Source organism: Eublepharis macularius, chromosome 10, assembly GCF_028583425.1.
Source record: "Eublepharis macularius isolate TG4126 chromosome 10, MPM_Emac_v1.0, whole genome shotgun sequence".
Lineage (NCBI taxonomy): Eukaryota > Metazoa > Chordata > Lepidosauria > Squamata > Eublepharidae > Eublepharis > Eublepharis macularius.
Genome location: NC_072799.1, coordinates 72,039,388 through 72,093,899, shown reverse-complemented (window position 1 = coordinate 72,093,899; position 54,512 = coordinate 72,039,388). Strand labels below are relative to the sequence as shown.

General features: G+C 42.3%; 1 protein-coding gene across 1 annotated transcript; it reads right to left on the bottom strand.

Moving 5' to 3' along the window:
• Positions 1-8,507: 8,507 nt before the first annotated feature.
• On the bottom strand, positions 8,508-40,769 carry NEIL3 (nei like DNA glycosylase 3). Its single transcript, XM_054990398.1, has 10 exons — positions 40,532-40,769; positions 30,535-30,653; positions 27,492-27,626; positions 23,530-23,743; positions 21,896-21,970; positions 20,554-20,720; positions 18,558-18,727; positions 13,976-14,330; positions 10,895-11,069; positions 8,508-9,010 (listed from the first exon to the last, which is right to left on the bottom strand). Exons 1-10 carry the CDS (start codon positions 40,673-40,675, stop codon positions 8,828-8,830), a joined length of 1,737 nt encoding a protein of 578 aa, XP_054846373.1. The 5' UTR covers positions 40,676-40,769; the 3' UTR covers positions 8,508-8,827.
• Between the last annotated feature and the right edge of the window lie 13,743 nt (positions 40,770-54,512).

Here is a 54,512-nt window from a genome sequence, read left to right as displayed (position 1 = left end):
ATGACATAAACACATTTGTTGATTGATGCAAAATGCCAGCGACATCCACATTTCCCCCCATAGCAGTTCCCAGAATATGGAGCTAGCTGCCCTGACACCTCCCAGACCACCCGTATAGCTGTTTTATCAGTTAAATTCAATATTTATTTATTACTTTTATCTCACACATTTCTTCTAGCAACATGGAACCCAAAGCCGTGTACACAGTGTGTCCAGAAAGTCTCCCATCTAAGCACTATTCACAGTACGGGTCATAGCCATCAATAGAATAAAGTTTATTAAGTCCCCCTCTACACAGTGCAGGCACATCTTTTGTTAAAAACATTAGAATGTGCACTACTGCAGCAATAACTATTTCAGAATAGGAATTAAGACTACTGGTCTCTATCAACGCTACTGTTTAACAGCTACGCCTGTTTAACAGCTACTGTTAAACAGGCAAGCATTTCTCATACTACCATGTGAAATAACATGATCCCTTTAAGCGTTATAATTACATATAAAATATCCTTTAAACAGATATGATGGGACATATTGCAATTCCTGGCTGCACAGTTAAGTGTGAGGTAAGGAAACGGCATTTTTACTAGCTTCACAGTAGAAAAGATTTGGGCAGAGTTAATTCTCCTGTCATGAGAGCTGCAGCAGAGGTGTAAACAGCTTCAGCCAACTTTCTACCTCAGCTGTTAAAGGCCTAGGAATATTCTCTCATATTAAACTTGGCAACACGAGGCGCCTGGCTCAAAATCTGAGAAGCCTTCTAATGAAATCTTCTGGTAACTATGATGAAACAAGAGGAATGAGACCCTTGAAAGAGACCAAAGGTGCAGTGTTAATTACAAGAAAAAGCGTTTTAAATATCTCCCTCTCTCCAAATGGAACCCTCCCTTTCACAGAGAACCACAATTGACAGCTGATGTGCTATTGCCGTTACATTATCCTCCCCTCCCCGCCCCCCAAGCAGCTCCCAGAGCACAAGCCCAAACAAGACGAATGTGTAATTCAGCTAAAAAGCTTCTGTGGGTTTCGGCCATCAGTTTTTCCACCTCCCGTCTGTTAGCATCCTGAAATCTGATGCACACAATTGTTGCCTAACTTGCACTTAACTACACTTATGCTGAAATAGGGCTCTCATTCCAACACTTGGTATTCATCATCTCCTTTAAATGACCATTTGGCACATGTCTTCCTCCCCCCCCCCCTTCAATGTTAGATTTAAATATTAACATGGGCAGTGTGTGGGGGGAGGAGCAAGAGTACCTAATTGCTCACATGAGCAAGATAGCTTCAGAGAAGCAACCCAACAGGGCTTACTGTTTGGTAACAAGTCAAAACAGCCTGATCGGTACACAACAAATGGGCCAGACTCTGAAGCAAAGACTTACTGCAGTAACAAATGGTACCAAGTTCTTCCCTTCCTTTAATAATGTCCTTGTGTTAATATTAAAACAGTAGCCAATGGGAGACCAGCACAGTCTCAGCTCCCCGTTCCCACCTACCATCCACGGAAGGATGACTTGCCTCTTTCAGGCTGAAGGAATGAATCCTGACTAATACACTCCTTTATCCCTTCAAAACAGACACAGAAGACTAAACGATCCTTCTTGCAATCAGTAGCGTTATGAGCAGACATGGAAAGATGCTGGCCCGGTTAGTTTAGGGGAACGGGCAGGACAGGGCAAAGGTTAAATTCGATACCAGAAGGAACAGCAAATAGAGGACAGAAACCAGAAGGTTGGATATTTTTAACTCTACTGTGATGTTTTTGAATGGTGTCCTGAGCAGCAATGCTCCATCCTCAGGAGTGAACGCAGACTAAGAGCCATCAATCTTGCTCTCGTCGGTACCTTGGGTTTCGATATGACTTAACACTTCTCAAATTGAGCGCTCTGCTGGGCATTTCTGTAAACTTCATTGACTATAGCAAGAGTTGCCTAAAGGCTCCTTGGTTATCTGTCTCTAATATGAGGAGACAGCTGGCAATGAGCTGTCAAGAGACTGTCTTTGGCCCTAAGTGGCAAGATTAGAGCTATACTACATAAACAACAATTTTCACTCCTCCCACATGCACACTTCTGCAGCAGTCTTCTAAAATCCTCTCCCCAAAATGTGATCCCGGCACATTTTAGGAGTCAAGAGTGGGGGAGTAGCAAGATGAAGGAATCGGCCAAAATTATTCTCCCCCTGTTCTGTGAATAGAAAGGGAAATTAGCGACAAAACTACCATTCCCTTCCATTGTAGTTTTTAATAGTACTGCAGATATGCCTTTTCAGCATTCAAGAAGTAAACAGAAGGCTGCTTTAACAACAACAACAACAATATTCGATTTATATACCGCCCTTAAGGACAACTTAATGCCCACTCAAAGTGGTTTACAAAGTATGTTATTATCCCCACAACAAAACACCCTGTGAGGCGGGTGTGGCTGAGAGAGCTCCAGAGAGGTGTGACTAGCCCAAGACTACTCAGCTGGCTTCAAGTGGAGGAGTGGGGAATCAAACCCGGCTCTCCAGATTAGAGTCCCGCGCTCTTAACCACTACACCAAACTGGCTCTCTTTAAGAAAAAGGAGGCTTCCAGAGTATTTTGTCCCAGAAACCGTTTTTGTGTGTGTGTTATGTTCCATCAAGATGCCTCTGACTTATTATGACCCTATGAATTTACTACCTCCAAAATGTCCTATCATTAATACCCTTGTTCAGATCTTGCAAACTGTGGCTTCCTTTCTTGATACAAAATAGTAAAGAGTCCAATAGCACCTTTAAGACTAACCAACTTTACTGTAGCATAAGCTTTCAAGAATCACAGTTCTCTTAGTCAGATGCACAAATCTGATGAAGAGAACTGTGATTCTTGAAAGCTTATGCTACAGTAAACTTGGTTAGTCTTAAAGGTGCTACTGGACTCTTTACTATTTTGCTACTACAGACTAACACAGCTAATTCTTGTTTCTTGAGACAAGCCATCTCATGTTAGGTCTTCCTCTTTTCATACTACCTGCAACTTTTCCTTGTATTATTGTCTTTTTCAGTAAGTCTTGTCTTTTCATAATGTGACCAAAGTATGACAGCCTCATTTTCATCATTTTAGCTTCTAGGGAACATTCAGGCTTGATTTGATCTAGAACCCCTTGGTTTTTTTGGCTGTCCATGGTATGTATAAAACTCTCCTCCAGCACCACATTTCAAACTAAATTTTCTTCTTGTCAGCTTTCGTTGTCCAACTTTCACATCCATACATAGTAATAGTATGAATTATCTTGATCTTGGTCCCTGGCAATGCTTCCTAATCTTTAAGGTTTTTTTCTAGTTCCTTTATGCTACCTTTCTAAGTTTCAATCTGCTTATGACTTCTTGGTTGCAGTCTCCATTTTTATTGATAAGGAATAGAAAATCTTTTAACAATTTCAGCGTCTTCACTGGCAAGTTGTGGATAGTTTTGAGAAGTCACATTGGTCTGCAGTAGAACAGCAGGATTTGAGTCCAGTGGCGCCTCAGAGATGCCAGAGTATGAACTTTCAAAAGTTAGCGCTCCCATCTTCAGACACAAGATTGTGTAATTTCTCAGTAGCCTTTTGTCTTCTTGATGTTCAGCTGTAATCCTGCTTTGACACTTTCTATTTTAACCATCATGAATCGTTTCAAATCTTCACTATTTCCTGTTAGTAATTTGGTTCATCTGTATATCTTAAATTGTTATTCCCACCATCAGTTTGACTCCACCTTCACCTAAATCTAATCCAGCTTTCTTTATGGTGTGTTCTGCATATACCTTGAACAGGTAGGGAGATAACATACATCCTTTTCTGACATGTTTGCCAACTGGATACCATTCTATTTCCCCATATGCTGTCCTAACAGTAGCCTCTTGTCCAGAATGCAGGTTGTGCAACACAGTCAAATGTTGTGGCACACCAATTACACCATCCAGTTTTTCACAGTCCACACAATTGAATGCTTTGCTATCATCTAGAGAACACAGGCTGATTTTTTCTGAACTTCTTTGGTATGCTCATTAACCCTTATCAATTTGCAGTATGATCTCTAGTGCCTCTTGCTTTCCTGAAACCAGCTTGAAGATCTGACAAGTTGCCCTATGGTTGGTGTCAGGTCTGGCCGGGATGAGTTCTCTCAAAGGCCAAAACTGCCAAAGACAGGACCTTGCCCCTCCCCTTGCCTTTTACTGACAGAAACCAAGGCTTGAATTGCAAATACTGTTGTGGTTTCATAGCAAAGGCCACAGCAAGCATTTGTCTTTTCAAGATATAGGTCTATTATTTGGGGGGGGGGTTCAACTCTCCAGCTCCCCCCCCCCCAGATTTTTCTGCAAACCTGGGGCCTTTCTCAGGTTTGTAGAAAGATCTGTCTCGTCTGTTTATGGTTCCAGTTTCTGGATTTAAGTATCCACAGATTTGGCCATGTTGAGAATGAGATATATTGATGACGTATGGCACATGTATGCTTGCTGTATCCACTAATAGGAAATTTCAGGAAATGAGAGTGTCTTGATAGAGTTTGTTTCTTCTGATTTAAAAGACAACCAAAAGATCTGATGCAACATTTACAATTCTATTTACTTTAACTGTTCTTGAAATGTAGTTCTTAACTATTGAAAAGATTAACAGTTTTAAGCTTCTGGAATGCTTATCTCCACTTTTTGTATTGCTTTCCACAACCTACAATGGAACTGTACATTCTTAGGACTATTAATGGACCATCAAATCCTTGCCGCAGAGGCATTGGCTCCATCTTTCTTTTTAAAAAGCACAGTTTCTTTAAGCAGTTGGAGAATCATTTCCAATAGTTAAGTGAAGTGGGTCCAACCATCATCCAAGTAGTCTTCCTCCAGCCTAAGCAGCCTTCCTTCACTGGAAGAGCCACTGAAGTTGGAGGACGGCTTCAGCCTCGAGCTGAACGGAAAGGTGGGATATAAATATTTAAATAAATAACTAGACAAATAAATAAACTATTCAATAGAGTGGTGGGATAGGGTAGGATCCATTCCAGTGTTTCCCATGATGGTCTTCCATTTGGGGAATCATCTCTACAGGCCAATGTGATTAGTCCATTCACTGGCATGACACATCAAAACTGACCTGACCGCTTCCCTTATTGAACTGCTTACAAAATATTTTTATAAGAATGTATTATTTTACTTATGTTTACATCTCACTCTATGCACTGCCATTGTGCACCAAACCCCACAGGTTGTGCAGCCTTTGGCAGCAACTGCTGTCAGGTCTCTACACCCTCCTGGCAGGGGGGGACGGGACCTCGCACTCACCTTGTGCCAGCGGCATGCTCTTCTTCGTATGTGTGCTCCAGTGCCTGCGCAATGATGTCACTCCCAAAAGTGGCATCATTGGGCTGGCCATGAAATTCATCTCGTTTAGGGGCAAAATCAGCCCCAAACAAAGTGTGGGAGCACTCCCACAGCCAGTGTCGCAATGTCACTTCCAGGTGTGATGTTGCCATGCCCCTGGGAGCTCATATACCGCATGTCTTCCTGGGGTGCCTGCCGGTGTCAGGCGACCTCCGCGGGCTTGCCACCTTCTGCCGATCACTGGTAGATCAGCGGGCAAGGGGGCAAACCCCAGAGGTTTGCCCGCCACTAGAGGGCACCTGGGAACCCAATGCCACTGCCCTTCCCCACAACTCTCCATTCACCCAAACACACACAATTTGAGGGAACATTGTATGGGTTGGATCCTGCCAGTTTTTTCACTGAGGGCCAAGCTACAAGTGACGAATGTCACCTGAACGGCAAGTGGATCGGGCAAGTGAACAGGAAGGAATATACTTGCCATTCAAGTGTCATTCGTCACCCGTAGTTTGGCCCTCAGTCTCACCTAATTTTTATTTACTGCAAGCCTCTCTCCCACATGGCTTTTGCTCATGCAGTTCCCTGATCACCAACACAGCTATGCTGGTGGAGAAAGAAGACTACCTCCTCCCTCTTTCAGCAGCAGAAAAAGTGGTTGGGTCCAGTTCTATTACTCAAGAATTCATTCAGCCAAACACACAAGAAATGTATCAGATAGTGATGTAAAATATATTCTCATATACTTTTCAGGCAGGACTCTTGAAAAAAAAAGCTAATGAAAAGAGAAGGTCAAAGGAGAGAAATGCCTATGTACAGATAATCAGAGAAACAATTATGGAACAGAATCAGGGGAATTCATTCCTATTGCCATTTTAAATTAGCATATTTAAAACAGGAAAAATCAGATTATACTGTAAAACAACTTCATGAGACACAGATGCCAATTCTCAGACTTGGGTTGTTCTAAATTTAAGTTTTTGGCTTCCACGGTACATTATTTTTCTTGCATATATCCCCAAACACTATCAAATGTACAGCTATAGGCATAATTGGTTTCAGAGAGAATTGTGTGTATTTTGCTTCATAATGCTTGGGGTTAGCATTGCTATGTTTTTACCCCAACAGATGCTATATGTATTTAACCACTATGCAACATAGCATGGAAATGAAATTCTGGGGGAAGGCGTTGCCTGTTGAATTTCTACTTGCTAAAGAAAAAAGATGGCAACTCTAAATACTCACAGAATAGTTGTGTTTGAAGATCACTTGCCATTAGTAGAAACATATTGCTGGCTGAGGCCTTTTCTGCGATCCTTTTTTAAAAAAAAACTGTGAGTCAGTCAATATCAATTTAAGGCATATGGAACACACACACCACTGACTTCCTACACTGAAAACATCTGAGAATGCGTAGAAGTGTATTATTACTATACTAAAACTATACTGCTTTAGAAAAGAGTTGTGTTCTTTCCTACAACTTAGCACATCAGCAGGGGAATCTTCCCTGTTATTCTTGGTTTACAGAGGCTGACAAGTAAGGGTTTATAAGATCTCAAGGTAGAACTTGAATTTAACACTAAATCTCCAAGTCCAACACTTTCTGCAGCAAGACATACACTACTTCCTTGGGAATCAAGAGCTTTAAAAATGATGCGCTGGAAGGAAAGTGAAAATTCTCTTTTACAAGGCGCAGGAAATGAACCCCCTCCGATTACTCGGGCAATTTAATGCACACGCACACATCTGTGGTGATACTTTTCTTGAGGTGTCCATTTAAAAAGCTTTTAAGATCACATTATCAGTTATTAGAGTTATGCCAGCCCGCACTTCAAGGCGCTCTCAACTGCTTCAAAATTACTTTAAAGCACTTAAGGGACAAACACTGATCCACTGGAGTTAAAGCACTGTAACAACTAACTGCCTTAACTGACCTAGTGAGATCTTAAGAGGCCTGAAAAGGTGAGGTACAATTCAATTGGGTAGTGGAGAAGTTTATTTTAACAGACTTTGAGAATGGTAATATATTAGATTAGTAGTTACCAGAAGCCAGGGAGAGACCAATCTCTAGAGTTTTCAATCTATTGTCAACAAAAACATTCGATTTATATACCACCCTTCAGGACAACTTAACGGCCACTCAGAGCAGTTTACAAAATGTGTTATTATTATCCTCATGACAATCACCCTGTGAGGTGGGTGTGGCTGAGAGCTCTGGAAGAGCTGTGACTGATCCAAGGTCACCCAGCTGGGTTCAAGGGGAGGACTGGGGAACCAAACTCAGTTTTCCAGATTAGAGGCCTGCTGCTCTTGACAGCTACACCAAAGCAGCTACAGGAAAAGTAGCATGGTGGAATTAAATTGTATTTTACGAATGAAAAATACACTAAATACACAAACAACAGTGGCATTAAATTCCTTTACATCCACACAATGTAGATTCTACAGGACAAATAAATGGAAGTTCTTAAACTTGATCCTATGAGGCATTAAGTAGATCTAAGCTGAGTAAGAGTTATAGATTCAATGATCTGTTTTCTCACAACTCAACATTTCAGCATGGTGCAGGTTCCAACACACAAAAGTACTAAAAGCACAAAGCCACACAGAAACCATAGCCAGGGCTGGCCCGCCCACTGAGGCCAGCGAGGCAGCCACCTCAGGGCGCTAAGGCTCTGGAGGGGCGCAGGCCCGGGAGGGCCACAGAGCTGCCGCTGCCACCACCAGCAAGGAGCGGCAGCAGTGTGGGGCAGCCTCCCGTTCAGTTGCTCTGCGGGCCAGGCACAGCTGGCGGCCAGGGCAGCCGGCTGCGCCTGGCCCACAGAGCAACTGAATGGGAGGGCTGGAAGGCCCCCCTCCTGCACGCACACAAAACCAGCCGTTAAGCTGCCTCAGGTGCTGGCGACGCTGGAGCCGGCCCTGACCACAGCTACAGGGTTGCCTTCAGGCCTATTATGGAGAGTGGAACTGAATTGTTCAGTTTTTGGCTCCAACAACAAATTCTTCAGGACAGCTCAGTATGAACAAACAACGGCTCATCAATACTAGAAACATTTTATTGAGCATATTAATCTTTCATAACTAAATGACAAATGTATTAAATCTATTCATCTTAAATGCATTGAGTCAAGTTATGTTTTCCATAAAAGTTTTATTAGAACATGAAAAAAGTATTGAAGGACAAATGACACAGACAAACGCTTAACTAAAATATATATGTCTACTGATAAATTACAGTACATTGCAAGCCAAGCGAGTCAAGCGTAGGCACACACAATGCATTTCGGAGAGTTTCTGCAGCTAAATAAAATAAACAAGAAGTAATGAACAGAAAATAGTACAAACAGTTGTCGGGATGGAAGAAGTAATGTTCAAATATATAATCTAGATAAGATTTGAAATCAGAAAGTGTCATTTGATCCTGCCCCTCCTAAAATGTCTCCTAGAGAAGTATAGAATACACAGTTTGAGAAGATTAATGTCAAATGGTGCATTGGAGATGAATAGCTCAGCATCCTGGGATAATCTTCATTCCTGGACCATTTTCTGCCCACTGAAAGAAGTCACACTGTTTATCCTTCCCAAGAGGGCACACAAAGAAATTCTTTCCATTATTAGGGCCAATCTTCAACACTGTCCTCATAATGCAGCGCTTCCCATGATTGCAGAATGGAAAATGCAGGTCTGCCCACTGTGGAGAGAAATCGTTTTTCCTTTAACACCAGATGCTACAGCAAACTTTCTCCTTTAGTCTGGTGGTAGGAAGCTTGCCTTTAATTCTACCAGGTTGGTGGCATCCAATAATAATGAAGCTAAACTATTCCACTTTAAAATAGTTTGGTTCAATGTTTGAACTCTACTGGTTTGACTTTGTGGAAGGACAGTTTTTGCTCATCTCATCTGATTCTGGAGGTGACATAGGTTCCATTTATTCGTAGCTCATGGCTCCGAAACAAAAGATTTCACTCTCCAAGAATTCTAAAACTTTAATGCTCCTTCCTTTTCAGAGTCCAAAGGTCAAATGATATATTGCGATATATATGTATACACAGGGTTTTTTTTCAGCGGGAACACGGTGGGACGGAGTTCCGGAACCTCTTGAAAATGGTCACATGGCTGGTGGCCCCGCCCCCTGATCTCCAGACGAGGGGAGTTTAGATTGTTCTCCGCACTGCTGAGCGGCACGGAGGGCAATCTAAACTCCCCTCTGTCTGGAGATCAGGGGGTGGGGCCAGCAGCCATGTGACCTTTTTCTCCGAGGGAAATCCACTGAATTCCACCCCGTCTTTTCCCAGAAAAAAAGCCCTGTGTATACAGATATATACCTGTATTTTAACATTGTTTTTGATTGACTGATGCTTTGGGGATCCTAAGATGGGTAGAAAGGCTGCGTACAAATGTTTTAAATAAATAAATAAATGTTCACTCTTGCTGTAAAGAAAGGCAATGCTTTCCTTGGAAATGCCATGGCAGCTTGGCTTAAAAACCTCATTCCTCACTCCCTTTTCCTCAACATTTCAATTAAGTAATAAAAAACTGAAGGACGTGCTCGCATCCTACTTCCTTGTCTCATTTAAGTCTTCAGCTGACTTTCTTCTGGTGCCCTTTTGCAAACCAAGAGGAGGACATATCACAACAGACCACAAAGGAGAATCTTACCCGAACAAGAACCCCACCCCTGCAAGAACTCCTATATGATTATCTATCACTCTGGGGAGGGAGGGGAAAAACAGAAGTTTGTTCTTTAGTCTTATATATAAAAGTGAATTTTGTTTATTATTGAAAGACATGAATTTAAGACAGTGGCTCGGATACAGTCAAGCACAAACAGAAGTATAAATGGACTTAGCACAGTTCCTCTTGTTCAAGATCTTGTCCAAACATAGAGATCTCCTCTCTGCATATAGAAAAGAATCCAGATGCATCTGACGAAGAGAACTGTGATTCTCGAAAGCTTATGCTACAGTAAAGTTGGTTAGTCTTAAAGGTGCTACTGGACTCTTTTCTATTTTGCTACTACAGACTAACACGGCTAACGCCTCTGGATCTCTGCATATAATATGGTCAGAAATTGGATGCACAAGATGTTGTGCAAGTGGAAACATGAGAGGGGATACAGTAAGTTTGGCTCAGTGCAAGAAGCTACCACAGTCTTTGCCCTGCATTTCCATCTGCACAAGAGCTCGTGCAACAACAACAAAAGCTTGGCAAATCAAAATTCTCATATTCATCCTAAACTTCACTGGAAAGATGTCTGGACAAGATTTCTGAGTTGGATTCTACCTGTATTTCCACAGGAGGGGCATCCTTTGAGCTCCAAGCAGGCTGTTGCTGGGGACTGAAGGACTTATGGTGGGCAAAAAGCTGTGCATGATGGGGCTGCAGTGAAGAGGGCAATCAGGCAAGCTCACCCCTCTTCTGCCAATGGAAACACTGGTTAGATACAACTCAGTCATCGTCCTCCATAGTCCATTACGGTCATGAATGAATGAATGAAATCCATGAACAACGATGGTTCCTCAAGGAAGTGATTTGTACCCTTCAAAGACGTTGGATAGACTGTATTCTCACTTACTTCAAAATAATCACACCGAGCCTCTCTAGGTAAAGGACAAGCGTAAAATTGCCTGCCCTTGTTTTCCCCGTCCTTCCTCACCACTCGGAGAATGCAGAAGCGGCCGTGTTTACTGCAGCGAGGGTTGCCAGCGTTTAATGTACAAGAACCATCTGTCATATTAACTGGAGATGCTCTGTAATGACAGGTTACAAAATAAAACCTGCATAAAACTAAAGGGATTAGTTACAGCAGACCCATCACTCCCACCGATTCCCCCTGCCACAACTCTCACAAACTCTTCCTTTTCGTACACAATGATCAATAATGTATCTTAATAAACGGTGATCAAAATACAACCCTGTCCTCGATATTTTATCTGCTCTACTTGTTTTCTCTGAATAAAACCAAGGATTCCATCCCGAACTTACTAGCAATGGAAGTGAAATGAAACGCAAGTGACAAATTTAAGTCCAAAAAAATTGCCTCGACTCTCATTTTTATAAACTGCACCATTCTGGCATTGCTGGCATAAATTCTGCACTTTTATATAGTTTAAAGACATCCTGAATTGGCAGCAGCAAGACACACTACAGGCCAATTCCCTCCAATTATATTCTCCCCCTCTGGAAAGCTATTACAAGTGTCTTAGACCAGGCCATGGGGATCTCTACCTCCTTGTCTGCTTCAGAGACAATTTTCCATGCTCTTTGATCAAAGCTACTTTAATGATCCCAATCATATTCCACTGAGGAAGCCGTCTGACTGGCAGAGCAGAAAAGTGTATTTTACGAAGGTGGCGGGGAAGCTTTACTCTCCTCCGATATTAGATTCATTGGGATAGTTGGAGACCATCTCTGTTCACAATGTGAAGGGCATGTTCCTTGACAACTAATGTTTTTTAAAAGCTATTCTCTTCCTGTTGCTTTGATAGAGAAGTGGCCAACCTTCTGGGCAAGTTTGCAAGTCCAAAGCATTAGATAGTGCCACCCTAATACTCACCGTAGCATATACAAAACGTACCATGCCTGCTAGTTCAATTCACTAGGAAGGAGGACACATGGGCAAGACGGACAAAACTACAGGCCATAATAAGGCCAATAGCTCCCCCCTTGACCCAATCCACAGGGCCCTGTTCCTATGTCACAGATTGTCAATCTTACTATAATTCCTCCTTTTCCCTGTATTCTTGTCTTGGAGTCTCATTTGAAAAATTAACACAAATATCTGAAGAAGTGAGCTGCGACGCACGAAAGCTCACACCTTACCGCAAATTTTGTTAGTTTTATAGGTGCTACTGGACTCTTGCTCTTTTCTACTGCTACAGACAAACATGGCTACCCATCTCGATCTATTAATTATAATGACTTTTAAAGACAGCAGTTCTGTTTTATCCTTTTATTTTTCGGGGGTGGAAAGTGCAATCGAGTCACAGGTGACCCCACAGGGTTTTCAAGGCAAGAGATCTTCAGAGGCGATTTGCCGTAATCTGCCTCTGAGCAGAGACCCTGGACTTCCTTGGAGACCTGCCATCTAAGTACTAACCAGGGCCACCCCTGCTTAGTTTCCAAGATCTGATGAGATCAAGCTAGCCTAGGCCATCTAGGTCAGGACCTCGTGGATAACAGCGGAGGTCCTCTCGGATAACAGTTTCTCAGCTGAGTCTGACATTTGCCCATCCCTCTCTGTGCTACAGTCAAGTACTATCAAAAGCTTGTTCATCTGCACATTCTCTTACATGATATATGCCATTACTGGGCCACAATGCCTTTTTGCCATTTATATTGGATAGCAGCCAGTCTTCTCTCAGGAGAGTAAAGGGCTATGAAAAAGACATTTTAAAAAGCACAAACCAGTGGATGAGCATTTCTTTTTACAAGGCATCTGACAAAGAGAGAAGTGGTGCTCGAAAGCTTATGCTACAATAAAGTTGGTTAAAGGTGCTACTGGACTCTGCTATTTTGCTACTGCCAACTAACACAGCTAACTCCTCTGGATCTTTTTACAAGGAAGTCATTCATAAATTGGACATTGTGTAATTTGGATTCAGTGAACGCTAGAAGGGATCGGCCCACTCTTTGGGCATTGGCTTATACCATTGACCTTTCTGTACCTATTCAGAAGTAGAGCTCACCCTACATTGCCTGACTCTTGAATTCAATTTGAACATAGTCATGTGACACACCCTATTCTCCCTGCCTCCTTTCCTTTTCCCATATTCAGGCCACAGATGCCAATCTACTTCAACAAACGGCCAAAGTGGGCTCTGACTCACTCGCAAACGTTTTTTTTGTTGTGTTTGCTGTAATTGACTATCAGCGTTACACCCTAGAATTCCAAAACTGAGATGTAATCCACAGGGAATGTATCTGGATGGGAGCCAGCTATAGGCACTGTTTTAGATAAGCCACTTGGACAGAGTTCCAAATTCAGAAGCATCCATTGGAAATTTCATGTTTGCTCACTCATTCATGCATATCATAGAATCATAGGGTTGGAAGGGACCTCTAGGGTCATCTAGTCCAACCCCAATGTGCCGATACACTGGTCATGCCATGTTACCTTCTACCTTGCCATTCATGCAGTCTTGCTACTTTTACCTAGTAAACATTTCCTTTTCATATGGTCTTTCCAGGCCACAAGCCACCCTACGGTACACATGCACACAGAGCGGTGGTGGTGGAGAGTGCCCTCACGTCAGAGTTGACTTATGGCAACCCCTGGCAAGAGACTAACAGAAGTGGTTTGCCATTGCCTGCCTCTGCAATCCTGGTCTTCGTTGGAGGTCTCCCATCCAATTACTAACCAAGGCTGACCCTGCTTAGCTTCTGAGATCTGATGAGATCAGGCTCATCTGAGCTATCCAGGTCAGGGCTGGTTCACACACACAAGCCGCTCTATGGCACACAGAGGCTGGTACATATTTTATATGCATTTAACTGATCACCTTTTACACTGAATTCCTTCCAAGGAAACCCACATTAAATTAAAAGTAAATGTTTTTCTATAAGAATAGACTTGTGCATCAGTTTCTGGGCTTCCAGACTGTGTTCGATGATATATATTTTACAAGAATTGTGTTTAGATCTGGAAATAACAAACCTGCTTGTTAAATTCCCAATGATAGTCCCAACAGATGAAGACGAGTAATCAATCTTCTGTTTCTTCACCACTGGCTTTAAAGAATTGTATCGATGGGGAAAGGGTATTGGTGTGCTTACTGCAGAGTGGTAGGTGCTGTTATGATCATTTCTTGAAGAGCCATGCAGAGAGCTTCCATCTGGACTTAGGCTCTCACTTCCATTATGGTTTAGAAGAGCGAAATCTGTCATAACCAGCGTAGTTGTCCCAAATGCTGTTTTCCTGTTGATCTTAATTTCTGTTCTTGGTTTTGCAAAGTTGTTATAGGGGTATTTAACCAAATCAGTTAAAGCTTCATCATCCTGTCTCTTTTGAACTTAAAATGGGAAAAGAAGCAAAGAAAAGGAACCTCAATTAGTCTCTACTTTGAACCGCCACCCTCCAACCCTTTTCTTTCTTTCCAGCAGCAGGCATATTCATGGTGACATGATGATCCCAAACAAGCTGCTGTTGTGTTCAAATAGTTGTATGACAACTTACTATCTTGGATGTGGACATACAACTATATTTGCATGGCAAGATGTGTAAGTCCAGTTCAGTAGGGCTCACATGAGCATTTCACTGCAATAGTAGCAACCTTCCCACCACATATCCAGAGATCAAACAATGCACATACAGGGCAAAAGAGCAACCTTCCCGGTTCATGACCAAAAATGCTTGACTCACTCCCCACATAAGTGCAAGTGTTGGAATGTGAGCACAGCACCTACATGCATACAAATGTAAGCTCTGTCCCCATGACTCAGCTCGAAATAGGGTGAAATCAACCTATTTTTGCATCAGTGGACTTTCCTCAGGCCAACTTTAACCTTTACCTACTGTGACCGACTGCACATTTTACAAAAACCTGGAAGTACTGTGCACACAACTGCAGGACTATTCAGGGTTAATCCCTCACAGAAACAGAGAGCTTTGAGCAACAGGCTGCTCCAAGGGAGATGGAAAGAGGAGGATCTGTTTTCAGTCTTAGCAGGGAGGAATGGAGTGTGAAGAGCTGGGAGACGGAGTCCTAACAGAGAGTAGTTTAAATACCAGCAAGAGAACTGGGGAATGTTGGCAAGATTTGGGAAGTAGGTGCAGACTCCCATTAGGGCCAAAGAAAGGAGATAGATGTTCTAAGTAGAGATGGGCACGGACAGCAATACAAACTAAAAAACCCCATGAACAGCCCAATCTGCTGTTCGCGAACAAGCTGTTCGTGAAACAGCATTCTAAACCAACAGGCGGTCATTGCAAGCCTTGTTCGTTGCTGTTCGTCAAGCCAGACAGTCTGGCACCTGCAATCAATTCCCATGGCAACTCAGGCAGGGATTGTCTGAACTCTGTCTGAACTCCTGCTGTTGCCCTGGGAGCTCCAAATTTGTTACAAGAGGAAAAGACCAGGGGGCAGGGGGGCTCCCAGCTCTGGCTTTCAGGGAGAGGCAGCTGCTGTTAGAGAGACAGGGTGAGTGCATTGGAGCTTGAATTTACTTTGTGTGTGGTAGGATAGAGATCTACCATTTCAGGTTCCAGTGCTGCTGCCAGGCTCTGGGACCAAGCTATTATTTATTATTGGTACCTTTCCTGCTGCCTGCTCAGGTAGGGTTTCTGGGAGTGGTGCAGTAGGGATCTTGATGGCTGGAGGAGAGCCTGCTGGCCCCCACAAACAACGAACAATGAACATGTTTGTGACAGGATCACGTACGTCAGTGTTCGTTGTTCGTGGATGGCAATGAACAATGAACACCATGTTTGGATTTTTTTCTGTTCGTGCTCATGTCTAGTTCTAAGGAGAGATTTTTCCTACCCAGTCAAACAGGGAAGTAGCTCCGAACAATGGAGTGATCCCTGGCTGGGTGTGGTTGGAAACTGCCTGTGGAGACCTTCAGCTTCAGCTAACGACTGAAGGAAAGCACTGGTGTTTGGAGAGAAGGGGTCTGGGGTATTAGAAAGTGGGTACCAGCATTCCTAACCCCAGAAGGGAAAGAGAATACTAAAAGAAAGTACACTAGAATGCTTGGGGAAAACATGGAAATCAAAGCCTCAAAACAGAAACCTCTAAGTATCTGTGAAGAACATAATGAAATCTGTGCATGTTCTGATTTTACCTCAGATATAGATATAAGATGTCAAATTTCCTCAGAAATTTTCAACCCCTGATTTCACTTGACCTTTCCCCTCTAAAGTAAACAAACTAGTTAATTATTTTTGGAATTAAAAAAATGACTCTGGTGCCATTTCTGTTGTTTAAGGACAAGGGAATGTCACACAAACCTTCATGCAATCCAAAATACGGTTACACCTTTCTAAATCCGTCAGTGGGTTTAAGATTGCCCTATTAACCTTGGAAGTGGCAGAGGGAAAACAAGTACAAGACTTGCAAAAATAATGACAAAAGTAAACAATTTTTTTTAAAAAAAAAAATCACTTTACTTGCAACCTTATTTGTAATGGAGATTTTGAGAGAAAGATATTGTATCTAAACATATTTTCTAAATGTCTTCGGATGCCAGCCTTTGATAATGGCCTAAAAGCTTCACAACTGGAATGAAAGATGCAGAGAAAGAAAAAAGAACATTTTATCGTGATTTTATTCTAAAGCCCTAAGCTATATTGTCTTTGTTGTACAGGGTCTGCTTCAACTTTTAGGTGAGCAGCTGGGTGCATAAATTCCAGGAGAGAAGTTAATTGGCAAATCTGACTTTCTGAACAGCCTAAGCCTCTAGATTCCTGGGGCTGGCATTTTTGTGGAAGACAATCAGCCAAGAGCAACTTATGCAGACAACAGAAAGGCCTGACAGACCGCAGATATAGTAGTTCACCAGCCTTGTTTGCCCAACACATTATGCACCAGAAGGCTTGGATCAGCATGTCTTTCCTGACCCACTCTTTGGACTTTTGCAGTCTATTCATCTTAAGTATAGTGATGTCTCTGATTGCGTGTCCAGACCCCGCAGTGGTAACATGACAGCTGTTCAGGCAAGGACTCACAAGTCCAGAGTGTAAAAGGCGCTGATATTTTTAAGAATTGTATTGAGGGGAGGGTTTTGCCAGGTACTGCTTTCAGTATCCCAGTGAATCAGTGACAGCAAAACCACACCCACTCTTGTGTGTCATTCCTCGGGGGGGGGGGTCTGAAATGGGCCAGCTAGGTCAAGGACAACTCAAGTGCTGGCTTTTAGCAGGTGCAGGGAGGAAAACCTTACTGGTACATAACAAAGGAAAAGGCGAGGCAGTGATTTGTAGATGGTAGAGGGGACAGGATTAGGAAGGCAACCAAGGCAAGACTAAGTGGTATTGGGAAGGATCTTAAGGGTGGGGGGCTTGTCAGAAGGGAACCTGTGGCAGCAGCAGAAGGGAGGGAGATAGGATTAAAAGACACCTAGGGGAGGGAAGCATAATAGTCAAGCTTGTGTAGCAGAGGGAAGGCAAGAAAGGAAGTCATGTAAAAGGAGAAGGAAGCACAGCTCGGGTAGAGAAGACAGAAATCACAAGATTATCATTGCTGCGGAGCATGACAGAATGACTCCATCAGCTCTGCTTATCCCCCCACAAAGCTGAAGGCACTGACCTTGCTCATACACTGGGGTTTGTTACCACCAGCTAAGAGGTTTCAAAAATAAAGTTTGGTTTTAGAAGTCCCAGCAGATACTTTTTTTAAAAAAAATCATGTTTATTACAAGATTTAAATACTTCTCAGACACAAACACACTTCCATTGTCTTTGAAATGCCACCAGGGTGGAAGATAGCGTTTGTCCCTCCCAGCTATAAAGAAAATAGATTTCTTTCCCCCCCTTGCAAAATATATTCCATTTCAATTTATGAAACATTTGGTCTGCCAATTCAGGAAGTTGCTGAAATAGGCAAAAAGTACAAAAGGTTTAACTGAATAATTCATGCCACATAGGATAGGATGAGATAGCAGCTGTGAAAGTATATATTTGAGTTACAAAAGGAACATGCCATTATAACGCAAAGCGTTGTTCCCCAAGACAACGTGCTCTGGGGTTTATGATGCAGATTCTTAGAACGCAGGCATCTGCTCAAGGCTATTTTGCAACCTCTCTCCATTGTGACTCTCGGTAAAAACTGTGTTTCCTCTGATCTTGCTTTCCTAGTCTGAAGAATTAAGGACTACTCCTTCACTTTCCCCACAGAGGTGTTTCTTATAATCTGCCTACGCAGGGACCTATACCTTTAAAGCACCAGAAATACCTACAGTGCTACAGTACCCCTGTACCCTCTCCAGCACATGCCCAACACATTCCTTTAGGAGCATCTATTTCTCATCATATTTTGTATGTTTTTCAACAAGCGTTGATAATCGAACCAGAGTATCTATAGTGCCCTGTAAGCTATGAACTAATTGCCCTTGAAAACAAACTGCTGACTTTTTCGTACTACATTTCAGATTGAAATTGTTAGGTAACCATTCAACTCATGCATTAAGATCAGAGTGTTAATAGACACAATTATGTATTGCCTCTGTACCATGTTCAAAAGTCAGTTCCAGGCTACTATACTGCACTGCCATATAATTACACAGACCCCACTGTTATTTACCTTCAGGCCTTGGAGTCAAGCAAACATCACAGATTTTGACAGAAGGCTTATTTATCAGAGTGCAACAGGCACAACCCCACTCCTCTTCCGATTTTCGAGCAACTTGTTCATTAGAACATGACCCCCTGCTGTACGCCCAGCCAATTAAACTATTTCTTGTTGGCAGTTTGCTGTTCAATGAAGGAAGGAGAAAAAAATGATGTCAGCAATTGGAGAGGTTTGTTCCGAAAGTTGTGTTCTGTCAAGGAACTATGGAGGAGGCAAGAGTGGAGTTTAATAACTTGGCCATCAGGATGGAAGTAGAACCGTGCCGCTGTATCTGGTAGGAAGTCATTGTTCTGTCTTTTAGATTTGTCCCATGTGACTGTTTTCAATTTTGCCATCAAGTCATAGGGTGGGAATGGAACCATCCTGCTCTTCAAAATGGTAAAAGGCATCAGATAAGTATATTATCATTTCATTTGGTGACTGAATAGCCCAGTGCAATCAACCATCTATATAAAGTGATTGTCCTATCAAAAACCCTTCCACATCTCAAAATATGAAGCCAACCAAAAGCTGATGGAAGCCATTATAAATCACCTGCTTCTTCCTACTCACCTTTTCAATGTTTTGTTCACCTTATCCTTAAAAAAATTTATCTGAGCTTGTACAGCAGTAATCTAGCCTGATATCATTTGCTAGAGACCTGAATGCAGATAAGCACAGGTAATCCAGACTGGAAGTGAGACAACATCATCATCATCATCATCATTCTTACTATTAGTCCATCTTTCTCACTGAGATCCAAGGTGGATTACACAGTGCAAGTGAAAATACAATATAATCAAAAGCTAGGACATTCATTGAGCAAAGTACAATAATAAACAACAGGATATTCGGTAAACATATACAGTAGGGTATAGTAGCAGAAAATTTGAAAAAGAAGCAAGACAAAGAAACCCAGCTGGTGGATCTAGTGATGGAATGATGTACATAGCAGCCATTTTAATACATGGTTTTCTGTCCAGCTGGGAATGCACACATGCATGGACCCTAGCTGGCTGTATCTGTATGTGTCTTTTTGTTAGGGGAGGGGCTCAGTGGTAGAGCATTTGCTTTACATGCAGAAGTTCAAAGGGCCAGGATCAGGTGATGTGAAAGCCCTCAAAGACTTCAGAAAGCCACTGCTAATCAGAGGAGGCAATGCTGACCTTGATAGGCCAACAGTCAATATAAGGCAGCTTTATGTGCCCATCTTGCCATTCAACCCATATTTATCACACTACTCGCATGAACGTCCAGCTGCATCTAATGCGGCATCCCATTCCCCACAGAAGCCAATCACTACAGGCTGTTCTTTGCTAGTGCTTTTCTGGTAGTCTGAAGAGCCTGGCCCGTGTTGAATGCAGGGTACATCACACGCTGAACGCTACGTGGATCCATTCAACTTATACTCTGGACATGTTTATTTCTGCTCTGTAAAATGAGCCTTCACTAAAATCCCTTCCACCTTTGAGATTCAACCCGGTTTGGTGACCTCCTCGGAAGCGCTCCTTTTACAGTTTAACAAGATGAATCACTCCTGACTACATATTTTTCATGAGAGAAGCAGAGAAAATAAAACAAGATGCCTCTGTGGCTCCTGTTGGGAATCTGTTCACAAGGCTCCTTGATTTAAAACCAGGGCAGGAAACACATACATACACAACACAACGCTACAAGCGTGTGAGGAATGCAGTGATTTAAGATAGGCAGTTTTCATTATAGAAGTTCTGCAAATGTTCCAAAAAAAAAGACAGCGAATTAAGCTCCCTTAGATCTGCAATTTATAAGGCTAGCATGGGAAAGAGAGGAAAGGGAGGAAGAAGAGCAAAAATGTAATTAGAGACTGAAGGCTGGATGTTGACAGCGTACAAAAAGCAAGAGTATAGGCAAGAGGTTACTACTTCTCAAATCAGCTGTTTCCAAATTCATCTCACATTCTGAGAAATATGTTGTAAGTGCAATGACCTACCCAAGATCCACAAGCTGAGGTTTGTCTTTTTGACACCGGGGGCAGAAGTATGTCATCCTGCTATTCTCTCCTAAACGGCACACTGTAATCTTTGCCCTACATTGCCCGCAGCTGGGGCGCTTGTATACTTTGTAATGCTTGTATAAGGCCGATCCTGTCTTACAACACTGGAAGAGAGAAAAAAAATATATTCGTGTCTTTTAGAAAAGCAAATACACAGCAGGTCACTGTGCAAACCAATATTTCTCCATGACTACTTTTTTAATGTCCGTATTTATAAGATGCCCATGTTCTTGGCCATTGTGTAGAAGTTTCATAAAAGTGAAATTCCACTATTACTTATTTATATAGGTCAAAATCCAAGAATGGCTTATCAGCAGTTTCGGGGTTCTTTTGTTGTTGTTTTTTGTTTACTTCTTGAAGGTAAAGAAAATATCAAAGAGCAAACACACACACTGACATATTTTCTTTAAGTACTTGCTTATCATCCACTGTATGAGCAGGTGTTTTATTAGAAAGCTGTGCTGATTTATTGTGATTTTATCTTGTATATTTTATCTTCTGTTGTAACCCGCCCTGAGCCCGCTTGTGGGGAGGGCGGGATATAATAATAATAATAATAATAATAATAATAATAATAATAATAATAATAATAATAATAATAGTTACCAGTTCTCTAGTATACCAAAACCAATGGCACCTGAGTGCTTAACAACACAGTGAAGATCCAAGTTATAGAGTAAGCACAAACCATCCCAGGACTGAACCAATACAACATGCAGGTGGGGGGAAATACATGTTTGAATGCTCTCACATGTTAAAAATCAAAACAAAGGATTCTTTGGCTGCTTTCACACACACTGGATAATCCACTTTCAATGCACTTTTAATCTGCAACTGGATTTTCCTGTGTTAAGCTACTAAATCGCTGCAAATGACTGCATTGAAAATACAATTGCATTATCCAACATGTGTGAAAGCAGCCTTAGACACACCCACCAACTAGCACGAGAGATTAGAGAAAAAGACTTCTTCGGGATGTGCTAGCTTTCTGCATTTACGGAATTTTTGATGCTGGGAATATTCAGTCATACAAAAACCTGGCTACACCTGCAACAGGTACAGCCCTTGGAGAACAGTAACAACTTTTTCTGAGTGCGTAAATTGACTAACTTAGGCATTAGAAGGTCTCCAGTCATTTTCCTCTAGATTCCATTGGCTGTCCCCAATGAGCCAAGAGTCAAATGGCAGGGCAAGCTATTTTTAAAAACATTTATACTAATGAATACACATATAACATTTACATTTTAGTGCAGTTTTATAGGGTTTTTTGTTACCTTACCCTATAGAAGAGGAGAGTGAAATCTCGAATCATTTTCACCAAGTGACGGATCTGCTCATCTGTTAATTGGCAAGCCTGTGATTTAGGAACAGCGGTTTAAAACAACATATGGCATCTGACAAAGGGAGCTCTGACTCTCAAAAGCTTATACCCTGAAAATCTTGTTCATCTCTAAGATTCCGCTGGACTCGAATCCTGCTGTTAAAAACAACAGTGAAACATCTCCAAAAAATAGTACGCACTCACAGGTGCTTCCTAATACATTTCAAACAGGGACATAGTTATGACCAGCAGCTCAAGCTTAAAGAGTCACACTACTTGTAATGGCAAAAGCAAAGGCATTATAATCAATAGCTAAATGGACAATAATGACTATCAGTCCCATCTTCAAGGAAATAGGCTCCGGTGCTTTGTGATACTAAAAATCTTGGTTATAGCTGAGCCATGCCACCCACCCACCCCGAACTCCCTTCCTCCCCAGATCAATGCAATAGCTGTTATACTCAACCAGTTTTATGTATTTCATGGTAAATGTTTGGACCTAGGCCATACAAGCTAAAACAAGCACACAAATAACCTTTTATCTATTTCAGGAAATAAATTATTGTTTGGCTTTTAGAAAAGAGCAAGAGTCCAGTAGCACCTATAAAACAAACAAAATTTGTGGTAGGGTATGAGCTTTTGTGAGTCACAGCTCACTTCTTCAGATAACAGCTAAAACGGGAGTCCATCTGCCTTGTTTGGCTTTTAGTTTTAAATGGAGTCTGCTGTACTGACTTGGTAGTGAAAAAAACCAGTAAGAAACTCACCCAAAGTACAAAGAATCCTTATGCCATATGGCAGCACAGTAATATTTTTTCCTCATAAAGAGCTCTGGATGCTTGAAGTTATCCCAACTCATTTGAAGCACTAAGACTTTTCATCAGGGAATTATTTTATTGCACTGCATATGGCATAAAGACTTCTGGACCCTTTGTGGATTGCCACTACTTCTTCCCCCGTCCATTTAAGCCTGTTGGAAGTGTTAGAGGATAAAAATCAGGCACAGTTAAATACTAGCTGGGGACTCCAATGAAATCTTTATCATTGCATGCCCACCTCTCCCATTTTATTAGATAGTCCAAAATTCTTCTGTTTCCACAGATCACCATGGCAAAGTAAACATGGCTTCCTCACTTCCATCTGCTCTCAGCCTCTGAACAGAACTGAGCTTCTTGTGTGGGTTTTTGAGAGACATTTGGACCTTGCTGGACTCTATTTTTTTTAAAAAATGAGGTGCCTTCCATTCTTTGCTTCTTCCCCCTGGAATACAACTGCTGTAACCTAACACCTACACCTAAAGTAGATCCTATGAGCCTGTCATTATCTAACACCAAAGGCTGACAAGACCTGATCTGGACCTGTAAAATCTACTTTTTTCCCCTCCATAATTTGTTTTAGCCTGATGAGGAGTTCTGATGAGCTCAGAAGCTGGCACAATGTTTTTTGTCATTTTGATTGGCCCTAGATATTACATGGATTTTGTTTCTTTCTCAAGGTAAACATGGGCCACGTTGACACTTATTTGCTTAAATTGTATGATGCTATCTTGATTTGTTAATACTCTGCACAGCAATCTGAAAGACTGCACATACTCTAACACCTGGATGGAGACCACTGTCAAAAAGAGCTTCATTCTTTATTATGTTTCCCACTCCAGGTAGAACTGTTTGATCGAGCAACACATCACATAACAGGCGGCCCTTCTGCTTCTTGATCTCACTTTCTGCTCTTGAAAAACTAAACTTCGGAGAGCATACATCTAAGCCTTCCAGCATTCTAATTTTCTGTTCACTTTCAGCTGCATTACTGCAAGAAAAAGACAAAGAAAAAAGGAACACTATCAAAATGTGTTACTGTACGATGATAGAAATGACTCGTGCAATTAAAACATTGAACTAATTGTGGAAACTAATGGATTAAAATACTGAAAGGTAACTTGTGCCAAGCTGCCCCTGTTTCTAAAGAAGTTACTCTTGCTTTGGTGGTTCCATCTCAAAAAAAAAAAAAAGAGACAAGGCTAAAAAAAAAAAGGAGTGTTAAAATAAAGGTATTTCTTTTTTTCCCATATCAAGAAATATTTAGAAGCGGTGAGGAAAAGACTAACAGGTAGCAGGGAGAGATACTCAAGTATACTCTTTCTGAAGGTGTTGGAACTCAGGGTCATACAATAAAATGAACAGACAATGGGTTCTGAATAGATACATATGTATTTACTTCATTTATGCCTCACTTTTCTCTCCAATGGGGATACAAAGCACCTTATAACAGTCTTTCCTCCTCCATTTTATTTTCACAACAACCCTGCAAAGTAAATTAGACTGAGAGACTGGCCCAAAGTCACCCAGCAAGCTTCCATGACACAGTGGGGATTTGAACCTGCGTCTCCCAAATCCTAGTTCTGCACTCTAGCCACTACACCACACTGGTATGCTGACAAAGGAGGAGAATTGATATTGTAAGCCTCTTCGTGTGCCCTTTGGAAAGAAGAGTAAAGATACAAACATCTAAATCAATCAGTATTTGGAAATATTTCTATATACAATGCAATAACTCAGCTGCTGAAAGCAGCAGAGGGTGGCCCCTAGTTTGTATGAATTAGACACTTAAGGAAGATGGACTACACCCAGGGCTTTTTTTCAGCTGGAACGTGGTGGAACGGAGTTCCGGAATCTCTTGAAAATGGTCACATGGCTGGTGGCCCCGCCCCCTGATCTCCAGACAGAGGGGAGTTTAGATCGCCTTCCATGCCACTGGAGCAGTGCAGAGGGCGATCTAAACTCCCCTCTGTCTGGAGATCAGGGGGCGGGGCCACCAGCCATGTGACCATTTTCGCCAAGGGTGATTTAAACTTTTAAAAACTCCCTCCTTGTTCCAGCAGACCCAAAATGACATCACTGGCCCTGGGTGCATGCGTGCACTTTGCGCGTGCACATGTGGTACCACAGGCACCACCTCCTGCTGAGTTGCCCCCTGTGCTGGCAACCCACTGAGTTCCACCACGTCTTTTCCCAGATAAAAAGCCCTGACTACACCTAAAAATAGAACACTATCCATATCAAGGGTCTTTTTACCTTTGTCAATCTTTTCAAATAAAAAGACAAACAAAGGTAGTGGCCAAGCCACAACTGGAGGCACAGGGATGCCACTATCCCGACAGAATATCAAAGATAAGTCAAGGTATAATCAACAACAGCATTATCCAAATTTATAAATAGGCAATACAGCTCTGCTTAGTGTATAAAGCTATACTTAATAATCTAAAATTCATACAAGATCTGATAAACAGCCAATAAATACCATCAAATACCATCAATATAGTAACTTAGGGCCAAACTACAAGTGACGAATGACACAGGTTGGACACTTGTCAGCTTCCCTCAAGTTTTGATGGGAAATGTAGGCAGCTTAGCGGAACGTTGGACAAGTGACAGTTGAAAAGTCCTTTGGACAGCAGTCGGAGAGCCAAGCTGCAAGACCAGGCTGCCTACATCTCCCATCAAAACTTGAGGGAAGCTGACAAGTGTCCAACCTGTGTCATTCGTCACTTGTAGCCTGGCCCATAGTCAAGTCCGTTCCTTTAAAGGTGAAGATTCTCTATTTCATTTAGGTGCCATTGGAAAAATGGAGTCCTCAAACCAAACAGTCACTATAAACAATGTTGTGCTGTTTTTTCTTTTTCAGATGGACCAGGATCAAGGGGGCGTGGCTCAAAACCACACCTCCTTAGCCCAACAGAGGGCTATTTGAACTACTTGTTTCATCAAACACTTCTTCAGGGGCTTCAATGTAGGTCCACAATCCTTTTCTGTCAAGCTTCAGAGGGTGAAATCTAAATGAACTCCAAGGTTCAGGCACCACAAGGCACCGCAAGATATGTGTGTGTGTGTGTGTGTGTGTGTGTGTGTGTATATATGAATCTTTTCATATATATATGTGTGTGTGTGTGTGTCTGTATACAAAAGCATGCATACACATACAAGTAGTGAACCCACAAGGACTTGTAGAGGTTATCTCATTCTCCCCTCCCTTACCATGTCCTCTTTCACTTCCTTGCCCTCCATAGCCTCTCCTGCTTTTCCTGCTTCCTTCTCTCCTTCCCACCCACATTTGGATGCCCCCTGTCTTCAGCTTTCCCTACCCCCTGGCAGCTTCTACCCTATGGCCCAGTTGCATAGTGCTGGCTGAGCTGGGTCCAGTTGCATGGTGGGGAACCTGCAAGGACTTGTGGAGGGCGGGGGGGACCTCACTTTTCTCTGTATCTCTTTCTACATACCATTTCCTCTCTCCCTCTTCACAACAGCCTCCATATACTCATCTTTCCCTACTTCTTTCTCTCCCCCTGCCTTTTACTGACAGAAACCAAGCCTGGAATACTGGACAAACTGTTATAGTTGCCTAGGAACAGCCACTGAAGGCAGCTGGTTAAAATTTTTATTTTAGGTTTTTTAAACACCCCCCCCCCGCTTCCATTTTTTTTAAAGTGTTCAGATTTTTATGCAAACCTGGGGCATTTTCAAAGTGTGCATTTTGTCTGCTCATGGTTCCTATCTCTGGATTTAAGTATCCTCAGATCTTTGTCATTTGGCTATTAGTATATAAGAAAATCCCCCACTGCTCGCAAGAGCTTAGGCCAGCCTCACCCATATCAAAGCTAAAAGAGCAGTTGCATGAAAGAAAGGCATAGCTCTCAGACATGTGTCACAACTAATGGCATGAATAAGACGCTGTCAGTGATTGCCGACTGCTCCAATTAACTGATAAAGACCAAGGTGAGGCTGCAAATCAGTACTCTACTGGTTCGAATCCCACTACTAAGCTTAGTAGGTGTCCTTGGGTAAGCTACTCCTCTCAGTCCCAGCTCTCCAGCTGTATTGTGGGGATAATAATAACACTAACTTGTTCACCACTCTGGGTGAACTGCTCCACTATCTTCAAAGGCACCAGCAGAGTCATGAATATCTCTCGAGCCCTTCATCTTAGACTTGCCAGTGAAGGAGACTTCTCAATGTCTTTCCAGCTATAATGTTTGAAAATAAAGTGTTATTACTCCAGCTATATATCATCTGTGTTTGTGTGGTTTAATTACTGCACTCCTTCAATACTCTTATTGATAACAGTGGTAATCCCTATTAGGATAACCTGTTTGTTAGCATCTCAAGAATCTCTATTGTCTACTGTTGGATATGGATAGCTTTATTGTGCATCATTTGATTCAGCAAATAAAGCAATAATTCTATATAGTGTCCGTGGTCTATATGATAGGAAAAGCAAACTTCTGTCCAAACTTATTTACAGATAAAGGGGGTGCTAGTTTACATTTGAAATTTTGATTATGGTAGAAGCATATGGCTATTCTGCATTAAGCATATGTGATCTTGACTCTGGGATTCTTAAAAATTTCTTTTCCTCTAATCTATGAAGCAAATTGAGTGGACTATAAGCAAGCTTTTCACTTGATTTAGGCTGCCTTAAGCGATTTGAGAATAGCACTCACGTTATTTCCCTCTTCCGGAATATGAACACACAATTCACAGGAAAGGACAAGTTGCTTTACCTAAGTTCTACAGCTGTATCACAGAAATAAACCAAATCAGCAGTAAGTTGTATTTCCAAGACAGCTGGTGTTCCACTTCTGTTTTGGCTTGCATCTGAATTTATGCACAAAGAACCATTCATGCCAAAGTGAATCCTAGAAGAGAAATATACTTTTGAAGGAAAATTCTGCTCACAGTTCAGAACTTTTTAAATGTTGCATACAATAAGCAGTAACAGTAATATACAAAGTGGTAAAGGAAAAATGTAAGGCCACAATCCAGCATTTTAAAAATTAAATGTGTTTAAATCTCAAATCCAATTGATTCCAGTTGAGGAAAGTACCTAACTTTGGCTGGATTATGCCATATATCACAGTAACAATGGAAAAGTTATTAATCTTTCCTCCCTTCTTTCACATTTTTACTGTCACAATTACCTTTAAAACTGAGTTTATATAATCAATATGTGCAGTTATTTTTCTATAGTTAGTTACTTACTGACTGACCAACCAACTGGAATTTCAGTATAAATGCTTTCCTTTATGGATAGCAATACATAAGATTGTATGGGATGGGATTATCACCACACCATGCCCTGGCTGACTATCTTGACTTTATACATCCCACCTTTTTTAGGGTCTGCCTCTAGCCTGAGAAATATTTTATAGGTATCGCTGTAGGTCCTGGCTGCAGTCCCCCTGGCTTGGATTTTTATGGTTTTTTATTCTTTATAATTTCTATTGTTGATTTTTAATATTGTGTGGTTTTTACACTGTGAACACCTTGAACAGATCTCCGAAGAGATGGCACATAAATTTTCCAAGACTATAAATCTGCATTTTCAAAGAAGATCTGATACACTGGCCAAAATATTTGAAACATAAGTTTTGTTTTAACAAATATGAGTGATTTACCAGCCATAACAGTTGCAGAGAAAAATTTAAATATGCAAAAGCAGGTTTTGCTAACAGTTTGGACAATATAAGAAGATTCAGAGGGACTGCAGAGCCGGAATTCATAGTCTAGTTTCCAATGTTTCTCTACAAACCAGAACCCTGGCTCTTTCATATCTATATTCCCTAAGGTTTTATCTTCATTTTACGATTTCTCATTCCCAGAAAAAGATTCTAAGACCTGAACAAGAGAGACAGCAATTAGAAAAAAGAAATCAAACAGATGGGGAAAAAAATTAGCTTGTATAAATTATTCTCTTCACATATTTTGAGTCTCTTAAAATGCTGATTCATTGATGGGGGGTGGGGAATTACACACATAAAAGTTGCTCACTTTCTACTCAACTATTTTCCCAAAGGGGGGAAAAAATCAAAAACCATAACAGGAGTCTAGGTGATGTTCCAAACTGAAAAACAACCATAAATCCTGAGAGCATACTAGGAAGTAGTTCAAACTGGAAACTATACAATAAATTGTAAGAGATGATAGTCAGTCTACGAACACCGCAGTTTAGATTTCCCAGGCAAACCATACTCCATTTTCTTTACTTTTTCTTTGGCTTGCCTTGTCTCTCTGTTCCTAAATATGCCTGTCACTGGAGGGACATTGCTCGACTTCCCAAGGCTTTCACATCCTGTTTTACTATCAGAATCCTTTCACATGCAATATAAAAACCTGCGTCAGCTACCTTGTCTCTACAAATAGATGTTATTCCACAGCTTTCTTTGCAAGATATATAATTTGCCTCCATAACTGTTGAATCATCCAGAAATGCTTTTCCTTTGGGGTCGGCCAGCCCCGCACTTTTCACTGCTTTCCCTATTTCGCACATAACTCTTCAGATCACAACTTCCAGAACAGTCTTCCCTTCAGTAAGCTAAAGTACAAGAAATCCAGACCAAGTTTTTGCATTGGTCTAAATCACAGGCATTTCAGTAGGGCATATAAGTATTAAATACCATATTTATACGAAAGGAAAACCCTTTCATATAAATATATGAATTTAAGGCAACCCACCTTTTTTTGCAATGGGACATGAGGGGGAAAATGTAGTCTTCCTTTTAAGTGAATATTATTTATTTTATTTGATTCAGTTTATAGCTTGCTCTCCCCGCAAGGAGGCTGAGAGTAGATCACAACAATTAAGATACATAAAAGATAAAACACTAGTAGCATAAAAATACAGTTTGTTAAAACATCCTAAGCGCAGCACACATATTGCACAATCCCATCTTCAGTCGATGGTTGTTGTGGGTTTTCCGGGCTGTATTGCCGTGGTCTTGGCATTGTAGTTCCTGACGTTTCGCCATCAGCTGTGCTGGAGGGGTCTCACCCCTCCTGAGTAGATACAAATGACCTGCCAACATCTTTTCCACACTGTGACACTGAGAGACCTCTGTCTTTTGGTGCTACACCTCTGAAGATGCCAGCCACAGCTGCTGGTGAAACGTCAGGAACTACAATGCCAAGACCACGGCAATACAGCCTGGAAAACCCACAACAACCATCGTTCTCCGGCCATGAAAGCCTTCGACAATACATCCATCTTCAGTCGTTTGGACCAATGGGACAGGGTAGCCAACTCTCAAATGAACAAAACAATCAAGGCGGCATGTGCCCCCCCCCCCCCTTGGTAGGAGGCTGGTTGTGTAATGTGCCTGCCTCGACCACCATAAGCCTGGCAGAACATCTCCGTCTTACAGGCCTGGCAAAATGGCAACAGGTCCCACTGGGTCTAAGTTTCCACAGACAGAGAGTTCCACCAGGTTGGTACCAGGGCTGAAAAAAACCCAGCCGAGGCAAGAGTTCAACATGGGACAGTCCTAATATTATTTATTTGTAGACAACCTATTACAAACGCTTATCCTTTTAACTTCTGGAAAACTCATATAATTAACTATTAGATAGATCTAGGCAACATTTCAAAGTAATAGTGGGTCTACACTAATACAAGTCAAGACAATGATGATCGCTGTAGCCAGTGTGAAAAAATTTACAGTAAGCCAGCGCGTGAGGATAGTCTTCTTTACAGATTGCACTTTGTTGATAATGTTAAAAATGACATGAACTCTTCTTCTGTACAATAGCATACGTGTATATCTTTCTTACCTCAAAGCTAGTTCTCCAAAGTACATGAAAAGTTCTTTCCCCAGCGTTTTCACTCCAGCGTACACACATCCATTAAGCACACTTAAGAAATCTTGACAAGAAACCTTATTTCCAATTGCCTAAATGATTAGAAAAAAATGTTTATTTTTAATTGTAAAATACAATAAGCAAAAGATATTTTTAAAACTTAATTTGAACACGTTTACTCATGTTCATGCTAAGATAAGCAGAAGTACTGTAAAAGACATCAGGAAGGGGTTTTTGGTACCTAAACAAATAGAAGAAAAGTGAGAAAGTAGAGGTGTCCGACTGTGGCCACTGAAGGGCTGCAAGATAAGACTAAAAGCTGAAAACTGAAATCGCTGGTTACATCGGTTAAAATCAGAAGGAAAGATTCTTCTTTTAAGCACACTGTGTGGCCCACAGTTGCCTAAAACAAAGGTTAGAAAAGCATACAGAAGAGCCCTGATAGATCAGATTGGTGGTCCATCTAGTCCAGCATCCTGGCTCACACATTTATCCGGGGGGGAGGGGGGGCAACAACAGCATAGAGGCTGAGGCCTTCCCCCGAGGATGCCTCCAGCCAGGGAATTCAGAGGTGCAGTTCCTCTGATTGCGGAGGGTCCCTTTAGTCGCCCTGGCCTAGTAGCCGCTGACAGACCTAGCCTCTGTGATACTGTCTAATCTCCTTTTATAGCCATCTGTGTCTGTGGCCATCCTGTGGCAGTGAAATCCACTTTTTAATCCCTTGTTGAATAAAGAAGTATTTCCTTTTGCCCGTCCTGAATCTACTGCCCATCACCTTCATCGGATGCCCTCAAGTTCTAGTATTTTGAGAAAGGAAGAAGTAGTTTTCTTTCTACTCTTCCTACCCCATGCATCCTACTATATAAAAGGCAAGCCATATTACCGATGTCTCAACTTTTTATCCTCGCACAGGCGCATTACCAATGACTCTGGCCTCGAGGCCACTGCAAAACACTCGCTTGCTACCAAGAGGGGCCAATGGCCTAAGCACGCCCCTCAGCACCCTCCCGCTCTGGCTTCCAGGCTGCTGCAAAGCGCCTGCTTGCTGCTGGGAGGGGGCCCACCAAATCAGTTTTCTAGAGCCTATTATATTTTTTCACACAATGGGTATTTTTTCTAGTAATTTTATAAATCTCCATCCCATCATGCCCCTCTTAGTCATCTCTTTTTCTAAACTGAAGGCAGCAGACAGAGTTCAAGTGAGCTATTTGCAACCGTTTTATTTCAATGATATCAGGGATCCCAGAAGATCTGCCCTATCTGGTTGACCAGACCTAGGCCTGCTTTCTTCAGCAAAGTTCACCTGACATATGTACAGTTGCCAATTCCAAGTTGGGAAATTCCTGGAGATTCAGTGGTAGAGCCTGGTGGGGGCAGAATTTGGGGAGGGAGCTTAGCAGGGATGTAATGTCAAAGTCCTCTGAAGTTGCCATTTTCTCTGGAGAAACTGATCTCTGTAGCTTGGAGATCCATTAGAATTCTGGGAGAACTCCACCCTTCACATATGGCATATGCCTTCCAGTCATAACCAGGGAGCAATGTACAGTACAGTATTACCACAGCATTATGAGAATTCTGGCAAAGCACTTAATCCATACTTGTCACCACCTAGAAATGAACTATGCCAGGCCTGGGAGAAGAAGGTTTCATTTTTATCATATATGTATGGGGCGAAGCATCCATACCAAAAACACATTTACAAAGCAAGCGATCGTTCTTGGTCTCAGGCAAGTTGGTTCTACCTCAGGAGAAAAGGACAGATCTGATTAACAACAACAACATTCATTTATATACCACCCTTCAGGGAAACTCTACACCCTCTCAGAGCGGTTTACAAAGTATGTTATTATTATTCCCACAACAATCTTCCTGTGAGGTGGGTGGAGCTGAGAGAGCTCCAAGAAGCTGTGACTGACCCAATGTCACCCAGCTGGCTTCAAGTGGAGGACTGAGGAATCAAACCCGGTTCTCCAGATTAGAGTCCCACCACTCTTAACCACTAAACTAAACTGGCTCTCTTAAAAAATGTGGTTCTTGACACAACAAAAGTGTTTAGCTTAAAATGGCTGCTCCCTGCGTCAGAGCAAACTTGTGTTCAAAACATTACTGAAAGGGACTTAATTTTATCAGACGAGAGACAAAATGGAAAGCAACAGGAAACTATCAAGTAATGGCTTCTCCTGTTAAGCAAAGTGCAATTTATTTAATGACATGAGCTTCTGAATGCTACTTCCACGTTAATTTTTCATTACAAAAATGGCTGACACATGAAAGCTGTTTGAGTAAAAAAAATTATGTCAGATTTACACCTGTGTCTACTCAGAAGTGAGAAGCTGATGTGCTAAGCTGATTCTAGATACCATCTTCTTTCCCCCTGTACAGTTTTTTAAAACATGACTGACTGAATAGGAACACTCCTGAGAAGAGTTATCAGTGTGACAAGGTTGCCTTTGTTCACATGCAATTCAACTGAATTAACTATTTCAGTCACAAACAAAAATATTGGGGATCTCTTCTGAAATGACAGAGAACTGGTTCTGCTGCTCTGTTTAGATCTCCACGTGTTCCATGTTTCCTGCTGGACTAAAACCACATTTACTGCTCTCTCCTTCTTTGTAAATGGCTTCAAGCTGGCAAAAGATGAGGTGGCCAATTACGTAAATCAAGGCAAACAAAGGTTGTCGATTCATAGAAAACAAGTAAGTGCAATTGCTAGTTAAAGAAGAGGGCTGGCAATTGGCACCTGAACTTGTAGATACCTACACTGCGGATAAGGAAGAACACTTTAGGGTAAGAGGATCTCGCTGTATGTTGATATCAAGCACCATCTATTTCTGCATTATGTCTGAAACAATAAACAATGATAATTAACCATATTCTCATATATAAACTGGTGTTAAAAGAGATTTTGTAACACAGTATTCGGCTTTGGTTAAGACATAATGTCCAAATGGCAGCTTTAAGGCAATGTTTAAGGTAGAGCCATCAGCCCAACAGAATTAAAAAAACAAAACAAAACATTTCAGACAAAAATCCGTTGAGGATTTCGGTCTAAAGAAGCTGAACACGGCCTCAGTGACATTTCGCTATTCGTTTGCCACACAATTATAAATATGCTGACATTATTTATGAAATATCTTCCTTGTTACATAAACAATGGTAAATAATTGAAGGACCTAAGGTTGCTGTTTTCTCAATGGCTTAATTTGCTTTTTAATTTTTAAATGTCTCTGTGAAATAAACAGGTTGTAAACTGAAGGTCATGGTGTGTATTATACTTTTCAACAGGACAACGATGCGCTGCTGGCATTAGAATCAGATTGTAGACGGGAATAACTATAAACTTCCTTCAGATACTGTTTTTCCATTGACAGGACTCCATTTGAATAGTCCAGTGCCAGGTGATGTTCGATAACAAGACAGCTCCCCGTTGGTAAATGGCAACTGAATCTATCCAAATGGGCTTCTAAACCAGTCTGTACTTGTTCCCTATCAAGCTAAAAGCTCTCCAGTAGTCAAAAACTGTGGCCTGACAACTGTCCTATTTTTTGCAGCCCTGGCCAGGTCAGAGAGTTCATCCAGGCCCTGGTGAGGGATACTGTACAAGAAACTTGATTGCCACAAAATAGCAAAAAAATTATTCTGATAAATATATCATCTAGGGAGCCTGGAGCATGCCATTGGCAATGGCTTTACTTTCACTATATCTTTACATTGTTTACAACACGCACCCAGTTCCCAAGCTTCTTAGGATAATAAAGGTGACACCATCTCTAACATTTGATCTGCCAGCATACTGATTCCCAGTATGGAATCACGGACACCATTTCTCATTATACAGCCCCTCCGCTATGATTGATTCTAAATCATGAGAATCACCATTTCTCATTATAGAGCCCCTCCGCTATTAAGCATCACAGGTTGAATGGTTGACTCTGCAAGAGAGTTGCTAAAAATTGCTCTGGGAAGGATGTCGCTAACTCAAAAAGTAACATTCAACATCAAAACTCCCATTGACATGAACGGCTGCACCACTGGTCTCTCAAGGTCAGTATTGTCTATTCGGCAGCTCTTCAGGGACTCAGACAGAGATCTTTCATATCACTCACTCTCTTTGTCATATCTTTTCTTGACACTAATAAAGAATTTGTAGGGACAAAAGCCATCGAGTGGTTTCTTCCCACCCAGTCACCATCATGCATCCCAGCCAAGTTCTTAATGCTTATCTGAGGGCACATGAAGACTCAGACATCATTTATAAATGAGAATGGAGTCTGAGTCTACACAAACAGCGGAAGACCATGTATGATTTGCATCACTGACTGAACCAGAGAAAAAACTTCATTCATTTAGAGTATTAGTGAGATGAGTTATAGGCTTCCCACAAACGTACTAGTTTAATACATGTTCAGATTTCGAGGTGAGGGGAAAAGGTCACCAAGAAACAGCATAACCAGAAACAACTCTTCTCATGTGATCTACCAATATAGCCAAACTCAACTCAACCCATGTCCAGGCACAATGCCTGGTGCCGTGTCACTGCTATTTTTCTTGGTGTGCAGCTATAGGGCTGTTGGAAAAGGAAGAATAATAATTACAGTGTTACTGAGAAGGAAACACAATGATATAACAAGAGCCCACATAAGTTTAAAGGACTTTGCAAGTTTCAAACATGCCAACCCCTTCCCCAAGAAGATTTGTCTGTTCCCGTCTTCCGCCAGCAGGTGAAGATATGTTTTGCCTGGCATTCTCTCAGTGATTCCCACATCATGTATAAGTTTGTTGTCTGATGTTTTATATAGAATCATAGACCTGGAAGGGATCTCCAGGGTCAACTAGTCCAATCCCCTGCACACTGCAGGAAATTCACAACTACCTCCCCCTCGCACCCCCAGTGACCCCTGCTCCATGTCTAGAAGATGGCAAAAGAACATATACATGTTTTTAGCTCTGGCTTTTAATTGGTTTTATGATGTATTTCATTGTGCTTTTAGGCACCTTGGCATCCCTGATTGGGCAGAAAGTCGAGTGATCAATGTTGTAAATAAAATACAAACCCAGACCTGGATAGCCCAGGTGAGCCTGATCTCGTCAGATCTCAAAAGCTAAGCAGAGTCGGCCTTGGTTCGTAATTGGATGGGAGACCTCCAAGGAAGACCAGGGCTGCAGAGGCAGGCAATGGCAAACCATCTCTGTTAGTCTCTTTCCATGAAAACCCTGCCAAGGGTTGCCGTAAGTCAGCTATGACTTGAGGGCATTCTCCACCACCAAAAAAAATAAAGAAATCAAATGTGAAGGACAATGACTGACTAGCTATGCCAAACGTGGACGCTACACGCCAGTTTACAAACCTATACAGAATTTCCTGTGTTGGACACAGCCTGATGCGAGAGCACTTTGAGGATTATGCTGCCCGTAATGAAGTTTCCTTGTCTGCATTTGAACAAAGTCAGGAGGGGGAAGAAAAGCCCGTCTCCATCCACCCACCCCACCAATCAGAAACACAGCCTCGGCTCTTCACAGCTCATTAACCCAAGCTGCTCATTTATATTCCAACATCTTTTCTCCTATAAAGTTCCATGAGCCCCAACAGAGTAATTTTATGCTGGCAACACAAGTGATCAAAACTTGTAGAGAAAATTGCATGCTGTGTACATGGAAAGCAAAGAAAAAAACACCCTTGTCCTGCTCATTCACACCAACAGCGTGCCTCATTAGTACATTTTTAAGCAAACAAACAAGTCTGTTCACGCAGTAAAAAAAATTTTTTTTCTGCAGGCCAATTTTTGTATGTGATCTTTTCCTGGACAGTGTTATTTCCTAATGACAGTTGCTCTATGGCGGCTATTGTATAACAGGCTTCCTTCTAATAAATTATATTTTAAAATTTGCCATCTTTCTAATTAGGCAAAATGACTTGAGGACACTTTCCTCATTATTCCTTACATGTGTTAGATGTTTGCCGGAGCTGCACCAACTCTTCAAATTAATCACACTCGTTATGGTTGATTTATTATGTTAATGACAAGAATATATTACAGATTGCTGGTTGTTTCTTTTAAGTGTTTGGGGCAGGGGAGAGAAAACAGTTGCTGGAAATCTCTTCAAACTCACGATTTACTGAGGAGATGATTGTGTCAGTTATACCAACCAATATTTTGTCAGTCCACTGTGGTTTTTTACAATACTAGCACACCAAATTTTCTTGCATGCTAATAAAGGAACATCTATAAACTGGAAATAGATCAAGATGGGTAGCCATGTTAGTCTGTCTGTAGCAGTAGAAAAGAGCAAAAGTCCAGTAGCACCTATCAGACTAACAAAATTTGTGGTAGGGTACAAGCTTTTGTGAGTCACGGCTCACTTCTTCAGATGAAGAAGTGAACTGTGACTCACGAAAGCTCATACCCTACTGTAAATTTTGTTAGTCTTATAAGTGCTACTAGAGTCTTGCTTTTTTTCTACATCTACAAACTGGACATCCTCCCATTCGGCCACAGCACAGTAACAGAGTTGACGCATTACAAAGAATGGTGCAAATGTGACCTGCAAAACTGAAGAATCAATACAGCAGTACATCTTAATACAAAGCCAAATTAAGGCCTAGTAACAAACTTGGCATGCCATTATCAATGAAACTACTTAACAAGGTTGTTTTTTTTTTTAATGCCGGCCCAGTTCTAAAGTTTCAGGGGATTCTCTGTAGCAGTGGTCTCAGCCTTTAAGGGCCTGGGACCTCCCAGCTACAAGGACATGACATCAAGGTCAGGAGCCAGGAAGAAGGGGAGGAAGTATTATGATCTCATCACCGTCAAGGTCAGGACCACAGGCAGCAAAACAGAAAGACAGGAGCGGGAGACAAAAGCTGGGCACCAAGAGATGTACCACAGTGGAGGAAGAGTCAAGGGTCAGAGTCACGGAGGAATCCTTTCCACCGTGACTTCATCTTTCCATTCTATTCCACCTTTCGACATGCGTGAAAAGAAAAGCTGGAGGCAGGGCAAAAGGCAGCCCCTGAAAGGGTGGCTCTACAGGGGCTTGCACGGCATGAATTGAAGACTGTTAATTGTTAGTATAGGAAATGGGTACCTCAGCAGAAACAACTGGGGACTTGCTAATCCTAAAAGCCTAGTTTAGGAAGCAGTGTTTTGCACTGCAATAATACACTACATAAGAGGTGCCCTGCTGGATTCAGCATCCTGGTAACCAACTGGGCATAGAGGCCAAGCCCTCTCTCTGATATCAGGGTCGTATTATTCATAAGGTGGACTAGGCCGAAGCCTAGGGGCCCAGCAGGGATTAGAGACCTGTCATTTTTTTTTTTTGCTGAGGCACACCCCCACATAAATTACAATTAATTGATTTTCTTATATAACCTCTATTAATAAGATCATTAACAGCTTCCTTATTGAAGTGAAACAAACTGTCTCTTATATTAAAACAATTGTCCATACATTATATATTTTAATAATTAAAATTTTATTCACTTCAAAATATTACAGTATTGAACAATTATACTCCCAGAATATGCTTTCCTGAAGAATTCTACTCGTGCAATAAAAAATACTTTTAAAATTGTAAACAGGATTCTTCAGGAGACCCTCAAAATGGATATAGGGATATGTACTGCGGTCTAATACTTACCGTACCAGGGTCAGGTTGTCAGCTGTAGTAGGGTGAAAGACTGAAGTGCCGAAAGGGGCCCGAAATACCTGAAAGCCTCGGGGCCCGGCCATGGGCTAATATGGCCCTGCCTGATATTTCCTCCTAGCACAGGTATTCAAAGGTTCCCTTTAGTCATCGTGACTATTAGCTGTGGATGAATTTAACTTCCTTGAATCTGTCTAATCCCCTTTTAAAGCCACTTATGCTAATACAGCAATAATAAGAATCAGTCCACAGAATACTTGCATCCAGGTAAGACGAGAACTGCATTTCAGAACTAGTTTTCAAAGGGAAGAATTAGGAAGCCTCGGGGATTTAAACCCCTGATCTCATTTATTAAAATATCCCTGTTGAATGATTGGAGAAGCAAAGGAGACTTCGCTAGATTCTCCCCCGCTGCAATTATTAAATTAGTTTAACAAACTAGGCAGACTGTAATACAACTGCTTGCTGTTGTGGGGAATGGTGATTGTACTTATCTTTGGAGAGACAGCAGTTCAGGCCCATTAAACTCAACTTTTCACAATTTCTCTCTCAATACCCATATGGCTGTGTGTTTGTGTTAATGGCACCTGAAGAATAACACTTCCTGCATCTGATGAATCAGTACACAAATCTAGTATAGATTAATCTGGTATAAACCTAGTTTACAGTTTGTCAAAAAGAATTTAAAGTACACCAATACTAATTATTTTTGCAGAATGATGCCAGTTCTAAGGCAGTGCCTTGCACCCCAAGATTGGTTTCAACTAGACTTGCCAACCTCCAGGTATGGCCTGGAGACCTCCCAGATTGACAACTGACGTCCGGACTACAGTTTCCTTTAGAGAAAATGGCTACTTTGAAGGGTGGGCTGTACGGCATTATACCTCACTGAGGTCCCCCCTCTCCCAAAACTCTGATCTCCCCAGGAGCCTCTCCCAAACTTGAGCTGGCAACCCAACATACCTAAATTTGAATCATGTGATATGATATGGAAGACAGTGGGGAAGAAAATATTTTGTGCATGGTCAGAAACCTCCTTCCCTATTATGTCACATAATTCAAATTTAGGTGCTGAAACTAGGGCCGATTCCAGATGGCCAGAAATTGCGGTTTTTCTGCGGAAATAATCGCTTACCAGCCACACGTTCACTTTCGTCTCCATCCGCTTTGTCTCGCAGCGTGCCGTGCCATCCCGCTTCCGGATGTTCGCACGGCCAACTGAGGTACCCAGATTGGTTGTTTCCTCCCCGTCACAGTTGACGTTGGGGGCCTTCATTGGTTCGCATTTCAGTTTTTTAAAAACAATTTTTTTACGTGTTTTGCGCAAATGCGCAAATATGCAGGTATGCGAATACGCAGCGTCAACTTTTGTGCATTTGTGCATTTGTGCGCATTTGTGCAGTTCGATATGCGCAAACGTGCAACTGTGCAAATGGCGCCCGGTTTTAAAAAAAAAATTAAGGGAATATTGTTGCCGGCCGGCCGGCAAAGAAAAGAGGGAAAGGGGAGGGCCTCTCCACGGCGACGAAGCATCCAGAAGTGTGCAAACCCGCAATATGGCGTTCACACCGTCCGCTTCTGGAGCGCAACACAGCGCCATGAACCGGAGGTAAGCAGGGACTGGACATTACGGGTTTTTACGAGTGAGGTCGCTGGAAAAGCGAAAGCACTCGCTTTATTTGTGCCCGTCTGGAATCGGCCTAGGGCTGCCAACTCAATGTTGGGAAATTCCTGGAGAATCAAGAATCAAAACTGTTTAAAATCAAGCCCTTCCTTGCCTGGTGCCACCGTAGTGTAGGGTTGCCAGCTTCAGGTTAGCAACCTGTCATTAGCCGGTTGGTTAACCCTGTAACAGAATATAATATAATAACACAGGTATCTGTGATTGGTTTTGTATATCATTGTTCTAACTACTGAGCTCTTAATAGTTTCATATATGCACTTTAAATATACAAAGTAGCACGACCGTTAATTGCCGGTTGTTTCCGGTGGAATTTTCTCTTGCTGCTTTACCACCTGGAGGTTGGGAACTGCGGTTGCCAGCTCCAACTTGGGAAATTCCTGGAGACCTGGGGGGGGGGGTGAAACCTGGAGAAAGTGGGGTTTGGGGAGGGAAAGGAGCTTGGCATGGCATAATTCCATAGAATCCACTCCCCAATGTAGCCATTTTCTCCAGGTGAACTGATCTCTGTGGCCTGGAGACCAGTTGTAATTCCGGGAGATCTCCAGCCACTACCTGGAGGCTGGCAACCCCACCGTAGCGGCACTGCTAAACCCCAGCGGATTATTTGCATTCGTCCCGGAGTCAGCTGCTATTTACCGAGTGGGCGGAAGAAGCGACGGCAGCGGCTCCGGGCCGGCGGGGCGACAGCGCCGTCCCGCGCACGCTCTTCACCACCTGGCCTGGAGCTACGCGAGCGCGGAGCCTCTCGCCGTTCCGCGTGCAGCCCGGCCCTTCCACCATCCTCACGCAGAGGAAAGACCCGCGTCTTTGGGGGAGCAGCAAGTCCAAGGAAATTCCGGCGAGCGGGACTGAGAGCCGCGGCTGCCCTCGTTCAAATTTGGCGCCCGGGATGCGTTGCCGCTGCTGCTGCTCCGCCCAGGCTCTTCCCCCGCTTCCGCTTCTGGCCGCTGGGATTCAGATTTAGCGGCGTGCAGGCTGCGGAATAAGGAAAGAGGCAAAAGCCTGGCGCTTGGGGCGGCTGCTGTGAGAGACCCGGGGGTGGGGGGTGGGGGAATCTGCAAACAAGGCTGCAATCGGAGCCAGGCTGATGGGGGGGGCTGCCCTCGAAAGGGGGGTGTACTAAAAGTAATGCCCAGAATGTCCATTGGGAACAGAGGCCCATTGGGTGTAATGAGAGCCAGGAACGCCATCTGACTTGCATGGGCTTTCATTGAAACACGTTGCAGAGCATAAAAGTAATGCAGAACTGGTTTAGAGAAACCTGCTCCGGGCCTGGAATGAGCCCTGCTCATGTCTCCTAGTCCCTGGGAGCAGCATAACTGTTCAGCGACTGGGATGTGAGCAATGCTGGTCCCTGGGATTGGAGCAAAGGACAAAAAAGAGGAAGGATAACAACATTTGAATCGAGCAGAAAGGCATCTCCTACTAGTCCTTGAGACTTCTTGACAGTCCTATATCAACATTCCTGAATACAGCAGGCCACATAACCGCATCGTTATCCTTACCACAGAATGAAACAGTAGCATTTCTGTAAAACTTGATCTGCCATATCTCGCCCATACATAGACCCCACGTATCATCCTGTGCGTGTTCTTCAGGAAAGGGGACCCTTTGCCCCAGCATCTGTTGAAAACTTAGAATCATTGGGTTGAAACCAACCAGCTTTTTGGCTGGTGAAGAAGGAGGGGGTACTCTTTAGACCCCCCCCCCCAAGCTATGCTGGGGATAACAGGCAAAACGGAGTGTGGGAGAAGAGCTGTAATAAGGCGGATAATGGAATGGAATGGAAAAGCTGGTTGGATCCTACCCTCAGTGCCCACGTGAACCAACAGACTTCTGAACCTTTGTTGGCAACTAAACTTTATAGACTGATGTTTTCAAATTGAACGTAGCTTACAGAATGCCAGTTGCCTTCCTCGAGGCAGATCATAAATAGGTGACTCTCTATAGTTTTCTGAGACCATTCCAGCCTCACTGTTTGGGGGTGGTTATTTTTTTAAGCAGAGGTTTCATTGTTGCTTCATTCTGCTCATTGTATGGATTTTGTGTGTGTGTTACCCCTTTAGAACAGGGCTTTTTATCTGGTGGTATGTGCCAGTACACAGTACCACCCTCTCTTTTCATAATACCACCAGCTCTTTCAGCAGGACCCCAAAGAAGAGGACATCATGAGCACCGGCACTTGTTTTTAGGAATTTACTGAGGCTTACTTTCAAGAAAGTGTTTTTAGGATTGCAGACTCTGGCCTGTGCATCAGCCCCTCTCTCCAATGCATGCACACTCCCAGGCCTTTTTTTCTAGGAAAAGAGGTGGTGGAACTCAAGACCGCACAATGACATCACTTTGGGTCAGCCGGAACAAGGGGGAAGTTTTTTAAAGTTTAAATTGCCCTCATCAAAAATGGTCACATGCCCCGTGGCCCTGCCCCCTGGTCTCCAGACAGAGAGGGGTTTAGATTGCCCTCCACGCCATTCAGAAGCGCAGAGGGCAATCTAAACTCCCCTCTGTGTGGAGATCAGGGGGCGGGGCCACGGGGCATGTGACCATTTTTAAGAGGTGCCAGAACTCCGTTCCACCGTGTTCCCGCTGAAAAAAAGCCCTGCACGCTCCCAAACTGCAATTTGGGGATAATTTTACTCACGTGACTTAACAGGGATGTTGTTAATGTGACTCTGATATGGCATGTAAAGCATTTTGAACACAGAAAGGGGACTGACAAGACTGCCAATGTGGTCTAGTGGTTAAAATGTTGGACTAGGAGCTGAGAGACCTAGGTTTGAATCCCCAGTCTGCTATAAAAACTTGCTGGGTGACTTCAGGCCAGTCACACAGTAACTTGCTTCACAGAGTTATTGTAAGAACAAAACGGGGGATGGAAACAGCTTGAAGATGTGGAGAAAAAGGTGAGCTATAAATGAAGTAAAATAAATACTATTTTAATTGTTGCAAAAATCCAGGTTCATGGCCTGCGAGTTTGTCTGAAGGACAGTTCATGTAGCCTTCAATGTGCACGTTTGTGTATTTGGTGATGTATAGAGATGAATCTTGGATCTGTGTGCCTTCCTTCCTGATTCCAGTAGCACTATAAGCCTTACAGAATTTGTGGTAGAGTATGAGCTTTCGTGATCACAGCTCACTTCTTCAGATATTCACAAGAGCTCATCCCCCTACCACAAATGTTATTAGTCTTATAGGTGCTACTGGACTCTTGCTCTTTTCTGCTGCTACAGACAGACTAACACGGGTATCCATTTTGATCTACCTCCCTCCCGATTGTGCGTGATCCCTCTGCCACAAGAAAATAGATGGAAGAATTCTGCAAACAAGACAGAAGTTTACACCCCACTTGACATGCTAAGCTAGAGAAAAAATATTTAATTGTGCCACAATGAAACATCTTCAATCATAGGAACTTCTTTTGCTAGATCTCTGCTGTGATCTGCCAGTCAGCATATCAGAGAATGCTAACAGGGAAGCCCTAATTAAGTAATGGTTATGCCAAGGAATTTTCTCCGTGCCTTTCTGCGTTATCCAAATGCCAGGGTTCCAGGTGCCTTCTTGCAAGCCTTTATCAGCTGCCTGCATATGTGCAGCACTTCATTTTAATTAGCCTTGAGATCCAAGTCTCTGATGGAATAGCAGGGGTCCCTAATTATCTTCACAAACTAGTAATCTGCCCAGAAAATGAGGAATGAATAAGGCATTCGGCAGTCAGAGGCCAGCGGTACAATCAAGGAGAAAAGCTGAAAAAGTGAGAGATAAAGAAATAGGTTTTTCAGTGTCTTGTCAGATTTCAAAGTAGTTATAACAATCATTGCTCCAGAGGAGTTAACTGTGTTAGTCTGTAGTAGCAAAATAGTAAAGAGTCTAGTAGCACCTTTAAGACTAACCAACTTTACTGTAGCATGAGCTACAGTACTGCATTTGACGAAGAGAGCTGTGGTTCTTGAAAGCTTATGCTACAGTAAAGTTGGTTAGTCTTAAAGGTGCTACTGGACTCTTAAAAATCATTGCGTTACATCTTTTAAAAGATGGGGTTGATTTTAAATATTTCATGTCTCAACATTTATACACTCAACATGCATGTATGTCGTTTGAGATAGCATTTGATCTTTATGGTCATTATTTTAATAATTTATTTCACCATCGTTGTTTCCTCCAAGATGTAAATGTTGATGAAATGAGGCCTTTTGCTCTTAGAATGCTTTTAATATATTTTTTTTTTAAGGACTCAACCCATCATACTATATATGCAATAATCCTTAGACTTGGTAATTAGCTTGCACAAATTTGTAGGCTGGATTTGTGATAAAATTTGTCATATTGTCTAGCGTGCCATCTTCCGTGTTTTCATTTCAGCCTGCTTTGTTGAATGCAAGTACTGATGTTGTGGGACCATCGTAAGTTGGATCTTTGGTCCTCGAGGGTAATGAATACTGCTCAAGATGTTCAGTACCTGTTGTTATATCCCTCTGGAATATTACAAAGCTAAGTGGTTTCAAGAAATCATCTCCTGCTGTTTCTGTCTTTTAAAACTGACCTTTCCCAACTGTTGGATCATTGGTATTTTCTTTTCAGTTCCTGAATACCATTAGGAATATCAGATAGTACACACTGTGAGTTTCCAGGTATTGGCTTTCCCCCCTCTCAGAGTACTCTATAGTGTCGCATAACATCTGGAACTAAAATGAATTTGAATAAAAGTTCAACTGTACAGATTTAAAATATCAAAATTCTAGGTCTCAGCTTTTTAATTTGTAAATTAAAAACTACAACTTTATGCTTAGTGAGAAGTGTGGGATCCACATCTTGACCGAATTAGGTCAAAATGGAAATATCAGCGACCAAGTTCAATATCGTCATGCTATAACAGAAGCTGGTTGGAATGAGGAGTTGTGATTCAAGGGTCTCTCCCTGGGGTAGCCAACTTCTGTGTGTTCCCTCACCCTTTACTAATTCCCGCTGGATGAAGATATGATAATCCGCTGCCACCACTCCATAGGGTGTACTTTGGGAGAACCTGGAGCAGCAACTCCCCCCCCCCTTTGATTCCACCTCCCACTTCCAGTATCATGAAGAGTGCAGTGCCTGGATGAGTGAGTGAGTCAGATGTGAAGCCCTCCAGAACCGCTCTAAAAGCTTTATTCAAATTGCATCCACTTAATTGCATTAAAATTGCATTTCAGGAAAATGGTACAAAAAGTGGTTACCAACCCGCATAAAGGAAAAATGGCTTCAAAGCAATGAGAGGTTTGCATACCAGATTAGGGTGAATGTGATCGAGGCCTTCCCAGAAGCTTGAGCCGTGTCGCAGGAGGCTCTGCACAGATGCTTCGAGGACAGCTGGTTGGCTTGCACTAGGAGAACAGTGTTTGTGTCTGTGAGGCATGCTCATTCATTCTCTTGAAGGACTAATAAAAAAGAAATGAAAGAGAAATCTTTTTAAAAGAGAAGAGAATAAGAGGAATCAATGGCTATATTGTAAAAAGTGAATTTTAGAAAAAAATTCCACTCCCCATAACAACGCTAGATTGAGGACCTCTCAGAGCTGAAATACACGTTGCAAAATTCTTGGGGATGCTCAAGTGCAGGATTTTATGTGTGGTCCTCAGTTCCTTGCTTGGTGCACGTGCATGCCGCTTTCACGGGAGCTCCTTTTATATGATCACATCTGCAAGTGTATCTGGAGGGCAGATCCCTGCGAGAACAAGTACCATAGCCTCCTTTGACTTGCCAATGTGCATTTCTTTAAGGTGTGAGAAAATGTCAAGGTCTGCATTTCAATGAATTGAAGTGGGAGGTGGGGGAAACTGGGACCCTTTTAGCAGTTAAGGAGGAACTGATATTGAACGTGTAAATGTGTTCACATGGAGCAAATTGAAGTGTGACTAAGCGAGCAAGTGCCTGGAAAGTTGGAGTCAGGGCTATGCACACTCACACCTGAGGTGAAATGTCCTCCATTGTACTGCAAATCATGAGTGTGTCTATTTTACTGGGATTTTTAAAAAAATGGCAGCTACAAGATGAGGGGGTAGGGAAAATATCATGGGTAAAGTGGTGGCAGAGAGTGCCGTCAAGTCATAGCTGACATGGTGATCCCTGGTGGTGTTTTTATGGCACGAGAATAACAGGCAGTTTGCCATTGCTTGGCTCTGCAACCCTGGTCTTTGTTGGAGATCTCCCATTCAATCACTAACCAAGACCAACCCTGCTTAGCTTCTGAGATCTGACGAGATCAGGCTCTCCTGGACTATCCAGATCACTGCCATGTGGGTAAAGTAGCCATTGGTTTTCAAGCTGTATTGGATGCGGAAGGAGGGGTGAGCTCTTCTAGTTCTTCTAGAAACTATACCACTATGAAAAAGAATTAAACACAGCAGAGCTGAGCATTTTAAAAGGCTGTGAAAAATTGGCTGTGTTAAACATCTGCCTACCTGAAGGGTGATGATTATAAATGGAAAACACTGGAGATTTAAAAAATAAATAAAATCCCCATTTAAAAAGAATGAAAACTCTGAACTTTTAAATTATTGATATTAGCATACCGGACTAAGTTGACAAAGGCCCTGAATGATCTCATAAGCTGCTTAGGATCAACACTGCATTATTGATAATGAAACTTAAAAGGCTTAGCTGTTCTTTATGTAATCAAAAGTAACTCTTATGGACATATTGCAGTCCAATATTGCATCAGTAAACAGTCTGAACTCTATCAATAATCCCTTTAAATGCCTGACATCATACACAGTCGCTGTAATAGAAGCCAGGAAGGTGGCAGATTCAGGTAATTTCCAATTGCCTTCATTTTCACCCCCAAACCAATCCTGTAATTGAATACTAGACGAACCTCTATTGTGCAGAGCTGATAGCATTCTTCATCTCCTGCCCTTCAGTAATACTTAGCCACATCACCAATCGACTCAAAACTGCTGAGCTAACAGATATGAAACAGGTGAGGTCACACCTTTTACCAAGTCTTCCTCTGAATGCAAATTTTAAGCAAATATGGGTGCTTTCAGATAACCCCTTTTTTACTAATGCTGTGCAAGCATGAGTTTGATTCTGTTCTAACAGCACCATGTGTAGTCCTTATGTGAGCACCTTTCTTCCATTATGCGGGTAAGTTTTGAGTGTGAACTTGGCCTTCATTGTGGCATTCAGTTGAGCAGAAGCCTGGGTTGTGCAATTTCTCCCCCTCCTAATGGAGATGTTAGAAAACGAGACTGGCAATGTCTCTGGCTCAGACCTTCAAGAGTACATACAAACAAAAAAAGGAAGACAAGAATCATAGAGTTAGACAGAAAGAGTCAAGTCAAGTTTATTATTACAGTACCAGTATATATAAAACCATTTGCAAATCAGTTTAAAAACAGTTGAGACTGGATACAGGGGAAGAACGATGAATAAATATAAGAGTAAAAAAATAAGATCATCATAAATTAGTTGTTTAAAAGGTTAAAATACATTCAGTCTGCCTTATGAGATTTACGTTGCTTGACAGAAAGAGTCTAGTATGAGTCTCCTTCCTGCCTACTCTACTATCACTCACTTTCTCTTATTGGTAGATGTAATCCAAGGGAACTTCCTTCCTTCTTTCTCTCTCTCTTCCCTCCATGCATCAGGAGAAGCAGCATGGTATCTTCTCCTGGGACAAATGAAGCAGATGGCCTGTTATCAATCTGAAGCCATCCTAGTTAGCTAGATTAGTTACTCACTTTTTCTCTCCACTATACTTAAGTTAATGTACTTCTATAAATAAATAGACCATTATTGGTCTTTAACTCAAGGGAGAGGTTGTCTATGTGCAACTTGTAAGATAGTATGGTAAATATTAGTTTAAGCCACGCTGCTGTGCTGAAGCTCAGGAGGAGTACTCTGTTAATAAGGAAAGGAAGAGCTGTCTGACTGGTCCAGCCATCCTTTAACTAAACCCAACAAGAGAGAGGACAAACCCATGAATGAAACCACTGTGAGATCAAACTCAAAGTGAAGGCCGTTTGCGACAGAGCAGAGTGGCTTCCATTGCTCCTTGCTGTTTTATTCAGCACCACTCTCAACTGAATGTTTGAACGAGGGTTCTGATATCTCATCTTGCCTTTGTGATCTGATAAACACGAGAAACTTAAGGATGACTTTTTGACCTGCCAGCAGGCTATATGAGAGGATGTGCCAGTTTCAGCATCCTAACCATTGGCTTCTGTCCCATGTCTGTGCTTTCCTCTCCCTTATGCTCCTTTGGCCCACTTTCTCTTCTACTGTATCTATTTGCCTGTTAATAATAATATAATAATAATAACAACATTCAATTTATGTACTGTCATTCAAGACAACTTAACACCCCACAAGAGACACCCTGTGAGGTGGGTGGGGCTGAGAGAGCTCTAAGAGAACTATGACTGATCCAAGGCCACACAGCTGGCTTCAAGCAGAGGAGTGAGGAATCAAACCCGGTTCTCCAGAATAGAGTCTTGCCACTCTTAACCAGTCCACCAAATTAGCTCCCCAGCTGGTCTTGCATTCCTTGCCTCATCTTTCTTTCCAGCATACCTGCGTTCACCTTTCTTACTCTCTTCATTTGGCCTGTTTCCTATTGTCCTTTCTTAGGACCTTGATTCTGTCAGCTGCTTTCCTTATTTTAGCTCAATCCTCTTCAGTCACACTTAATAACATTAATAATAATAACATTCAGTTTATATACCGCCCTTCAGGACAACTTAATGCCCATTCAGAGCAGTTTACAAAGTATGCCACTATCATCCCCACAACAAAACACCCTGTGAGGCAGGTGGGGATGAGAGAGCTCCAGAGAACTGTGACTAGCCCAGGGTCACCCAGCTGGCTTCAAGTGGAGGAGTGGGGAATCAAACCCGGCTCTCCAGATTAGAGTCCCGCGCTCTTAACCACTACACCAAACTGGCTCTCATCAAACTTAGTCTTAGCTCACCTTGCTTTTCCTTTGTGATATCTGAACCACTCAGACAATGGTAGTCAGAGAAGTCTAGTTCCAGGGCACATTTGATTTTTTCCTGATTTTGTTAGCAGTTGATCTTCAAATATTGGAATATATTTAGGTGCAGTTCTTCCATACACATGCCCTCCCTTTTCATTTTTACAGTTGAGTCAGTTTATTTTGTTCTGTACATGCCTTACACAGTCAGGATTTTCAAGCAGGGGAGCTGTCGTCGTCATTGGTAACATCAAAGCACCCACCCACGCCCCTTTTCGTTTTTTTTCTGCATGCTTATATCAATAGTTCGATAGACAGAGCTCAGTTTTTTAAATAAAAAATTGTAAATGAATGCACAGGGAAGTTTTTGCATGGGGAAGCTAAAAAGGGAGCAGGTTCACCACAAATACCTGTTCCTCAACCATGGTCCAGCACCAGTGGGGCAAACCTACCTCTGTTGGGATGGAGTCCAGAGCAGCAGCACTTATGTGCTTTTCAAACCATGCTGCTTTTTCTAGCACCGGAAGTAGCTCTCTAGCCTCCCCTGGATTGACCTAATATTGTAATAAAAGATGCAGCAGGTTCTCTGACTTCCCAGCTTTATTTTTTTTTTAAGTCTCTAGCCCCTTCCCTTGTGGAGTTATAAGGGAAGAGGCATATCTCCTTATGGGAAGGGGCTAGAGACTTGCTTTTTTAAAAGTAAGCTTGAGATTTAGATAACCTGCTGCACTTACTATTACAATGGTAGGTTGATATATTGATATGGAACTGATGATTTTAAAAGATCAAAACAAAACCAGGAAGGGAGAAAGGAAGAGGGATTCAATGGCTGTAAATGTCCAATTATCGAAAAGTGGGTTGGAGGTGGGGGGGATGGGCCAGAGAGACAAAATGGAAAGAAATATTATACATGAGGGGAAATTATCAACTCAAAATCATCTTCCAGAAAAAGACTGAGGTAAATGTGGTCTCAAAAGAACCAGGAAAAACCCAAGGCAAAACCAAAAAGCTTGACGCGAGAACTAAAGCCAAAAAAAAAAATGTACGGGGAATTCAGGGGATAAATCGAAGCAGTGTGGGGCCAGAACCAAAGGGGGGGAAAACATGCAAAAAACTCCCCAGTGTCTCTGAGACATCAACTGATGTCAGACAATTGCTGCCACTGGCCTCATCAACATCTTAATTCCTCATTAAATTAATTATACATCTTAAGTAGCCGCTTGTAAAGGCTTGTAATTGTGTGTATGTATCAGCTCTTGTTTTTCTAGTTTTTAGGAGGCACTTGTACTTGAGTCTCCATTATGTTCTAACATCATCACCTGATAAACATCTGGTTGGTCTTGAGCTTTGTTTTGTGATGTCTGGAATTTATTTGAAGAAATCTCATTTCATGTCCTCAATAAACAATAAGCGTAGATTCATAACATTAATGAACAATTTCATATTCATAAGAATATAGGGAGAGCCTGTTGGATCACACCAGTGGTACAGTTAGTCAAGCACACTGTTTCACCCAGTAGCCAATCAGTTGCCTTGGAGGAACAAACTGGGCATAGACACCGAGGCCTTCCCCTGATACCACATCCTAGCATTGTTATTAAGAGAGTAGCAACAAAGCCCGTTGTGTGAAAAAATACGATGGGCTCTAGAAAACTGTTGTTGGTCATTAATGTGTATTCTGCTCTTCTTCCTCTCAGCTCCCTCCCACTCTGGCCTGGGGGCTGCTATGAAGCATCCGCTTGCCACCACAAGGGGGCTCAGCCAATCGAGGGCCTGAACACACTTCCTGGCAGCAAGCAGGCACTTCGCAGTGTCATGGAAGCCAGAGTGGGAGGGTGCTGAGGGGAGGTCCAGGGAGGAGTGTTTAGGTCGTCATTTCAGCAGGCCTTCTCCCGGTGGAAAGCGGGCGCTTCGCAGCAGCCTCAAGGCCAGAGCGGGAGGGCACTGAGGGGAGGCACGAGGAGGAGTGCTTAGGCTGTCGATTCGGCGTCCCTCTCCTGGCAGCAAGCAGGCGCTTTGCAGTAGCCTCGAGTTGTTAGCGCTGCGCTTGCACAAAGATAAAAAGTGAATCATTGCCAATACAGCTTTTACATAATAGGATTGGCTGCTTCTGTATATGGAGGTTCTTTTTAGTAGCCTCTCCTCCATGAATCTAACTCTCTTTTTTAGCCTTTAAAGTAATTGTTTCTTTCTTCCTTTACTTTAAAGGGGAAATAATTGATTTTTACCTCTACCTTAAAACTCAATCTCTTTGGAAAACACTATGCTTTGTACTTGGTGATTCCATACTTCATCTATTTTCTTAGGAATTCACTCAGTAGATTGTATAGAATACTTGGCACTCTGCTTAAAAAACTGACCTTAGTCGTTTGTGTAAAATGTAAACGCTTGGAGGAGGAATCTGTGTAGTTCAATGTCAACAATGTGAGTGTTCTGAATTACAGAGACCAGTAAGGAGTTGGTGAAGTCTTAAAATAATTGGTGCATTATGCTCCCTGTAGTTAATACACCTAAGCAGGTGGGCTGGCTTGTTGTTCATCCGCTGTATCTTCCAAGTAATTTTCAAGCAAAGAGTGGTGATAAATTGAGCTGCAAAAAGATGTCTAGTGAAGTTCCAGGGGGAGCATTGTTTGTGATGGTCTTATTTAACATATTCATTAATGATCTAGGAGAGAGATTAGGCAGCTCATTCATTAAATTGTCATATGTTTTGGAAAAGTAATCGCAAGGTAAAGTTCCCAAGCAGATTATAAACATGAACATAAAACTGTGAAGTAGCAAATTCCTAATCTCATTTTTTGTGTCAAATACTTCTAAATGTATATTACAAAATATACTTCGACATGTTATTTTACAATTGCACATATGTGTGCTGTAAAACATCATATGCACTCAGATCCAGAGTTCCTGGGACTTCCGCAGTCACATGCACTCCTATGCACACATAGAGACTTTGAGCTTCCCCATTTATTGGATCCATATGTGCTCAGAGTCACTCCAGTAGATCGATCTGTCTGTCTCTCTGTCTGTCTGTCTGTCCAGTAGTTGAAATTAATGGTATAACCCTTCTGGACAACAAAGTTCCATGTGTGCATAGAAGCAGATAGAAAGACCATACATCAGAATGCGTGAGATAAATGAGCTTCTGCACCCCCAAAAAACTTGGGATTTGGACCACAATGGCATGTAACATTTCTACTATAGCATTCTTTTTTTTTTACTGAAAAATTTCAAATTCTTTAGTAGAGAAAACATCAAAGGAGCCCAGCAGGAGTCTTCCTTTTTTAGCCTGGCAGCCCAATCCAATGCACATTGACTTAGAAATAAGTTCCAACAAGCTCACTAGCATCTACAGGATCATAGACATGTGCATAGGATTTACATACATAGTGTCAAAAAAGCTGGTTTTTAATTGTTTGTGTTGTTGTTTATGAAGCATAAATTGCGTTGGGCATCCTGCACAGAAATAACAATACTTCGCTCCCTGAAGTGTGTGGGGATTTTCCCCCTGCTTTCACAATTCTTATTTGTCTCTACTGGAGCTGTACATATTTGGCAGCTCTGGAAATAAGACTCACGCAGTCTTCAAGATAGAATACAAAGCTTCCTGACTGCTTCTAAGTCATGAATATATGGAATATGTGAGTCCCATGTACACACTGACAGATAACATGAGAGGCTTAATACAAAAAAAAAAAAGCATATTCTCTGCAGGGAAAAAAATCTATCACCTAGACACAGAGCTCTGGTATATTGCAGTTTTAATGTGCACTGTCTATATTTTGCTCAGAGTAACAAATGGTCTTTGCAAATAAAAGTACAAAATCCACATCCTCCAGAGTGAGCTAACATTCAAGTGTGTATCGGTAGCAAGCAATATTACACTTCTTATGCTGTGCTGGGAAACCTACTGTGGCTTTTGTTATGAACAGACACTCAAGATGATGCAGCAGCGCTCTCGAGAGGAAGTGAACATTATAGCACTCTCTGAATAAGCCAGGGAAGGCAGAAAGCAGTGGAAAAATTATTGCGGCTCCGTAAGTAGTGAATCTGTCAAGCAGGAGGAAAAGCAAAGAGGTGACAGGCAGGGTGGCAAAAGAAAAATGGCATAATATAAAGTGAGTTAATGATGCCAGCAATTTTAGCATTTGAGCAGGTAAGGGGTGTTAAAACAAGGTGGCATCTAGTGATATATAGGGGGAGGAGAGACAATGCAGTCTTTATAAGGTTTAGTTTTTAGGCCATCAAGAAGGCCACAGTTTAAGGTTCTTTCCTGCTTCCCATCAGTGCAATATTGTGCCCCTGCCAAGAAAAATTGGTGCTGTGTATGTTGGGATGGCAGATACAAAAGCAAGATGATTAGTAAAAAAGATCTCGCCCTCCCTGTTATATACTATTGTATCAGTAAAATTTCAGTAAAGCTTCTAAACAAGTACAGGAAAGACAACGAACGCAAGAGGCCCAACTTTCTGTTTGTTTAATCATTTATTAATATTGGCGGATCATTTTCTGATAGTCAGAATAATATGCATGACTGGAATCTCCAACAGTTCTACCTCCCAAATCTTTGCTGCCAACTCCTTAGCTTGTTCAAATGTTTAAAGCAAATACAGAACAAGGGTCAGCTGTAAGAATTTGATTTTGAATAGAGGAAACAACTATAATGTACGCACACAAACATCTTTGGGAATAAAGAATCTTAAGAGTTGGTATAGACACTGTGAATCCCAGATTTAATTTTTTTACAATCTCCCCCTCATGGTTGTAAATGTATACGAAAGCTAGAAAAATATGTTGTTTATGTGTGTGTGCTGAGAAAGCCATCACAGGATTGCTATCACTTTCCAAAATCCATACATTACTATAAGAATTTATCAAGGCTTACCTTGAATAATTTTGAACATTTCTAGTTTCCCTAGAGGAATTAGAAGCAACTGTGGGGTGGGGGTTGAGTACAGAAAACAGCACACAAGTAAAAGAGGTTTTTAAAAATCCTATCCATTGTAGGGGTGTACGCTTCGGGTTCCCAGTTTGGAAAAAAACCCTGAACCAGGCCCAATTTGTAAAGATTCGGTATTTCCGAATCGGGGCCAGTACGATGGCCCTGATTCAGAAATACCAAATCAAAGTTTTCTGAAGCAATTTGGATTGCTTCGGAAAACTTCGGGGCCTTAAAGAGGGCCCGCCCTCCCACCACCACCACCACCACCACCACCACCACTCCACTTACCTGGGGCAGTCCATGGGCAGTGGCGTTCACTGCTGCCTTCCCAGCTGCAGCAGAAGTCTCGGCAGCGGTGCAGGCTCTGGCACTCGCTGCTGCCCTGCCAGCCGCCGCAGAAGCCTCCGTGATGGTGCAGCCGGTGCCGGCGCTTGCTGCTGCCCTGCCGGCTACTGCAGAAGCCTCCACGGTGGCACGGGAGGTGCAGGTGCCAGCGCTCGATGCTGGCTGCCATAGAGGCCTCCGCTGCGGCTTGAGCAGTGGAGGCACTGGCTGTAGCTTTTCTTGCCGCCCTGCTGGCCGTGGCAGCAATGTCAGAAGACCTGCTGAGGTAAGTGGGGTTGGGGGAAGGGGGAAGGCGGGCTCAGGGGGGAGGTCTTCGGTACACTCTGAATCATTTTGAAGCATACTGAAGCGATTTCTGAATATCTGACAGGCCGCTTCGGGTT

Bases quoted from the DNA above. Each gene is read 5' to 3' on its own strand.
- NEIL3 (XM_054990398.1), bottom strand. From the start codon at position 40,675: ATGGTGGAAGGGCCGGGCTGCACGCGGAACGGCGAGAGGCTCCGCGCT. The intron at 27,627-30,534 runs GTAAGAAAGATA...TTTCTCTTCTAG, and splicing joins TTTGGAGAACTAGCTTTGAG to GATTCACTTTGGCATGAATG. The intron at 21,971-23,529 runs GTATGTGCAGTC...CCTAAATCACAG, and splicing joins GTCTCCATCCAGGTGTTAGA to GCTTGCCAATTAACAGATGA.